The sequence below is a fragment of the Salmo trutta genome, chromosome 36 (assembly GCF_901001165.1).
Source record: "Salmo trutta chromosome 36, fSalTru1.1, whole genome shotgun sequence".
Lineage (NCBI taxonomy): Eukaryota > Metazoa > Chordata > Actinopteri > Salmoniformes > Salmonidae > Salmo > Salmo trutta.
Genome location: NC_042992.1, coordinates 6,859,259 through 6,930,521, shown reverse-complemented (window position 1 = coordinate 6,930,521; position 71,263 = coordinate 6,859,259). Strand labels below are relative to the sequence as shown.

Below are 71,263 nucleotides of genomic sequence, written 5' to 3'. Positions count from 1 at the left end.
ATACTCAGATGTTAAGTACTCAGTTCTGTACGGTTTGCTGCATTATAAACTGAACACTGTTCTCTGCAGAGTTTTACTACTGCAGTCAGAGAGAGAGATAGGGAGTGGATAGAGAGAGGGAGAGAGAGACAGAGAGAGAGGAGAGAGAAAGAGACAGAGAGAGTGGAGAGAGAGAGAGGCGAGACAGAGGGAGAGAGAGAGAGCGTGAGAGAGAGAGGCGAGACAGAGGGGAGAGAGAGTGGAGAGAGAGACAGAGAGTGGAGAGAGAGAGAGCAGAGAGAGAGAGAGAGAGAGAGAGAGATAGTGGAGAAACAGAGGGAAAGAGAGAGAGTGAGAGAGAGGCGAGACAGAGGGGAGAGAGTGGAGAAAGAGATAGATAGTGGAGAAACAGAGGGAAAGAGAGAGCGTGAGAGAGAGAGAGGCGAGACAGAGGGGAGAGAGTGGAGAAAGAGATAGATAGTGGAGAAACAGAGGGAAAGAGAGAGCGTGAGAGAGAGAGAGGCGAGACAGAGGGGAGAGAGAGTGGAGAGAGAGACAGAGAGTGGAGAGAGAGAGAGCAGAGAGAGAGAGAGACAGAGAGATAGATAGTGGAGAAACAGAGGGAAAGAGACAGAGTGAGAGAGAGGCGAGACAGAGTGAAAGAGAGAGAGGGAGAGAAAAGCACTACTGCTCTCTTCCAATTGGCTGCGGAGAGCATGGCGTCATGTACCGTAGCTCAACCTCAGCCAATGACATTCTAGAACATTTGTTTTTTTTTGTGAATGAATCAGTGAACACACACAGCGAGACAGGAGTACGATCCCTCAGACTTCAGATATACTACCGCCGACCGTCCACACACAGTATACCATCTAATACAGACACACACACAGTATACCATCTAATACAAAGACACACACACAGTATACCATCTAATACAAAGACACACACACAGTATACCATCTAATACAAAGACACACACAGTATACCATCTAATACAAAGACACACACTGTATACCATCTAATACAAAGACACACACTGTATACCATCTAATACAAAGACACACACAGTATACCATCTAATACAAAGACACACACCGTAAACTGAACGGAGGATAATCTATTTGAGATGACGATCCAATCATGAATCTTGGACCTGAAGATGAGAAGTTAAGATATTGATAGATCCTGTGTTGTCTATAGAAATGACACTTGATGAATTGATCGATCGATTGATCTTACACTCATGCTGAGGTAGGAGACTGATTGATCAAATCAAATATGTATTTGTCACATGCGCCGAATACAACAAGTGTAGACTTTAACGTGAAATGCTTACTTACAAGCCCTTAACCAACAGTGCAGTTCAAGAAGAGTTAAGAAAATATTTACCAAGTAGACTTGAGGGGGGGGGGGGCTCAATGTATATTTTGGTCCTTGAATTGGCGCTCCGGTACCGCTTGCCGTGTGGTAGCAGAGAAAACTGTCTATAAGTTGGGTGACTGGAGTCTCTGACAATTGTATGGCCTTTCCTCTGACACCGCCTGGTATATAAATCCTGGATGACAGATCTTATACTAATGATGAGGTATGAAGATACTGATTGATTAATCTTATACCCATTTCTGACAAACTAAACAGAACAAACGAAACAAAGAAGAACAACAAGATAAATAACAACAGTGACTTTCTATGAACTCAGTGTCTGTGTGTGAACCAAGGAAAGTAGGGTACTGGGTTAGGGTTTGTCTGAGGGACAACACTGCCATCTATGGCCACACTGGGGTACTGCAGTATAGACCTACTGGATTACATCATCAACATGGAGAATGCTGGGTGCTTCAGGCAGCTATCACACAGACAAAGAGAGCAGGAGGGAGAGAGAAATGGGTGGAGGGAGGGAGGGAAGAAGGGAGGGAGAGAGGGGTGGAGGGAGGGAGGGAGGGAGGGAGGGGTGGAGGGAGGGAGAGGGAAGGAGAGAGGTGTGGAGAGAGGGAGGGAGGGAGGGGTGGAGGGAGGGGTGGAGGGAGGGGTGGAGGGAGGGAGGGAGGGAGGGAGGGAGGGAGAGCAGGACGGAGAGAGGGTTGGAGGGAGAGAGGTGTGGAGGGAGGGAGGGAGGGAGGGGTGGAGAGAGGTGTGGAGGGAGGGAGGGAGGGAGGGGGGGAGGGAGGGAGAGGGAAGGAGAGAGGTGTGGAGAGAGGGAGGGAGGGAGGGAGGGAGGGAGGGAGGGAGGGAGGGAGGGAGGGAGGGGTGGAGGGAGGGAGAGGGAAGGAGAGAGGTGTGGAGAGAGGGAGGGAGGGAGGGAGGGGTGGAGGGAGGGGTGGAGGGAGGGAGGGAGGGAGGGAGGGAGGGAGGGAGGGAGGGAGGGAGAGCAGGACGGAGAGAGGGTTGGAGGGAGAGAGGTGTGGAGGGAGGGAGGGAGGGGTGGAGAGAGGTGTGGAGGGAGGGAGGGAGGGAGGGGTGGAGGGAGGGAGAGGGAAGGAGAGAGGTGTGGAGAGAGGGAGGGAGGGAGGGAGGGAGGGAGGGAGGGAGGGAGGGAGGGAGGGAGGGGTGGAGGGAGGGAGAGGGAAGGAGAGCAGGACGGAGAGAGGGTTGGAGGGAGAGAGGTGTGGAACGAGAGGGAGGTGTAGAAGAGGTCAGGTGTTAACACACACACACACACACACACACGGTACTTGATGGTGAGAGCAAATTATTCAGAAACAAATAAAAAAAGGTAGAAATATCCCAAATCCATTCATAGACAGACTTTATGTGTCGACCCATGGAATAGTTGGTTAATATCCACAAGTGAGCATGAGCCATGCACACATATATGTTCACATGTTTACTATATACATTACTGGCATGAGCAATGAGCCCAGACCTTTGTCTGATGGTCTTGAATGATTGTATAAAACTACGGAAAGGCCCCAGTACTCCTGTTGGTCCAGACGATATTGCTGCTGTATTGGACTGTAAAAACATGACATCATCATATTGCTGCTGTATTGGACTGTAAAAACATGACATCATCATATTGCTGCTGTATTGGACTGTAAAAACATGACATCATATTGCTGCTGTATTGGACTGTAAAAACATGACATCATCATATTGCTGCTGTATTGGTCTGTAAAAACATGACATCATCATATTGCTGCTGTATTGGACTGTAAAAACATGACATCATCATATTGCTGCTGTATTGGTCTGTAAAAACATGACATCGTCATATTGCTGCTGTATTGGACTGTAAAAACATGACATCGTCATATTGCTGCTGTATTGGACTGTAAAAACATGACATCATCATATTGCTGCTGTATTGGACTGTAAAAACATGACATCATCATATTGCTGCTGTATTGGACTGTAAAAACATGACATCATCCTATTGCTGCTGTATTGGACTGTAAAAACATGACATCATCATATTGCTGCTGTATTGGACTGTAAAAACATGACATCATCATATTGCTGCTGTATTGGTCTGTAAAAACATGACATCATCATATTGCTGCTGTATTGGACTGTAAAAACATGACATCATCATATTGCTGCTGTATTGGACTGTAAAAACATGACATCATCATATTGCTGCTGTATTGGACTGTAAAAACATGACATCATCATATTGCTGCTGTATTGGACTGTAAAAACATGACATCATCATATTGCTTCTGTATTGGACTGTAAAAACATGACATCATCATATTGCTTCTGTATTAGACTGTAAAAACATGACATCATGCAGTTCAGGTTGGCTGCCAATTCAACTCCAGGGGAGAAGAAGAGGTTGCCAATTCAACTCCAGGGGAGAAGAAGAGGTTGCCAATTCAACTCCAGGGGAGAAGAAGAGGTTGCCAATTCAACTCCAGAGGAGAAGAAGACATACACTGTTGGTTGCTTAGGAATGGCTTCTGATGGTCTTCATATCGTTCCACCCCCCTTCGGTGAGAGCAGACTGCCCTCTAGTGTCCAGGTTTATATTACATCATACGGTGATGCCATCAGACTGCAGTCTGTCTACTGGCGGCAACTTGACCACCTGATCTGATCAGGAAACACTCTGGGCCCTGCATGGACAGGGGTAACTCTGGGCCCTGCATGGACAGGGGTAACTCTGGGCCCTGCATGGACAGGGGTAACTCTGGGCCCTGCATGGACAGGGGTAACTCCGGGCCCTGCATGGACAGGGGTAACTCCGGGCCCTGCATGGACAGGGGTAACTCCGGGCCCTGCATGGACGGTCGTAACTCCGGGCCCTGCATGGACAGGGGTAACTCCGGGCCCTGCATGGACAGGGGTAACTCCGGGCCCTGCATGGACAGGGGTAACTCCGGGCCCTGCATGGACAGGGGTAACTCTGGGCCCTGCATGGACAGGGGTAACTCCGGGCCCTGCATGGACAGGGGTAACTCCGGGCCCTGCATGGACGGTCGTAACTCCGGGCCCTGCATGGACAGGGGTAACTCCGGGCCCTGCATGGACAGGGGTAACTCCGGGTCCTCCATGGACAGGGGAGTAACTCTGGGCCCTACTCATAAGGGGAAGGGGTTAGTTGACATGTAGGAACATTCACTTGACAACGTGGTGTAGTAGAATAGACCTCCTCTCCATAACAACAGGGCCCAACCCTTCGCTTTAACACCCAACCTACTGGAGCGAAACGGTCCTCTCCTGTAAAGCAGTGTTCTGACTGCATACTGTAGGAGTTTGACCGTGTCCTCTCCTGTAAAGCAGTGTTCTTCTGACTGCATACTGTAGGAGTTTGACCGTGTCCTCTCCTGTAAAGCAGTGTTCTGACTGCATACTGTAGGAGTTTGACCGTGTCCTCTCCTGTAAAGCAGTGTTCTTCTGACTGCATACTGTAGGAGTTTGACCGTGTTCTCTCCTGTAAAGCAGTGTTCTTCTGACTGCATACTGTAGGAGTTTGACCGTGTTCTCTCCTGTAAAGCAGTGTTCTTCTGACTGCATACTGTAGGAGTTTGACCGTGTCCTCTCCTGTAAAGCAGTGTTCTGACTGCATACTGTAGGAGTTTGACCGTGTCCTCTCCTGTAAAGCAGTGTTCTTCTGACTGCATACTGTAGGAGTTTGACCGTGTCCTCTCCTGTAAAGCAGTGTTCTTCTGACTGCATACTGTAGGAGTTTGACCGTGTCCTCTCCTGTAAAGCAGTGTTCTGACTGCATACTGTAGGAGTTTGACCGTGTCCTCTCCTGTAAAGCAGTGTTCTTCTGACTGCATACTGTAGGAGTTTGACCGTGTTCTCTCCTGTAAAGCAGTGTTCTTCTGACTGCATACTGTAGGAGTTTGACCGTGTTCTCTCCTGTAAAGCAGTGTTCTTCTGACTGCATACTGTAGGAGTTTGACCGTGTCCTCTCCTGTAAAGCAGTGTTCTGACTGCATACTGTAGGAGTTTGACCGTGTCCTCTCCTGTAAAGCAGTGTTCTTCTGACTGCATACTGTAGGAGTTTGACCGTGTTCTCTCCTGTAAAGCAGTGTTCTGACTGCATACTGTAGGAGTTTGACCGTGTTCTCTCCTGTAAAGCAGTGTTCTGACTGCATACTGTAGGAGTTTGACCGTGTCCTCTCCTGTAAAGCAGTGTTCTGACTGCATACTGTAGGAGTTTGACCGTGTCCTCTCCTGTAAAGCAGTGTTCTTCTGACTGCATACTGTAGGAGTTTGACTGTGTTCTCTCCTGTAAAGCAGTGTTCTGACTGCATACTGTAGGAGTTTGACCGTGTTCTCTCCTGTAAAGCAGTGTTCTGACTGCATACTGTAGGAGTTTGACCGTGTTCTCTCCTGTAAAGCAGTGTTCTGACTGCATACTGTAGGAGTTTGACCGTGTTCTCTCCTGTAAAGCAGTGTTCTTCTGACTGCATACTGTAGGAGTTTGACCGTGTCCTCTCCTGTAAAGCAGTGTTCTTCTGACTGCATACTGTAGGAGTTTGACCGTGTCCTCTCCAGACAACCATTTTGATCAGCACCAGATGCCTTGGTCAGACCTGCAGAACTCTATTTCCCTGTCCCCCTCTCTCCTGCCCTAACTTCTCATGAAGTGCCCACTTGTTCACTACTTCCCACAAACCTAAACGCATTGGACCGGTTGAGGCATGCGCTAGTGGGAGTTTATACCTGTCCTAGGGCCAGCCCTATTTTTTTTAAAGTTAATTTCTTGCAATTCTTGACATTTTGCCATGACTTATGCCATGTTAATATGATATCTGAGAGAGAGTAACTAACAAAATCATTGGGGATGGCCTGGAGGTCAAGGCTCCTGGGCACGTGCCCTGTGTGCCTGGTCGGTAATTTGATCATAACTACAACAAGTTTAGCTGGCTAGACGAACAGAAAAAAGGTAAATACATTAGCTGACATGGGCTTATTGAGTGACTGTCATAACAAGAACACATCTGCTAAAGCACAACCACAAAAGCACAGGAATTGCCCCTTGTGTATTCTCTTAACTCTTAACAGTAAAAATGAGACCCCGATTGAGTTCCTAAAACTAACCGCGGGGCCCTAAGCGGTCGCTTGTGTTGCTTACACCTACGTGCAGCCCTGTCAGTCATCATTTCCTTTCAAATCAGGGAAGTGAACAAGTGGGAGGAAGGAGAGATTTGGGAAAAAGCCCCTCACCACCACCCATTTTAGGATTAGGTTAGGATTGGAGGAGGGGAAGCTGATCCTCGATCTGCACCTAGTGGAAACTTCACACAGAAGTATAAGAGGGAAGAGGTGGAAGAGCATCTCTTCCTGGTGGGATCCAAGGATAAATAGCTGCTGCCTTGGCAACAACTACTGGGGATCCTAAAATACTAAATACTGTCCTCCTAATCCAACACTATCTAACCCCCTGTCCTCCTCCTAATCCAACACTATCTAACCCCCTGTACTCCTCCTAATCCAACACTATCTAACCCCCTGTCCTCCTCCTAATCCAACACTATCTAACCCCTTGTCCTCCTCCTAATCCAACACTATCTAACCCCCTGTCCTCCTCCTAATCCAACACTATCTAACCCCCTGTCCTCCTCCTAATCCAACACTATCTAACCCCCTGTCCTCCTCCTAATCCAACACTAACTAACCCCTTGTCCTCCTCCTAATCCAACACTAACTAACCCCTTGTCCTCCTCCTAATCCAACACTATCTAACTCCCTGTCCTCCTCCTAATCCAACACTATCTAACCCCCTGTCCTCCTAATCTAACACTATCTAACCCCCTGTCCTCCTCCTAATCCAACACTATCTAACCCCTTGTCCTCCTCCTAATCCAACACTATCTAACCCCCTGTCCTCCTCCTAATCCAACACTATCTAACCCCCTGTCCTCCTCCTAATCCAACACTAACTAACCCCTTGTCCTCCTCCTAATCCAACACTAACTAACCCCTTGTCCTCCTCCTAATCCAACACTATCTAACTCCCTGTCCTCCTCCTAATCCAACACTATCTAACCCCTTGTCCTCCTAATCCAACACTATCTAACCCCCTGTCCTCCTCCTAATCCAACACTATCTAACCCCCTGTCCTCCTCCTAATCCAACACTATCTAACCCCCTGTCCTCCTCCTAATCCAACACTATCTAACCCCCTGTCCTCCTCCTAATCCACACTATCTAACCCCCTGTCCTCCTAATCCAACACTATCTAACCCCCTGTCCTCCTAATCCAACACTATCTAACCCCTGTCCTCCTCCTAATCCAACACTATCTAACCCCCTGTCCTCCTCCTAATCCAACACTATCTAACCCCCTGTCCTCCTCCTAATCCAACACTATCTAACCCCTTGTCCTCCTCCTAATCCAACACTATCTACCCCCCTGTCCTCCTCCTAATCCAACACTATCTAACCCCCTGTCCTCCTCCTAATCCAACACTATCTAACCCCCTGTCCTCCTCCTAATCCAACACTATTTACCCCCCTGTCCTCCTCCTAATCCAACACTATCTACCCCCTGTCCTCCTCCTAATCCAACACTATCTAACCCCCTGTCCTCCTCCTAATCCAACACTATCTAACCCCCTGTCCTCCTCCTAATCCAACACTATCTAACCCCTTGTCCTCCTCCTAATCCAACACTATTTACCCCCCTGTCCTCCTCCTAATCCAACACTATTTAACCCCTGTCCTCCTCCTAATCCAACACTATCTAACCCCTGTCCTCCTCCTAATCCAACACTATCTAACCCCCTGTCCTCCTAATCCAACACTATCTAACCCCTGTCCTCCTAATCCAACACTATCTAACCCCCTGTCCTCCTCCTAATCCAACACTATCTAACCCCCTGTCCTCCTAATCCAACACTATCTAACCCCCTGTCCTCCTCCTAATCCAACACTATCTAACCCCCTGTCCTCCTCCTAATCCAACACTATTTAACCCCTGTCCTCCTAATCCAACACTAACTACCCCCCTGTCCTCCAATACTAATCCTTCACTAACTAACCCCCTGTCCTCCAATACTAATCCTTCACTAACTAACCCCCGTCCTCCAATACTAATCCTTCACTAACTAACCCTGTCCTCCAATAATAACTAACCACTATTGTCCTCCTATACTATCTAACCACTACTGTACTCCTAACTAATCCTACACTAACTAACCACTATTGTACTCTGAACTAATCCTACACTATCTAACCACTATTGTACTCTGAACCAATCCTACACTATCTAACCACTATTGTACTCTGAACTAATCCTACACTATCTAACCACTATTGTACTCTGAACTAATCCTACACTATCTAACCACTATTGTACTCTGAACTAATCCTACACTATCTAACCACTATTGTACTCTGAACCAATCCTACACTATCTAACCACTATTGTACTCTGAACCAATCCTACACTATCTAACCACTATTGTACTCTGAACTAATCCTACACTATCTAACCACTATTGTACTCCTAACTAATCCTACACTATCTAACCACTATTGTACTCTGAACCAATCCTACACTATCTAACCACTATTGTACTCTGAACCAATCCTACACTATCTAACCACTATTGTACTCTGAACTAATCCTACACTATCTAACCACTATTGTACTCCTAACTAATCCTACACTATCTAACCACTATTGTACTCTGAACCAATCCTACACTATCTAACCACTATTGTACTCTGAACCAATCCTACACTATCTAACCACTATTGTACTCTGAACCAATCCTACACTATCTAACCACTATTGTACTCTGAACTACTCCTACACTATCTAACCACTATTGTACTCCTAACTACTCCTACACTAACTAACTCCATGTCCTCTTAATCCTACACCAACTAACCACTTGTCCCCCTGACAACCTTGTTCTACTACACTTCCCCCCGGCTAAGCCCCTTCCTCATCTCCATGACCTTTAACCTCATCCTCCCCCCGGCTAAGCCCCTTCCTCATCTCCATGACCTTTAACCTCATCCTCCCCCAGCTAAGCCCCTTCCTCATCTCCATGACCTTTAACCTCATCCTCCCCCAGCTAAGCCCCTTCCTCATCTCCATGACCTTTAACCTCATCCTCCCCCAGCTAAGCCCCTTCCTCATCTCCGTGACCTTTAACCTCATCCTCCCCCGGCTAAGCCCCTTCCTCATCTCCGTGACCTTTAACCTCTTCCTACCACAGCTAAGCCCCTTCCTCATCTCCGTGACCTTTAACCTCTTCCTCCCCCGGCTAAGCCCCTTCCTCATCTCCGTGACCTTTAACCTCTTCCTCCCCCAGCTAAGCCCCTTCCTCATCTCCATGACCTTTAACCTCTTCCTACCACAGCTAAGCCCCTTCCTCATCTCCGTGACCTTTAACCTCTTCCTCCCCCGGCTAAGCCCCTTCCTCATCTCCGTGACCTTTAACCTCATCCTCCCCCGGCTAAGCCCCTTCCTCATCTCCATGACCTTTAACCTCATCCTCCCCCAGCTAAGCCCCTTCCTCATCTCCATGACCTTTAACCTCATCCTCCCCCGGCTAAGCCCCTTCCTCATCTCCGTGACCTTTAACCTCATCCTCCCCCCGGCTAAGCCCCTTCCTCATCTCCGTGACCTTTAACCTCATCCTCCCCCAGCTAAGCCCCTTCCTCATCTCCGTGACCTTTAACCTCTTCCTACCACAGCTAAGCCCCTTCCTCATCTCCGTGACCTTTAACCTCATCCTCCCCCGGCTAAGCCCCTTCCTCATCTCCGTGACCTTTAACCTCATCCTCCCCCCAGCTAAGCCCCTTCCTCATCTCCGTGACCTTTAACCTCTTCCTCCCACAGCTAAGCCCCTTCCTCATCTCCGTGACCTTTAACCTCATCCTCCCCCCAGCTAAGCCCCTTCCTCATCTCCGTGACCTTTAACCTCATCCTCCCCCCAGCTAAGCCCCTTCCTCATCTCCGTGACCTTTAACCTCATCCTCCCCCCAGCTAAGCCCCTTCCTCATCTCCGTGACCTTTAACCTCTTCCTCCCCCCAGCTAAGCCCCTTCCTCATCTCCGTGACCTTTAACCTCATCCTCCCCCCGGCTAAGCCCCTTCCTCATCTCCGTGACCTTTAACCCCGTGCTCATCTGTCTGATGACTCAACCCAACATCCTGCCAATATGTCTGAGTGCATCCCAAACAGCACCATATTCCCTATATAGTGCACTCCTTTTGACCAGAGCCTGATGAGCACTGGTCTAAAGTAGCGCACTATAAAGGGAATAGGGAGCCATAGGGCTCTGGTCTAAAGTAGTGCACTATATAGGGAATAGGGTGCTGTTTCTTTCATTGGAAACATTGGGTCAGACATCAATCAGCCTATCCCCAGCATGTTTAGAGACCAAGGTTGTCATGTATAACCGTTGTGTACATTTTACACTAAATATCTACATGCACCATTTCTGAAAAGACTGCGCACATACATACACACACACACGTTTCACGTTATACATCAGACCCGTCAACAGTGAAGAGGCGACTCCGGGATGCTGGCCTTCTAGGCAGAGTTGCAAAGAAAAAGCCATATCTCAGACTGGCCAATAAAAATAAAAGATGAAGATAGGCAAGAAGAACACAGACACTGGACAGAGGAACTCTGCCTAGAAGGCCAGCATCCCTGAGTCGCCTCTTCACTGTTGATGTTGAGACTGGTGTTTTGCAGGTACTATTACATGAAGATGCCAGTTGAGGACTTGTTTCTCAAACTAGACACTGTAATGTACTTGTCCTCTTGCTCAGCTGTGCACCGAGGCCTCCCACTCTTTCTATTCTGGTTAGAGCCAGTTTGCGCTGTTCTGTGAAGGGAGTAGTACACAGCGTTGTACGAGATCTTCAGTTTCTTGCCAATTTCTCACATAGAATAGCCTTCATTTCTCAGAACAAGAATAGACTGACAAGTTTCAGAAGAAAGGTCTATTTTCTAGCCATTTTGAGCCTGTAATCGAACCCACAAATGCTGATGTTCCAGATACTCAACTAGCCTAAAGAAGGCCAGTTTTATTGCTTATTTAATCAGAACAACAGTTTTCAGCTGTGCTAACATAATTACAAAAGGGTTTTCCAATGATCAATTAGTCTTTTAAAATGATAATCTTAGATTAGCTAACACAACGTGGCATTGGAACGCAGGAGTGATGGTTGATGATAATGTTCCGCTGTACGCCTATGTAGATATTCCCCCCAAAGAATTGCCGTTTCCTACTACAATAGTCATTTACAACATTAACAACGTCTACACTGTACTTCTGATCAATTTTATGTTTTTTTAACGGACAAAAAAATTGCTTTTCTTTCAAAAACAAGGACATTTCTAAGTGACCCCAAACTTTTGAACCGTAGTGTACAGTTGAAGTCGAATACGTTTTTCACAATTCCTGACATTTAATTCTAGTAAAAATTCCCTGTCTTAGGTCAGTTAGGATCACCACTTTATTTTAAGAATGTGAAATGTCAGAATAATAGTTGAGAGAATGGGCACCGTCATATCATCCTAACTAAACTCGCCCTCCAAATACACCTCTGCTGTTTTCAATCAGGATCTCAGCGATCACTGCCTCATTGCCTGCATCCGTAATGGGTCTGTGGTCAAACAACCACCCCTCATCACTGTCAAACGCTCCCTAAAACACTTCTGCGAGCAGGCCTTTCTAATCGACCTGGCCCGGGGTATCCTGGAATGACATTGACCTCATCCCGTTAGTAGATGATGCCTGGCTATTCTTTAAAAGTGCCTTCCTCACCATCTTAAATAAGCATGCCCCACTCAAAAAATGTAGAACTAGGAAGATATAGTCCTTGGTTCACTCCAGACCTGTCTGCCCTTGACCAGCACAAAAACATCCTGTGGCGTTCTGCATTGGCATGGAATAGCCCCCGTGATATGCAACTTTTCAGGGAAGTTAGGAACAAATATACACAGGCAGTTAGAAAAGCTAAGGCTAGCTTTTTCAAACAGAAATTTGCATCTTGTAGTACTAACTCAAAAAAGTTCTGGGACACTGTAAAGTCCATGGAGAATAAGAGCACCTCCTCCCAGCTGCCCACTGCTCTGAGGCTAGGAAACACTGTTACCACCGATAAATCCACTATAATTGAGAATTACAATGAGCATTTTTTTACGGCTGGCCATGCTTTCCACCTGGCTACCCCAACCCCGGTCAACTGCCCCGGCACCCTCCACAGCAACCCGCCAAAGCCCCCACCATTTCTCCTTCACCCAAATCCAGATAGCTGATGTTCTGAAAGAGCTGCAAAATCTGGACCCATACAAATCAGCCGGGCTAGACAATCTGGACCCTCTCTTTCTAAAATGATCTGCCGAAATTGTTGCAACCCCTATTACTAGCCTGTTCAACCTCTCATTCGTATCGTCTGAGATTCCCAAAGATTGGAAAGCTGCCGCGGTCATCCCCCTCCTCAAAGGGGGAGACACTCTAGACCCAAACTGCTACAGACCTATATCTATCCTACCCTGTCTTTCTAAGGTCTTCGAAAGCCAAGTTAACAAACAGATTACCGACCATTTCGAATCCCACCGTACCTTCTCTGCTATGCAATCTGGTTTCAGAGCTGGTCATGGGTGCACCTCAGCCACGCTCAAGGTCCTAAACGATATCTTAACCGCCATCGATAAGAAACATTACTGTGCAGCCGTATTCATCGACCTGGCTAAAGCTTTTCATTCTGTCGATCACCACATTCATACTGGCAGACTCGACAGCCTTGGTTTCTCAAATGATTGCATCGCCTGGTTCACCAACTACTTCTCTGATAGAGTTCAGTGCGTCAAATCGGAGGGCCTGTTGTCCGGAGATCTGGCAGTCTCTAAGAAGATGCCACAGGGTTCAATTAAATTCTAGAGCCGACTCTCTTCTCTGTATACATCAAGGATGTTGCTCTTGCTGCTGGTGAATTTCTGATCCACCTCTACGCAGACGACACCATTCTGTATACTTCTGTCTCCTCTTTGGACACTGTGTTAAATAACCTCCAGATGAGCTTCAATGCCATACAACTCTCCTTCCGTTGCCTCCAACTGCACTTAAACGCAAGTAAAACTAAATGCATGCTATTCAATCGATCACTGCCCGCACCTGCCCGCCCGTCCAGCATCACTACTCTGGACGGCTCTGACTTAGAATATGTGGACAACTACAAATACCTGGGTGTCTGGTTAGACTGTAAACTCTCCTTCCAGACTCATATTAAGCATCTCAATCCAAAATTAAATCTAGAATCAACTTCCTATATCACAACAAAGCATCCTTCACTCATGCTGCCAAACATACCCTCGTAAAACTGACCATCCTACCGATCCTCGACTTCGGTGATGTCATCTATAAAATAGCCTCCAACACTCTACTCAACAAACTGGATGCAGTCTATCACAGTGCCATCCGTTTTGTCACCAAGCCCCATACACTACCCACCATTGCGACCTGTGAGCTCTCGTTGGATGGCCCTCGCTTCATACTCGTCGACAAACCCACTGGCTACAGGTTATCTACAAGTCTCTGCTAGGTAAAGTTCCCCCTTATCTCAGCTCACTGGTCACCATAGCAGCACCCACTCGTAGCATGCGCTCCAGCAGGTATATGTCACTGGTCATCCCCAAAGCCAATTCTTCCTTTGGTCGTCTTTCCTTCCAGTTCTCTGCTGCCAATGACTGGAACGAACTGCAAAAATCTTTGAAGCTGGAGACTCATATCTCCCTCACTAGCTTTAAGCACCAGCTGTCAGAGCAGCTCACAGATCACTGCACCTGTACATAGCCCATCTGTAAACAGCCCATCTATCTACCTACCTCATCCCCATACTGTATTTATTTATTTTGCTCCTTTGCACCCCAGTATCTCTACTTGCACATTAATCTTCTGCACATCTACCATTCCAGTGTTTAATTGCTATATTGTAATTACTTCACCACCATGGCCTATTTATTGCCTTAACTTACTTCATTTGCACTCACTGTATATAGACTTTTTGTTTTCTTTTGTTCTACTGTATTATTGACTGTATGTTTTGTTTATTCCATGTGTAACTCTGTTGTTGTATGTGTCGAATTGATATGTTTTATCTTGGCCAGGTCGCAGTTGGTTAAATAAAGGTGAAATATTTTTTTTTAAATGATTTATTTCAGCTTTTATTTCTTTCATCACATTCCCAGTGGGTGAGAAGTTTACACACACTCAATTTGTATTCGGTAGCATTGCCTTTAAATTGTTTAACTTGGGTAAAACGTTTCGGGTAGCCTTCCACAAGCTTCCCACAATAAGTTGGGTGAATTTTGGCCCATTCCTCCTGACAGAGCTGGTGTAACTGAATCAGGTTTGTAGGCCTCCTTGTTCACACACCTTTTCAGTTCTGCCCACACATTTTCTCTAGAATTGAGGTCAGGGCTTTGTGATGGACACTCCAATACCTTGACTTTGTTGTCCTTAAGCCATTTTGCCACAACTTTGGAATTATGCTTGGGGTCATTGTCCATTTGAAAGACCCATTTGCGACTAAGCTTTAACTTCCTGACTGACGTCTTGAGATGTTGCTTCAACATATCCACATAATGTTCCTTCCTCATGTTGCCATCTATTTTGTGAAGTGCACCTGTCCCTCCTGCAGTAAAGCACCTCCACAACATGATGCTGCCACCCCCGTGCTTCACGGTTGGGATGGTGTTCTTCAGCTTGCAAGCCTCCCCCTTATTCCTCCAAACATAACGATGGTCACGTCTCCACGTGTCTCCTTCCAGAGCGGTATGACGGCTGCGTGGTCCCATGGTGTTTATACTTGCGTACTATTATTTGTACAGATGAACGTGTTACCTTCAGGTGTTTGGAAATTGCTCCCAAGGATGAACCAGACTTGTGGAGGTCTACAATTCTTTTTCTGAGGTCTTGGCTGATTTATTTTTATAAAACTATTTTAGAACTCAAAAGATACAAAATAAAAATAAGATATTGGCTCTTATCACTAACGGAAAGTGATTACATGTCATTATATTTACCGGTTTCTTTTGTTATGATTGAATAAGCGTGTCATTGTATTCCTCCAACATGCCTGCTTACAACGCAATACAATACTTCAGCCACAAGAATCTGTGCTTAGGTCTAGACACGGTAAGCACATCCCCACATCAAGTTCACTTTTTATGAGTTTATGCAGTTCAGATCAAGTTTTGCCTGATAACTGGCACACGCGTGTTTTGGGGTATATTTTGTACATAGCAACGTTTATAAAACGAGGCCCCAAGACTACTCTCCCTTCTGCCCCAATATAGGCCAAAAACAAACTCTGAGCCAGGAAACAACCCTCTATCCCCAATAAGTGTGATAACGTCAAGACTCTTCTCATCTGTTCTTTATATACTTATATTAAGTGGGGGGTTTTTTCTCTCAAAGTTGCCGGGATGTCACATGTCCTACTTATATCAGTACACTAATAACCTAAAGCATTACAAAACTTAAAGTCTATCAAATAGAGTACCACAGTATGCGTCATAATACCCATGAAACCTAGCGGTCAAACAAGGAAATGGTTATAATCATTTGTCCACCATTCATTTTCCCCCCATAGGGGATTATAGAAACACTTAAAATAAGGTCTGTGTTTGGTGTAGGCTTACCCTGGCGTGACGTTTAGATAACCATGTAATTCTCTCGGACAAGGTTTTTCATTTTATTTAACTAGGCAAGTCCGTTAAGAACAATGACTTATTTACAATGACTTTAAATCAATATAGTCGCCTGTATTTACCCCCCCCCCAAAAAAAATGTAAACACTAATTAGTTGCTAATGTGGCTTTCATAAAGAACTACAAATACCATGATGATCTGGACGAGACTGACGAATCGAGGTAAGAATCTCTGGATTATCTAATGTTAGCTACATTTAGTAAATTAATAAATTGGCTACATTTCTTTAACTTGACAATTGTGTTAAAATGTCTTGTGCAAGTTTTAAATTGACACAATACCTGTTTAGCAAAGGTGTCTGCTAGAGACGATGTGCAGGGATTTGTAGTCTTGCATGTTTACTTTGACGTTAATTAGCATTTTTGAATAGGAGAGTAAAAAAAAGAGACTAATATATTGGATTAAAGTCACCTTGTCCGATAGATTTACACTGCTATCAAAAAGTCACTCCAGGGTAAGTCTACACAAAACACAGACATTATTTTAAGTGTTTCTAAAATCCCCTAAAAAAGTTTTTTTTTTTTTTAAAACAATGCTTGTTATAAAAATGCTTAAACAACATACATTTCTTAAACAGAAAAAGTGCTAAAAAAAAAAAAAAAAAAACGCTATTTATAAATGTAATTTTTAAGAGCTGGGACATGATACAAAACAATGTAATGATCTCCACACTGTACGCAACCCGAACAATAATTCAGCAAGTAAAAAAAGTCCAAACGTTTTTTTTTTCTGCAAAAAAAATGAGTCACATATACAGAAAAAAATATATATAAAAACAACATGCAACAACTCAATTGATTTTAATGAGTTACAGTTCATAATGAGGGAAATCAGTCAATCTAAATTTATTAATTAGGCCCTAATCTATGGATTTCACACGACTGGGAATACAGATATGCATCTGTTGGTCACGGATACCAAAATAAATTTTAAAAATGTTTGCCCATACCATAACCCCACCATGGGTCACTCGGTTCACAACGTTGACAACAGCAAACCGCTCACCAACATGACGCTATACTCGTGGTCTGGGGTTGTGAGGCCGGTTGGACGTACTGGCAAATTCTCAAAAAAGGACGCTGGAGGTGGCTTATGGTAGAGAAATGAACATTCAATTCTCTGGAAACAGCTCTGGTGGACATTCCTGCAGTCAGCATGCCAATTGCACACTCCCTCAAAACTAGAGACATCTGTGGCATTGTGGTGTGACAAAACTGCATATTTTAAAGTTGCATTTTATTGTCCCCACCACAAGGTGCACCTGTGTAATGATCATGCTGTTTAATCAGTTTCTTGATATGCCACACCTGTCAGCTGGATGGATTATCTTGGCAAAAGGAGAAATGCTCACTAACAGGAATGTAAACAAATTTGTCCACAAAAATGAGAGAAATAAACTTTTTGTCCGTATGGAAAATGTAAGTGATCTTTTATTTCAGCTCATGAAACCAACACTGTTGCATTTACATTTTTGGTTTAGTGTAGTATTATTAAAATATTTCCCATGTATTGTTTATGGGGAGCTAACATAGCTGCCATAAATTGTTTTAATGTCAAGTAAACACGTCCTAACAAACACATGGCTCTGGTTTAAGCTAGGCATCGCTGGACAGTGGGTAGAAACAGCAATTCATGTTAATAAAATTCATTAAAAAAATCCAAAACATCTTAATAAAAAGCATTAAGTAAAAATCATTTCGATATTTATTTATAAATCACATTTAAAAAAAAAAGTTAATAGAAGAGTCCACGATCTAAAAAGGAAAAACTGCAGAGAAAAAGACATAACATAACATTATAAAACATAGATGGCCAGGGGACAGTACACCAAGGTGCAGTTTCCCTTAGATTCAGAGCTAGGATCAGATTCCCATTCCCCAAGCCTACGCATTAGTCGAACGCAAAAACTGACCCAAGATCAGCATCCTGGGTCAACGTCACCCTGCTCCTGAGGGACAGCAAGAGTTGTTACTGAAATCCACTACGGTATTGAGGATGAAATCGACGGCTGCATTTCCTACTTACTTGGAACAGGCTACCAGATGTTTGTGCCATCATATTCATTATGACAAGGAGTTGACGTGATGATGCAAAACAGAGGTGGCACCAGGCTAGCCTGACGGCAAGCAGGCAGGCTAGGAAACCAGGCGGTACACAACTCAAAAGCACATAGACATGAAACTCATTACGGGACAGCTGTGCAAAAAGACAACCTCAAACCGAGGCCACTTCATATGAACATGTGCTATACAGGTATGGACATACACCTGGGAGAAATATCAAGACTAGCCTGGTTCCCGATCTGTTTGTGTCATCACGTCAACTCATTGTCATTAAAAACAATGCAGAAACCGACTGGTAAGCCAAGCTATCAACAGAATGCCTTAAAAAAACAGCTTCTAGTACAGTACCTTAGAAATGACTTACATATGAAAAAAAAATACTATATTTATTGTATTGCCTGTCTTAGTGCGGTGTGTCGTTCAGGACATGTCTGTCTGTTCTCCAATATACTTTCATATCAGTCAATTGACTCAAAAAGGACTTCTTGGTAAGTTCTGTCATCAACCCATAGAGCTCTGGTCAAACGCCATACACTAGTAAAGGAAATAGGACCCCATCTAGTAAAGCACTTCTCTAAAACCAAGCCGGTTCAGCCCGCAAAGGAAAGCTGAATATATAGTACAGTTGGGTAGTTTAAAAGGTCACATGTCTATACCAATCGAAGGGGTAAATAAAAATAATAATGGATATACATTTTTATCAGTGGGTTAATGATTTGGTGTAAGTTTAAAAAAATAAAATACAATTCTACCATATTAAAATATCTGGCACAAAAAAAAAATTCATTAATCCATTTGTACATTTTAATTATTAAGTAATAAAATTGTATTTCAAGTAGAAAGTAATTTGGGAGCCCTGAGAAATGACTAGGAGTTGGTTAATACGTTAGTTATTCAACAAGTAACATGGCTGCAGCGGCTAAAACAAAACGGGGGCATGTCTACATGACTCTTGCATATGGGTGTGTGTGTGTGTGGAGGCACATTGCTCATCCCTGGATATTGAAGCAGTTTAAGGACGGCAGTAAAGGAACATGTAGTGGATGTCTCACAAGCCAACAGGAGCAATATTCACTTCCTCCTCTAAAACAACAAAACAAAAAACATACACCAATTGTGTAGTGAACCGTTGAATCAGGAGAAGGCCCATCTTTCAAGTAGATACTCCGGTTATCTGAACAATACCATTCAGTCTCTTCCAGTATTGTGTCAGAAGGCTCCATGTGGAAGACCAGGGTACTGCCCAGGCAGACATCACCATCTTGGGACGTAGATACCAGGTCTGAGAAGCTGAGAAGCAGCACCTATCGTTGGGTCTCCAGTACATCACATTATAAAAAACAAGTTATCAGATATCACTCACACAATGGTAGATATGGGTAAGAATCTGTGTCCAGGGGTTAATACCCATAACCCATCTCTGTAAGGGACAATCTGTGTTTTCAGATGAGAACAGTTCATTATGATAACAGTCTGCTATGGAGAGTGAGTGATTGTTTAAGATGTTGGTTTGCCTGTCAGTGCAAGACCAGAAAGACAGGCTTTGAGAAGGGGTTTGTCCATTCTTTCTGCCACAGAATTCACCCCTACAGTCAGAGTCTGAACTGAAACTTACTTCCTTTGATCAGCTCTATAGCAAGAGCAGGTATTTTTCCCTTCTCTCGTCGCTGGCCAGGGGTCAATTACACAGCAGGTCCTCTATGAGCAGTCCAGTCCTCAAGGTCAAGAAAACAAAGCCTTGATCCAAAATGGCTGCTGTGCTGTATTCCATAGAGCCCACTGGGCTCTAAATCAGTTCTTTATAACTGGAAACGACCACATTGGGACTATGAATCTGGCTCCAAAATGGCCAAACTAAAATTCCCCAAAATGGCCGCCGAGATTACATTTCACTCAATTACAGAGCAGGTTGTCTAGTGGAAGCCGGTCCAGATCGTAAGAGAACAGGTCGCTGATGCCTTCGTCTTCACCCAGGCTAAGCAGGTAGTCATCCCCCACGAGAGAGAGGGGGATGAAGGGCTCCTGGTCAACGTCCTGGAGGGGGAGGAGGGAGGTGAGGGAGGAGGGCAGGGGGGAGACAGGAGTGACAGTCACCGCTGAGCATGCTGGGAGCCTGGACAGGGCGTTGGAGAAACCGTTACCGGTGCAGTTATTACCCTCTGGTGAGAGATGAGTAGAGAGCAGGAAGAAGAGAAACAGGGTGAGAGAAAGGTGAGAGTTATTTTCCAATAACTCACCACAGAATTAAGTCTGAAGTTGGGGCTCAGCCATAGAGCTAGATAGAGGACTCTAGTGCCCAAAACCATGTTTAAGCACGGGCAGCAACATTAACCCTCCGGTTGTGTTGGTTTCATGTTAATAAATTCTGTGTTCCCGGTCCAAAATGACCGACCCATTATAACTGATTATAAATCCGTAATAATACATATATTATCACCTAATGTTGTGTTACATCTTTTTATCAACAAATTCATTTTAAGTTCTTGTGAACGTTACAAGTTTTGAACTTGTATTTGTCATTTATGGCCTGTAGGCCTCATTGACCTGAGTTCATACAACTCGTCTTTGAGTTTGAAAAAAAGCATAATGTTTGGGTCAGATGAAACACATTTTGCCATTTATCACAGCCTACTTTACTGTCAGGTTCCTGGCTTATCTCCTCCTCACCAGTGTCATGATCAAAGATATGATCAAGAGCCTCACATACAGTATATTGTTTGGTCATTGTGCTGCCACAGAATGAATTGTGAGCAAGGCCTCAAATTAACTTCACAGACGTCATAATGGGACAGATACAATGACGCGATTTCTATCTATAGGCTCACCTTGTGACACCTTGAGGAAGGATGTGGAGTTTCCATTGACATATGACGAAGATGAGGGGGGATGTCCATTTCCGTTCAGCGTAGAGGAAGGGGCGTGATCATCTGAGCACAGGAAGACTTCTATTGGACCCTGGGTGCTGCTCAAGTGGACCTGGAGACTCTGATAGGTCAATCAAAAAAATTTAAATCAACCAATCATACACTACAAGACCAAAAGTATATGGACACCTGCTCGTCGAACTTGTCATTCTAAAATCATGGGCATTAATATGGAGTTGGTCCCCTCTTTGCTGCTATAACAGCCTCTACTCTTCTGGGAAGGCTTTCCACTAGATGGAACATTGCTGCGGGGACTTGCTTCCATTCAGCCACAAGAGCATTAGTGAGGTCGGGCACTGATGTTGGGCGATTAGACCAGGCTCGCAGTCGCTGTTCCAATTCATCCCAAAGGTGTTCGATGGGGTTCAGGTCAGGGCTCGGCACAGACCACTCAAGTTGTTCCACACCAATCTCGACAAACCATTTCTGTACGGTGCTTTGTGCCGAGCCTGAACCATGAAAAACAGCCGCAGATCATTATTCCTCCACCAAACTTTAGTTGGCACTATGCATTAGGCCAGGTAGCGTTCTGCTGGCATCCACCAAAGCCAGATTCGTTCATCGGACTGCCAGATGGTGAAGCGTGATTTATCACTCCAGAAAATATGTTTCCACTGCTCCAGAGTCCAATGGCGGTGAGATTTACGCCACTCCAGCCGACGTCTGGCATTGCGCATGGTGATCTTAGGCTTGTGTGCGGCTGCTTAGCCATGGAAACCCATTTCATGGAGCTCCAGAAGAACAGTTCTTGTGCTGCCGTTACTTCCAGAAGCAGTTTGTAATTTGATAGTGAGTGTTGTAACCGAGGACAGACAATTTTTACATGCTTCATGCACTCGGAGGTCCCGTTCTGTGACCTTGTGTGGCCTACCACTTCACAGCTGAGCCGTTGTTGCTCCTAGACGTTTCTGCTTTACAATAACAGCACTTACAGTTGACCGGGGGGCAGCTCTAGCAGGGCGGAAATTTGACGAACTGACTTGTTGGAAAGGTGTCATCCTACAACGGTGCCACGTTGAAATTCACTGAGCTCTTCAAATAGGGGGCAAGCCTACTGCCAATGTTTGTTTATGGAGATTGCATGGCTGTGTGGTTGATTTTTATACACCTGTCAGCAACAGGTGTGGATAAAATAGCAGAATCCACTCATTTGAAGGGGTGTCCACAAACTTGTGTGTGTGTGTATACATGTATGTATCAGTCAATCAGCAAACCAATGACTGTCTGCAGGGACTCGACACAAGAGGAAGTGTTACCAGGATCCCTGTTTGGGGTCTGTTTAGTGTGTGTGTGTGTGTGTGTGTGTGTGTGTGTGTGTGTGTGTGTGTACCTCTGCAGGGTCTGGCACCTCCAGTCTGGTTTCAGCAGGGGCTTTGATCACGATGACCGTCTGGTCATTCAGACTAGGAGTCCTTTTCACATCATCATACGATATGTACGCAAACGTACCCAGGAGGTTAAGGAAAAAGGTAGTCATTCACACACAGGACTAGAACACGCATCTACACACACACACACACACACACAGTTAAACAAGTGTGCTGAGAAAAAAAAGCTGTAAACGCAAAAACCGATTCACACACTGGACAACAGACAGACAGACAGAGGACAGACAGAGGACAGACACAGGACAGACACAGGACAGACACAGGACAGACAGACACAGACAGACACAGACAGACAGACAGACACAGACAGACACAGCAGGGTTGTAAAGGAAGGCTATTTCCTTGTGGGTGTATCCTCAGTCATCTGTTGGACGATGAGTGTGCAGCTGTTTATCAGTTGGTCCAGTCTCTTCTCCTCTTGGGTCAACTTCAGCAGTTCTTTACCCACAGAGCCTGGGGTCTGGTCACTGGCCACTCCTTCTGGAGACAGGCTACAGCCCCTACACACACACACAGGAGGAGAGCACACGTTAACACACAAATAGTAAACCAACATGCCCCATTCCCCAGGTTCAGGGTTAAAGGGAGGGATAATCCATTCCCCAGGTTCAGGGTTAAAGGGAGGGATGCCCCATTCCCCAGGTTCAGGGTTAAAGGGAGGGATGCCCCATTCCCCAGGTTCAGGGTTAAAGGGAGGGATGCCCCATTCCACAGGTTCAAGGGAGGGATGCCCCATTCCCCAGGTTCAGGGTTAAAGGGAGGGATGCCCCATTCCACAGGTTCAGGGTTAAAGGGAGGGATGCCCCATTCCCCAGGTTCAAGGGTTAAAGGGAGGGATAATCCATGGTTTTCTTCTGAGCTGTCTTGTATTATTCACGACCGTAATCTAGCCTGGGCTAAAGCAAGGAAGTCATATTCTGATGCTGATTGGCTTGTTTTTAGGCAGCTACAAAAACAAGTGTTCTTTTCTTCTCAGGAAGACCAAGTCTGAATATTTTATGTCTGTTACCACTGATAGCCTTCCAAAACTTTCTAGGGTCATTCAGGTTATTAAGTCTATGTCTGGTAACAGTAATGTTAATGAATTACCATCATGTGTATTGAAGGACTCTGTTGCTGTATATGACAAAACTGAAATGCTGAATTGTTTCAATGAGCACTTTGTATCATCTGGTAGGTTGTTTGATTCAGTGTCCTCTGTCTCTGTACAACCTTGTGTGGATGAACCAGTGAGAGTTGGTCAAACGTTTAGCTATTCTCAGTGCAGCAGGTACATAAAGCCCTGAAATCCTTAGATCAGAGAAAGCCTGCCGGTCCTGATCTTCTTGATCCCTGCTTTTTAAATCTGGCAGCGGATTTCATAGCTGAACCACTTATGTATCTGTTTAATCTAACCCTGGAATGTAATGAAATTCCAATGATCTGGAAATCAGCATTTGTCCTGCCACTTTTAAAAAGGGGGAGATCCAACTCAAATAATTATAGATCAATCTCAAAGCTGTCACCCCTGGTGAAAATACTTGAAAGCCTTGTGAGTGAACAGCTAAAATAGTATATTAAAAACACTATTTTATCAATGTACAAATCGGACTTCAGGAAGAAGCATATCACAATTACAGCAGCCATGAATGTTTTAAATGATATCACTGAAGCCCTTGACAAAAAACAGCACTGTGTCTCACTTTTTAAATCGATCTCTCTAAGGCTTTTGATACAGTTGATCATGCTATACTAAGGCAGATTGTCGAGCGTAGGTCTTTCGGAGAATGCAGTTGCATGGTTTGCTAACCATCTGTCTGATAGAACTCAATTTGATGGGCTCATGTGTGTTAAATTGTCTGTCTGTAATGGTGTGCCCCAGGGCTCTGTACTTGGTCCCCTCTAATTCACTATTTATATAAATAATTTAGACAAAAATGTACAAAATGAGCAACTTCACTTTTATGCTGATGATACTGTTATTTATTGTTGTGCCTCGTCTCTCACAAAAGCTTTCCAGAACTTGCAAACTGCGTTTTATACTGTTCAATATACCTTGTGTCAATTGAAGCTTATCCTCAACACTGACAAAACTAAACTAAACGGTGTTTTCTAAAGCAAGAAATAGATCTCTGAACCTTTCACCTATTACTAACTGTCAGGGCAATGAGATCGAGACTGTAACCTCAAATATCTTGGAATTTTAATTGATGACGGCCTCTTTTAAAATTGCATATTCAACTTACAAAACAATTTAAGCTGAAGTTGGGATTTTATTTTAGGAATAAGGCCGGTTTTTCTTTTGAAGCCAGGAGGCGGCTAGTATCAGCTACATTTATGCCTTTAGACTATGGGGATATTTTATATATATGAATGCTTCCGCTCAGTGTTTGAGATCAATTGACACCCTTTACCATGGCGCTTAAAGATTTATTTTAAACTGCAAAACCCTTACGCATCACAGCACTATATACCAGGGTTGTCTGGCCTTCTCTAGTCACTGGTAGACTTTTATTTACCAAGCCATTTTGGGTTTACTACCGTTTTATTTTGGCATTTTTATTGTTCAGAAATGTGGTGGGTACTCTTCGTTCGCGGGACTTTATCCTGCTAACTGTTCCAAATGTCCGAACTGAATTTGGTAAAAGGGCTTTTATGTACTCTGCGCCATCGTCTTGGAACGCCTTACAAAATACTTTTAAACTGGAAGAACTTGTCCCGATTGGTATTTTTAACATCACCGATGAAGGATTTTGAGACTGATTCCCTGACCTCAATGTTATTAATTTGCTGTTTTTTTTATTTTGCTATACTTGTGAATTCTATGGTTTTTACTAGATTACCTGTAGTGATTCATGCTCTGTCTGTCTGTAATTTTTGTAATGACTTCGTGCTGCCTATCTTGGGCAGGACGCTCTTGAAAAAGAGATTTCAAATCTCAAATGAGCCCTTCCTGGATAAATAAAAGGTAAAATAAATCCCCCCAAAGAACCACACACACACACACAGAAAGAACTGCACGTTAACACACACGGGAGGAGAGAAGAGCACATGGTAACACACACACACACGTAACACTCAAATGGGAAAGAACACACATTCCACACACACATGTTTTTTCACACACGGTATACCTGTGGTACTATCGTGCGACCCCAATCTTAGTGGCTGGGATATTGTCCGTTACCGCACGGGTTCCACCAACTATGGTGCTTTTTTAGCCAGGAAGTGCAATACAACTTGGTCATACACAGACCCCCCCCACAGCCGTGTATCAAGGCCCCCCCCCCCCCCACAGCCGTGTATCAGGCCCCCCCCCCCCACAGCCGTGTATCAGGGCCCCCCCCCTCACAGCCGTGTATCAGGGCGCCCCCCCTCACAGCCGTGTATCAGGGCGCCCCCCCCACAGCCGTGTATCAGGGCGCCCCCCCCACAGCCGTGTATCAGCCCCCCCCCACTCACAGCCATTGGATGTTGTTCTTGGACGACTTCTTGATGAGATGCACCCCCTCCAGTACGTTGGTGATGTCATAGAGGCGTCTCTTCTGCACCTTGAGGGACTCCGCGGCCCGGTTCAGGTCCACCACCCCGTCACTGGACTGGGCCAGCAGCTGGACAAACTTCTGGGTCAGCAGGCAGAGAGATGTGTCATACCTGGTCTTCTCTAACGGGGAGGGAGGAGCTGGAGGGCGAGAGAGAGAGGAGATGGGTTAGTTACCACAGACAGGAGGCACAGACTGACCGACAGACCCAAACAGAGCATTGAGCAGGTCCAGGAAGGTAACGGAAACAATTGACATGTGAACACACACGCAGCCAGCCCAGGGAAGGGAAGGAACACGCAGCCAGCCCAGGGAAGGGAAGGAACACGCAACCAGCCCAGGGAAGGGAAGGAACACGCAGCCAGCCCAGGGAAGGGAAGGAACACGCAGCCAGCCCAGGGAAGGAACAACAATGTTCCAAGGCATGGGTGGGACCGAATTCCTCAACAAAATTTGGTGTTCCTGCCTGCGGCATTGTCATTAAGACGGTCTCTTCTTCCTCCTCGTCTCCTTTCCTTCAACCGAGAGTTAGTGGAGTGGTTCAATACTGTCAGGTTATAAATTAACCTTAGAAAATGTCATGGACGATTAGTAAAGTTTATTCACCCATTGGGTCATACAGCTGCACAGACAAAGGACATATTGACACTAGAACTGGTACTTATGACCCTTTTCTCCTACGCTCTGGATAAGCAATGCTGAGCCGTGAGTCGCTCTGGATAAGCGATGCTGAGCCGTGAGTCTCCCTGGATAAGCGATGCTGAGCCGTGAGTCGCTCTGGATAAGCGATGCTGAGCCGTGAGTCTCCCTGGATAAGCGATGCTGAGCCGTGAGTCGCTCTGGATAAGCGATGCTGAGCCGTGAGTCGCTCTGGATAAGCGATGCTGAGCCGTGAGTCGCTCTGGATAAGCGATGCTGAGCCGTGAGTCGCTCTGGATAAGCGATGCTGAGCCGTGAGTCTCCCTGGATAAGCGATGCTGAGCCGTGAGTCGCTCTGGATAAGCGATGCTGAGCCGTGTGTCGCTTTGGATAAGCGATGCTGAGCCGTGAGTCTCCCTGGATAAGCGATGCTGAGCCGTGAGTCGCTCTGGATAAGCGATGCTGAGCCGTGAGTCTCCCTGGATAAGCGATGCTGAGCCGTGAGTCGCTCTGGATAAGCGATGCTGAGCCGTGAGTCGCTCTGGATAAGCGATGCTGAGCCGTGAGTCTCCCTGGATAAGCGATGCTGAGCCGTGTGTCTCCCTGGATAAGCGATGCTGAGCCGTGTGTCGCTCTGGATAAGCGATGCTGAGCCGTGAGTCTCCCTGGATAAGCGATGCTGAGCCGTGAGTCTCCCTGGATAAGCGATGCTGAGCCGTGAGTCGCTCTGGATAAGCGATGCTGAGCCGTGAGTCGCTCTGGATAAGCGATGCGGAGCCGTGAGTCTCCCTGGATAAGCGATGCTGAGCCGTGAGTCTCCCTGGATAAGCGATGCTGAGCCGTGAGTCTCCCTGGATAAGCGATGCTGAGCCGTGAGTCTCCCTGGATAAGCGATGCTGAGCCGTGAGTCTCCCTGGATAAGCGATGCTGAGCCGTGAGTCTCCCTGGATAAGCGATGCTGAGCCGTGAGTCTCCCTGGATAAGCGATGCTGAGCCGTGAGTCCCTCTGGATAAGCGATGCTGAGCCGTGAGTCTCCCTGGATAAGCGATGCTGAGCCGTGAGTCGCTCTGGATAAGCGATGCTGAGCCGTGAGTCGCTCTGGATAAGCGATGCTGAGCCGTGTGTCGCTCTGGATAAGCGATGCTGAGCCGTGTGTCGCTCTGGATAAGCGATGCTGAGCCGTGTGTCGCTCTGGATAAGCGATGCTGAGCCGTGTGTCGCTCTGGATAAGCGATGCTGAGCCGTGTGTCGCTCTGGATAAGCGATGCTGAGCCGTGTGTCGCTCTGGATAAGCGATGCTGAGCCGTGAGTCGCTCTGGATAAGCGATGCTGAGCCGTGAGTCGCTCTGGATAAGCGATGCTGAGCTGTGAGTCGCTCTGGATAAGCGATGCTGAGCTGTGAGTCGCTCTGGATAAGATCTTCTGTTTGATGACTAAAACGTAACGTCACTTCGTCTGGTATTTTATTAGGATCCTCATTAGCTGTTGCAAAAGCAGCAGCTACTCTTCCTGGGGTTCCACACAAAACATTATACAGAACATTAATGAACAAGAACCACATATGTTTGTTTTTGTTTGTTTTTACGCACACGTAGCCAACATTAATGTATACACAACAACTACCTAATTCAAATAGAGAGGCGTTGTGCTGTAACCTGTTACTTTCGCCGATTATTTTGGGAAAACCAGATTTTCTGTTTATTTGAGCAATGATGAGACGGAAGGGAGTTCCATGTAATCATGGGTCTATATAATACTGTACGCTTTCTTCAATATGGGGACTGTGAAAAGACGCCTGGTGGCATGTCTGGTGGGGTAGGTAAGTGTGTGTCTACTACACCCATACGCCCCCCCCAGTCACTTACTCTGGGTTCTTCTGAGGGAGTGTGTGGTGGCTCTCTTAGCTCTGGGCTCACTGATTGGCTCAGTGGTGTACTGGTCCCGCTCCTCCAGCTCCAACCGACGCTTCGCCTGAGACAGAAGAGTTATACAAAAGTTGACCATCTGGATCACTTCAGACGGAAAACAGCCCCTCAAGGGTCCCTGTCTCCTAAGGTTGACCTAGGCAATGAGCTCTAAATAGTTCACATATTTATAGCTGTTTCTTATTTATATCCTGTGGTCTTGACTCTCAAAGTTGCAGGATAGTGATAAAAAGTTAATATTTTGGTTTGACAGCTAGCTAGCTGTTTAGATTAAAATAATGCAGGTTTTTATTCAATCTGTTTGGAAGTATTACACCAAGGACTGCAGTGCTGTGTCCAGAGGAAGTTCAGGGAACGCTCCTAAATCCCTGCCAAGACGCGGTGGCTTTTCAGCAGCCGTGGCATCAACCAGGTGGGTGCTACATTCCTGGCAATGGAGGAGCAGTACCAGAGGAGTGTGGCTCCAATGGACTGACTGACCATTCAGAGAAGCAGGTGTGGTGGGCTGTGGAAGAGGGCCTGTTTTTCCCACCCCAGACTGTTTCTCCTTGGCAGTCCCGTCGATGCCCTCTCCACTGAACCCCCACTGCCTTTCCAGCTCAAACTGCCTCAACTTCATCCAAGCTAAACACACTTTCAAAATCTCCACTATTTAAATGTTAAGTTAGTTGGCTTTATTTTATGTGCTTTGAGATTCTTTGAAAAGTGCTATACAAGATGTATTTATCATCATCATCATCATTATTATTTCTGTAAGCCAAGTACACCTAATAGCACTACAGTGTTTGTTAAAGTTTAGAGAAGTGATGCACCGATATTACATTTTTGTCCGATTGTGCGCCGCCCTATGAGACTTCCAATCTCAACCGGTTGTGATACAGCCTGGAATCAAACCAGGGTCTGTAGTGACGCCTCTAGCACTGAGATGCAGTGCCTTAGAGCGCTGTGCCACTCAGGAGCCCAGTTATGACAGAAGAGAAGCTGCATGTATCTATAGTTGACAAACATATGGCCAACCAAATGTTGGAAATTATAATATGGCCTACCAAATGTTGGAAATTATAATATGGCCTACCAAATGTTGGAAATTATAAGCAGAAACGTGTCTAAATTACAGATGAAAGTAGCATGCTGTAAATTCATTATGGTGGATCAAACTGAGCGGATAGCCTACTTTTTGAAGTCATTTGTTTGACACTCAGATGAAAACATCACACGATACCCATGATTTACAGAACTAAGCTTGCGCAGATCACAAAAAAAATAACATGTTTACATGCCCCAGTACCCAGTCTTAGATGAGCATATCCCAGGCATTTTATCCAGGTTTCTCAGAACGAGGATACAATCTATTTTGGGGTTATTGTAAAACAAGATATGATGTGTATATGAGTCAACTCAAAAAACAGACTACTTGAAGTATCCTGAATAACACAGGGATACTGGATGATCATGTAAACATGGTCAAGAGAGATCAGGACACCTAGTTTAAACCTAGTGGTCATATTTACCTCGGGAGAAAGGCTGGCAGGTCTATAGAGCAGACTACTGGCCAAATTACCTCTCCTTCCACATTGATGATGCGTTTCCTTTTACATTACTGCACATTCCATGTTGGTTGATTCTTTGAACTGTGTGTCAAGTATGTTTCAGTTGGGAGTCCCACCTTAAAAGCTTTTGCATAAATCATTTCTGAGTGTGAGTTAATATGCATCTTCACGTGTGTGGCATGCAGCTTGCATGTTACACCACATATCACAACAAATCTGAAAATGTGTTGGGACTTCCTCGTGGTATGACTCCATGTTGGCTATCTACTAAATGTACCATAGTTATATCGAGCTACATCACAGACGTGGAAGATAGTTCGTGTACTTTTACGACAACGAGGGGGTACTATGGTAAATACATTTCAGTTTGACCCCACATGCGGTCTTTTGAGCCGCTGGAGCGAAGGATTACAAAATGGGGGGGGGACACAAGCAACCAGCTAAGAAGCTTTGCGTCCCACAGTAACACGGGGACTAGATTCACCCCACCCCCCTCCAAGTGTGGTTTAAGGCCTAGTTTCTGGAGGTTTTTTTAAGAATATATTCCCTTGCATTAGCTCTAGCCCAAGGTATTTTACTAACTAGGTACCATGAATAAGACACGTTTTGTCGATTATATATTATTTAATTAAAGATTGATTGGGGGGTTATTATTACGATATAATTTCTGCAGATCAAAACTTTGGAGTTGTGGCTGCTGCTGGATATGAACGACGGGGGAAAAACAACGAGGTGGATTGGTTTAACGTGATAAATAAAACCACATTTAACCAGCTGTGTTGGCTATCTAAATAACGTTGTCGTGTGTGTGCTTGATATTTGGCTAACTAGGTATCTAAACCTAACTAACGTTAGCTAGCTAGCTATGGTTCTTCAATAACCTTTATAAAAATCCACTGTCAAAAAGGGGACAAACTCAAGTGGTGCAGCACAGAAACATAACAGCAACGTGTGACTTTGTGCAGTAAAACATATGTTAGTCGTGTATTAAGCTAAAAAGCTAGCACTGTATACTACTACTACTACTTGCTAGCAATTGTAGCCAACTAGCTAATGTTACTAGTTAAACAACTAGGATAAGTCACTAGCTAGTTCTCACTAGTTAGCGAACATAATACACAGTTAGTTAACTGGTCAGTTTGCATTCATGTAAATGCATCTTAATATCGTATGTGAAAAGATCCGTCGTGTTGTGAATTACCGGGGGTCTTCCGAGGGCTGGTCGCGGTCCGGTCCCGTTTGTAGACACCCCTATGGGTGTAGTGTAAAGCTGACTCACGGTCGGGTCTGCGACAACTACATTGTTAGTCTGGTTCGGACAAGGCGGAGGGGTTAAGATCTGATAATATGTCGCATTGTTGTACCGGGTCAGAACCGTTTGTTTTTTATCCATCGAGGAGCCTCCGACACCTGAAATTAGGACTTTTTCCGGGACTCCCCTCTTTCTCATCTTCAGGGTTAAATATCCGTTTGTCCCTCTAGCTACTTTGGATCACTTTCTCTTACAAAGTCCGACTCGGCTCGACCCAAAATAATCAGGGATATCGTTAGACTAATATCTTACACGTCCATTCGTTCAAATTGTATAAATGATACGTTTCTTAAAACGGGAAGATGCAACGGATTTGATTAAGTCGAAAGCTCCGTCCTGGATGTTTAAAAAATGGCTCCAGGAAGCTGATAATGAATAAGGGGATGCAGTTTACCCGCGAAGGGCCCTCCCGCGAAACTCGGATTTCCCGGGAATGTTTTAAACGATATTTGAATATGGTATGCTATTGGTCAGCGTCATATCAGTCTCCTTATACGTAATTGCGTCAGTGTGTTTGACCAATGGGTGAGGATTTTCGACACACAAAGCGATGCCTTGTGCTTATTATTTGTCTGCTGAACATCAAACTCAATCATGTCATATATATATATATATATATATATACACGGTGCATTCGGAAAGTATTCAGACCCCTTGGCTTTTCCCCACATTTTGTTACATAACAGCCTTATTCTAAAATTGATTAAATAAAAATGTTTCTGAATCTACACACAATACCCCATTATGACAAAGTGAAAAACAGTTTTGAAATATGTGCAAATTTATTACAAATAAAAAACAGAAATACGTAAGTATTCAGACCCTTTGCTATGCGACTCGAAAATGTGTTTAGGTGCATCCTGTTTCCATTGATCATCCTTGAAATGTTTCTACAACTGGTTTGGAGTTGAACTGTGGTAAATTCAATTGATTGGACATGATTTGGAAAGGCACACACCTGTCTATATAAGATCCCAGAGTTGACAGTGCATGTCAGAGCAAAAACCAAGCAATGAGGTCGAAGGAATTGTACGTAAAGCTCCAGGACAGGATTGTGTCGAGGCACAGATCTGGGGAAGGGTATCAAAATATTTCTGCAGCATTGAAGGTCCCCAAGAACACAGTGGCCTCCATCATTCTTAAAGGGAAGAAGTTTGGAACCACCAAGACTCTTCCTAATGCTGGCTGCCCAGCCAAACTGAGTAATCGAGGGAGATGGGCCTTGGTCAAGGAGAATGGTCACTCTGACAGAGCTCCAGAGTTCCTCTGTGGAGATGGGAGAACCTTCCAGAAGTACAACCATCTCTGCAGCACTCCACCAATCAGGCCTTTATGGTAGTGGCCAGATGGAAGCCACTCCTCCGTAAAAGGCACATGACAGCCCACTTGGAGTTTGCCAAAAGGCACCTAAAAGACTCTCAGACCATGAGAAACAAGATTCTCTGGTATGATGAAACCAAGATTGAACTCTTTGGCCTGATTGCCAAGCATCACGTCTGGAGGAAACCTGGCACAATCCTGGAATAAGAATATAATAACATTCAAAGGAGTGGCAGGTAGCCTAGCGGTTAGCGCATTGGGGCATTAACTGAAAGGTTGCTAGTTTGAATCCGACAAGGTGAAGAATCTGGCGATGTGCCCTTGAGCAAAGCACTGAACCATAATTGCTCCAGGGTTTGGCGTTGATAATGGCTGACTGTGACCCAAGTCTCCGAAGGTGTCTCAAGAGGATTTGGGACATGCACATTTTTTTAAATCCAATTTACACATGCATATAATACAAGTACATAAATGAAATAGGACAAATATAAGCCCCCAAAAAAGTATTTTATTGATTTATTATTATTAAACCTTGCATTCTTTGTGCAAGGTTTCTTCTCTATTGAGACTTCTTGCATTGATTATTTTCCTAGCAAAAATAACATTCAAATGCAATGCAGTCATTAAAGTGCATGGATACCATACTGAATGTTACATTGGACGCAGCAGTTGATCAGTCACTAACAGTATTTGAAAATTGTTTTAGTAAATCTATTAGTCCAACATAAAACGGAAAACAAAGAATTTTGACATTTCACAATTCAAATCAAATTTGTATTAGTCACATGCGCCGAATACAACAAATAATTTCATGTCTACTGAGGGGGAATAGGTTTTGTCGTGCCCTCTTCACGACTGTCTTGGTGTGCTTGGACCATGTTAGTTTGTTGGTTATGTGGACACCAAAGAACTTGAAGCTCTCAACCTGCTCCACTACAGCCCCGTCGATGAGAATGGGGGCATGCTCGGTCCTCCTTTTCCTGTAGTCCACAATAATCTCCTTTGTCTTGATCACGTTGAGGGAGTGGTTGTTGTCCTGGCACCACACGGTCAGGTCTCTGACCTCCTCCCAAAAGGCTGTCTCGTCGTTGTTGGTAATCAGGCCAACTACTCTTGTGTCATCGGTAAACTTAATGATGGTGTTGGAGTCATGCAGTCATGAGTGAACAGGGAGTACAGGAGGGGACTGAGCACGCAGCCCTGAGGGGCCCCTGTGTTGTGGATCAGCGTGGAGGATGTGTTGTTACCTACCCTTACCACCTGGGGGTGGCCCGTCAGGAAGTCCAGGATCCAGTTGCAGAGGGAGGTGTTTAGGCCCAGGGTCCTAAGCTTATTGATGAGCTTTGAGGGTACTATGGTGTTGAACGCTGAGCTGTAGTCAATGAATAGCATTCTCACGTAGGTGTTCCTTTTGTCCAGGTGGGAAAGGGCAGTGTGGAGTGCAATAGAGATTGCATCATCTGTGGATCTGTTGGTGCGGTATGCAAATTGGAGTGGGTCTAGGGTTTCTGGGATAATGGTGTTGTGAGCCATGACCAGCCTTTCAAAGCATTTCATGGCTACAGACGTGAGTGCTACAGGTTGGTAGTCATTTAGGCAGGTTACCTTAGTGTTCTGGGGAACAGGGACTATGGTGGTCTGCTTAAAACATGTTGGTATTACAGGGACACATGCATGTTTGTGTTATTTGCCTCGAAGCGAGCAAAGAAGTTGTTTAGCTCGTCTAGTAGGCTCGCGTCACTGGGCAGCTCTCGGCTGTGCTGCTTCCCTTTGTAGTCTGTAATGCTTTGCAAGCCCTGCCACATCCGACGAGCGTCAGAGACAGTGTAGTACGATTCGATCTTAGTCCTGTATTTGCGGTCTTATCCATGTTAATTTGTGACGTGTGAATTACTTGACGTGCTCACATGAACAAATACACAAAAGACAAAAACTCATTAACCACAGGATTACATTCCTAAATGATAACAGTAATAATTTTTGCCTTTTGAATGTAAAATATAAAACACCCTTTAGCATTGGGAATAGGAAACAAATGCTTGCTCAGAGAATTGCAATGAGAACAGAACTCCCTAATGTGCATCTTTTGTTTCATGACCATTGACAGATACTTTCATTTATTTTACCTTTATTTAACTAGGCAAGTCAGTTAAGAACAAATTCTTATTTTCAATGACGGCCTAGGAACAGTGGGTTAACTGGCTTGTTGAAGGACAGAATGACAGATTTTTACCTTGTCAGCTCGGGGATTCGATCTTGCAACCTTTCGGTTACTTGTCCAGCACTCTAACCACTTGGCTACCCTGCCGCCCCATATCATGAGGATTTTATCATTGTTTTTACACCCCAAATAGCTGTCACCTTCAATATCCTTACATGAAGGGAAGAAAGAAGACAAAGAAGTACTGGCCAGTATTTCCTATACCTCTATATAGGCATTAGGCGGGTGTAATGAAATGTAGCTAGCTCAAACATCATCAAACTTCATCTTCTGTCCCTGGAAGGCCAGTATCACAGTCTGCTGCTCCTTCATCTTCTATCCCTGGAAGGCCAGTATCACAGTCTGCTGCTCCTTCATCTTCTATCCCTGGAAGGCCAGTATCACAGTCTGCTGCTCCTTCATCTTCTATCCCTGGAAGGCCAGTATCACAGTCTGCTGCTCCTTCATCTTCTATCCCTGGAAGGCCAGTATCACAGTCTGCTGCTCCTTCATCTTCTATCCCTGGAAGGCCAGTATCACAGTCTGCTGCTCCTTCATCTTCTATCCCTGGAAGGCCAGTATCACAGTCTGCTGCTCCTTCATCTTCTATCCCTGGAAAACCAGTATCACAGTCTGCGGTTCCTTCATCTTCTATCCCTGGAAGGCCAGTATCACAGTCTGCTGCTCCTTCATCTTCTATCCCTGGAAGGCCAGTATCACAGTCTGCTTCCTTCATTTTCTTACTGGCCTCCCATAGCCTGCAGTGAAGGGGTGGTGGAGATCCCTCTGGGTTCCTGTTGCCTGCCAAAGTCTCCCCTTCCCCGGCCTCTTCCCCTGCCATGTCCCCCTCTGCCCCAGTTCTGGAAGTCCCTTCCTCTCCCTCCTCCTCAGCCCATACCCCTGCCTCCATCTCTACCTCCTCCTCGGCCCATACCCCTGCCTCCATCTCTACCTCCTCCTCGGCCCATACCCCTGCCTCCATCTCTACCTCCTCCTCGGCCCATACCCCTGCCTCCATCTCTACCTCCTCCTCGGCCCATACCCCTGCCTCCATCTCTACCTCCTCCTCAGCCCATACCCCTGCCTCCATCTCTACCTCCTCCTCGGCCCATACCCCTGTCTCCATCTATACCTCCTCCTCGGCCCATACCCCTGCCTCCATCTCTCCCTCCTCCTCGGCCCATACCCCTGCCTCCATCTATACCTCCTCCTCGGCCCATACCCCTGCCTCCATCTCTACCTCCTCCTCGGCCCATACCCCTGCCTCCATCTCTACCTCCTCCTCGGCCCATACCCCTGCCTCCATCTCTACCTCCTCCTCGGCCCATACCCCTGCCTCCATCTCTACCTCCTCCTCGGCCCATACCCCTGCCTCCATCTCTACCTCCTCCTCAGCCCATACCCCTGCCTCCATCTCTACCTCCTCCTCGGCCCATACCCCTGCCTCCATCTCTCCCTCCTCCTCGGCCCATACCCCTGCCTCCATCTCTCCCTCCACCCGTCTCCATTGGTTTCTATTCTCTCTGTGGGTGATACCTGTGAATGACATAGCTAGATCCACAACATTAGCTAGGTAGTTAGCTAGTATGTAACATACACATACAGTAGAAGTAAAGGTAAATACAATGGAATAATAAAAGCTACCTTAGCGGTACATTAAAGTTATTATGGTGGCTAACGTCCCAGTAACAGCTAACAGGGCTAGCTAGCTAACGTTAGCATATTTACAAGCATGGCCGAGGACACAGTGTGGTGTAAGTGCATTTGTAAGGACTTTTGACGTTAACAAAACAATATATAGAGGTGACGGCTTTATTTTAATAACAGACAACAGTAATCACAGCGGACATCATTTAAATTGAATGAAAATCACTCAAACCTTCAAAGTACAAACATTGAAATAGGAGAAATATTTCCTCCATCCTTGGAGGCAGACATTTTTCTTACGTATGAATGACGTACGTGCGTCGTGGCGTCGTGCGTCGTGGCGTGTGACGCGAAAGGGGGCGGGCCCACGATACAGTGTTTTTATTTCTTTCTTTGTTTCATGTCCAGAAAAAAACAACAATGGTGTATATTTGTAGAAATGTTCATATCTGATCGTACGCCTGACATTTCAGTAATAATTACCGGATTTGTATCAGAACCGAATCCACAGGAGGGAGGATGAAGCGGCGCAATGCGGACTGCAGCAAGCTCCGACGGCCGTTAAAACGGAACCGAATCACCGAGGGTATATATAGCAGGTACCGACGAAACAAAGTGGCTCTAGTTAAGGGGGACATGATCGTACAATAATGGCGTCTGAGATATATCAGACGAGACACTTTTAGCTGTCGTGTAGTGTGTCAAATACCCCCCCCCCCCTTTTGCGTTAACGTTACTATTCATGTGTCGTTTTCTAACGTGTTATTACACGTTAGAAAACCTGGTTGTGAAGAGGCCTTGCTATGTAACATTAGCTAAATAGCAGCTGCTTGCTATTCTGACCGTTTCAGGGATTTGTTCCAACATGTAAACAATACCGACTGCGTTCACATTTGACGACAAAAAACCCCCAAAACAAATGGCATATTGCACGGTTTAATTAGTGTCTACTGATTTAGTTAGCTGGCCATCCAAGCCAAACATGACAACATGTTCTTTGTATACACACTCACTGTCTGGTAGCCCTGTATTACTAGCTAGCTCGTTACCCAAAAGCTTGACTGTTCATATACACCTGTGAACACTTCAGTATATTGATCACACAGCAAAGCAGCTGTTTGGTAGAACCGACACGGGTTTTAATGTTCTTTCTGATCTTCTCATAGACATACGCCACTGTCTGGCACAGTTCTAGGTTATGTATTTCTGGCCTTGTACAGTATGAACAAAGAGTATAGCTCTGGACCAGAGCTTAGTATGAAGCGGACTGAAAAGCAGTACAATTGTACAACCAGGAATCTGTATATCAACTAGTTGGGGCTGAAGTTAAGGATTTATTAAAGAACACATTTCAATTAACATTTTTTTCTGTTATTCATTGCAAATGCCTCTTTTTAAAACAATATCTGGACAACGTGTGGTCATGTGGTTGCAGATTACCTCGTGACTGTAATCAGGATAAAGATGTTCCATCTATAAACACTGAATGACTGTTGTACTGATCATATCACAGGGAGCTTTTGACTAGCTCTGATCCAGGGCGGTACTGACACATGTTCCATTACTAGTTAGTAGAGGAACACACTAACACCTTGGACCAGAGCTAGTTTTCATCCAGCCTCTTTGTTTTTACTGTTTGGCACCCTCTCTCTCTCTCTCGCTCTCTATCTCTCTCTCTCTCTCTCTCAGGTTGTGTCTAAAGAAATCCCACAATGTTTCGCTCATGCTTTCTCTCGTTCTCTCTCGTTCTCTGTCTTTGTCTCTAACTCTGTCTCTAACTCTCTATCGCTCTCTGTCTTTGTCTCTCTCTCTGTCTCTCTCTCTCTCTCTCAGTACGTTCCTGTATCTGAAGTTTCTGGTGGTGTGGGTGCTGGTGCTGCTGGCAGACTTTGTGTTGGAGTTCAGGTTTGAGTACCTGTGGCCCTTCTGGCTCTTCATACGCAGTGTCTATGACTCATTCAGATACCAGGGGCTGGTAAGTGTGTGTGTGTGTGTGTGTGTGTGTGTGTGTGTGTGTGTGTGTGTGTGTGTGTGTGTGTGTGTGTGTGTGTGTGTGTGTGTGTGTGTGTGTGTGTGTGTGTGTGTGTGTGTGTGTGTGTGTGTGTGTGTAAAAGTGAATGTGTGTAAGACAGAGTGTATTCATGAGATTTTGACACGGAAGATGGCTGCACAATTGTATATTATTGCATACTGACTACATTTCTCTCTCCCTCTCTCTCTGTCTCTCTCTCTCTGTCTCTCTCTCGGTCTTTCTCTGTCTCTCTCTGTCTCTCTCTCAGGCGTTCTCAGTGTTCTTTGTGTGTGTGGCGTTTACATCTGACATCATCTGCCTCCTCTTTATCCCTGTCCAATGGCTGTTCTTCGCTGCCAGCACCTACGTGTGGGTCCAGTACGTCTGGCACACAGGTACGTTAACACCAGCTCTCTCTCTGTTCCAGATTTAGATAGATTTCTCTTTCCTATGATGCATTGGGGTTTAATCCTGGGTGATCATGTGATTCATATGTTTATGTATACCCAATTATCAAATGTGTATGTACTGTACATTTTTATATATTCAAAATATGCATGTACAAAATACATTTTGTATTTCTTTGTCTGCGTTCACACAAGCAGCCCAATTTTGATATTCTTTCCACTAATTGGTCTTTTGACAAATCAGATCAGATTGTGCAAATAATTGGGCAAAAAGATCATAATTGGTTTGCCTGTGTAAACGCCGGCGTTTAACTCTCACACTGTCCCCCATCTGGGGCCCTTCCCCCCCCCCCCCCCCCCCGTTGCACAGAGAGAGGAGTGTGTCTACCCACCGTATCGCTATGGATACTGTTTGTTTACATGGAAGCTGCCATCCGCTTCAAGGACCTGAAGAACTTCCATGTGGACCTGTGTCGGCCCTTCGCTGCTCACTGGTAACCTTGTCACCTGTTTTTATAACCCTACCCCGTCTATCTTATTGCATTGTGTCATTGGGGCCTTTTAATGCACAAGACCAAGCATATTGTATTTGCTCAGGCAATGTTCTTTTTTAAATAATTAGTCAAACAGTCCTACTTGTAACAAGACACCTATAGACTTCTTCAACAAAAGTCAAACTGTTCTTCTTCTATGCTGCACAGGAAGTAGAAATGACTGGTAACCATAACAACAGTTTGTTTCTCCCCCCCTGTCAGTATTGGCTACCCCGTGGTGACTCTGGGCTTTGGCTTTAAGAGTTACGTCAGCTATAGGATGAGACTGAGGAAACAGAAGGAGGTGCAGAAGGAGAATGAGTTTTACATGCAGCTCCTACAGCAAGCTCTGCCCCCAGAGCAACAGTTGCTACAGAGACAGGAGAGAGAGGCAGAGGAGGGTAAGTAGGGCCCTCAGTCTTTTTTGTTGTTGTTTTTGTTGCCTGATTCCGTATTTTTCTCTCCCAAATTCAGTTTTCTCCTGTTTTTGTTTTTGACTGTTTTTTCCCCCTCCCACCTTTTTTTTTTTAAATATAAAAAATAAAATACAAATTGGATGTTCCAAGTCCACAACATTGCTTAAACCACATTAGGAGACTACTTTTGAGGTCTGTGAAAAACATCTTTGACATTTTGGGTGTAGTTGCCCTTTAATGCAAGTGTGAACCGGCAAGAGACCGTTGTTTGGTTAGCGATGTTTCTGTTGCGCTCATGTGATTTGCAGAGTTTGCAAAACAAATGGCCACTGGATTGATGCAAATAATCATGATATCATCCTGCCAGGTAGGCTACTTTGTAGTTAACATTTTGGGAAAGTCTTCCTGCTCTACTAGGCGATGGTTATCGTTAGCATCATCGCTAACGGCTACACCAACTCATCCCTGTGCCGTTTCAGAAAGTTGCAGGAAAATATGAATCACTGATGCGTTTAAGTTAATGTCTTATGATTCACTTGGGCAAATTTTTATGTATTTTCTAGTAAATTCATAAGCTCTGATTCAGAGGGGTTAAATGTGGAAGATGCATTTCAGTTGAATGCATTCAGTTGTACATCTGACTAGGTATCCCCCCGTTCCCCTTGCCTTCAATGCACTTAGTTGATTTCATACTAAGTTCAATACATTTAGTTGATTTCCTACTAAGTTCAATACATTTAGTTGATTTCCTACTAAGTTCAATACATATATATATTTTTTTATATTGTTGAATTCCGTTTTTAATGTCTGTGTATACACACACACACACACACACACACACACACACACACACACACACAGGTTTCTACACCAGCCTCTATTCCCCGTCAGAGCGTTCTTCCACACCCTCCCTATCCTAGAGCAGCACATGCTCCAACAGCACCTTCCATCAAAAGTGAGATCCAAACACGTTCACATTGCTGTTATCTTATCTGACCTCTTCCTCGCCTCCTCTTTCTAGCAGCCATGGCTAAAGGTGTGTCATCAGAGATGGACTTAGCCCCTCCGGTCTCCCAAAACGGGGCTACACCCGGCAAGAAGAACCCCGTTAACTCTTCTGTCCCCTTACCGGAACTGGAGTACCGGGAGAAAGGGAGAGACGGCAACAGCAAGGAGCGGGAGGGCAAACAACAACAACAACACACAATAGGAATCAACAACAACAACAGTATCCTCCACACACTGGACTCCACGTTACAGGAGACAGAGTATATGGATAACATGGGGGGGAAGAGACTGAACAACGACCTCGGTAGAGGAGAAATCACACACACTCCCAAAGAGGAGGAGGAGGTGGTGGGAGGAGGAGGAGAGAACACACACACTCCTAAAGAGGAGGTGGGGGGAACAGGGGGAGGAGGGAAAAACTACAAAAACGCCAGAGGAGGAGGCGGTGTGGCCACCAACTCCTCACCTCGGAATCACAGCTCCACCAATGGGAGCGTGCCGTCGTCTGGCTCGTCCAATAAGAACGAGAAGAAGCAGAAGTCGGCGGGGAAAGGAGCAGCCAATCAGAAGGATCCCGTGGAGAACTGCATTCCCAACAATCAACTGGGCAAGCCGGAAGCTCTCGTGCGGTAAGAAACACACACACAACCATAGCCAACGTACACATGCAGACCGACACCAAGACGGACCTAGAAATACAGCAGGAAAAGAGCCAGGTTCCACCTTGGTGGTGTTTGGGTGTTTACCATGTCATTGACTGTGCAGTCGGGCGTCAGATTTCATACGATGTGCTGTCATGATAAACACACATTCAGACCTTATGAGATCTGGCAGGAAACTGCTATGTAGTCTACCTGATGCATAGTTCTCTCTCTCTCTCTCTAACCCCCCTCCTTTCTCTATCCCCCCTCTCTCTCTATCCCACCTCTCTTTCTCTCCTCTCTCTCTCTCCTCTCTCTCTCTATCCCACCTCTCTTCCTCTCCTCTCTCTCTCTCCCTTTCTCTCTTCTCTCTCTCTCTCTCTCTGTCTCTCTTTCTCTCTCTCTCTCTCTCTTCTCTCTTCTCTCTCTCTTCTCTCTCTCTTCTCTCTCTCTCTCTCTCTCCTCTCTCTCTCTCTCTTCTCTCTCTCTTCTCTCTCTCTTCTCTCTCTCTCTAGGTTGGAGCAGGATGTGAAACGGCTGAAGGCAGACCTGCAGGCGAGCCGTCAGCTGGAGTCAGATTTACGTTCTCACCTCTCCTCCCTGACCAGCCAGGACAGGAGTCTGCGCTCAGAGCTGGGCCAGCTGCGACAAGACAACGAGATGCTGCAGAACAAGTAGGAACACACACACACACACACACACACACACACACACTCGAGGCTTGGAACAAAGCCAATGTTTTCATGGTGGTGTAGAGGATCGGCCTGAGCAGCGCTGTGTGGAGGATCGGCCTGAGCAGCGCTGTGTGGAGGGTCGGCCTGAGCAGCGCTGTGTAGAGGATCGGCCTGAGCAGCGCTGTGTAGAGGATCGGCCTGAGCAGCGCTGTGTGGAGGATCGGCCTGAGCAGCGCTGTGTGGAGGATCGGCCTGAGCAGCGCTGTGTGTAGGATCGGCCTGAGCAGCGCTGTGTAGAGGATCGGCCTGAGCAGCGCTGTGTGTAGGATCGGCCTGAGCAGCACTGTGTGGTGGATCGGCCTGAGCAGCGCTGTGTGGTGGATCGGCCTGAGCAGCGCTGTGTAGAGGATCGGCCTGAGCAGCGCTGTGTAGAGGATCGGCCTGAGCAGCGCTGTGTAGAGGATCGGCCTGAGCAGCGCTGTGTGGTGGATCGGCCTGAGCAGCGCTGTGTAGAGGATCGGCCTGAGCAGCGCTGTGTAGAGGATCGGCCTGAGCAGCGCTGTGTAGAGGGTCGGCCTGAGCAGCGCTGTGTGGTGGGTCGGCCTGAGCAGCGCTGTGTGGTGGGTCGGCCTGAGCAGCGCTGTGTGGTGGATCGGCCTGAGCAGCGCTGTGTGGTGGGTCGGCCTGAGCAGCGCTGTGTGGTGGATCGGCCTGAGCAGCGCTGTGTAGAGGATCGGCCTGAGCAGCGCTGTGTGGTGGATCGGCCTGAGCAGCGCTGTGTAGAGGATCGGCCTGAGCAGCGCTGTGTGGTGGATCGGCCTGAGCAGCGCTGTGTAGAGGATCGGCCTGAGCAGCGCTGTGTAGAGGATCGGCCTGAGCAGCGCTGTGTAGAGGATCGGCCTGAGCAGCGCTGTGTAGAGGATCGGCCTGAGCAGCGCTGTGTAGAGGGTCGGTCTGAGCAGCGCTGTGTGTAGGATCGGCCTGAGCAGCACTGTGTGGTGGATCGGCCTGAGCAGCGCTGTGTGTAGGATCGGCCTGAGCAGCGCTGTGTAGAGGATCGGCCTGAGCATAATATCACTCATCTTGATCACATAACAGGTGTTTTGTTTTGAATGCAAGGTGACCTGCAGATCAGGGAACATACAGATTCTTAGAAACTGTGTGTGTGTGTGTGTGTGTGTGTGTGTGTGTGTGTGTGTGTGTGTGTGTGTGTCTGTGTCTGTGTCTGTGTCTGTGTGTGTGTGTGTGTGTGTGTGTGTGTGTGTGTGTGTGTGTGTGTGTGTGTGTGTGTGTGTGTAGGCTCTACAGTGCTGTCCAGGCCAAGCAGAAGGACAAGCAGACTGTCTCCCAGCTAGAGAAGAGGCTGAAGGCAGAGCAGGAGGCGCGGGCGCTGGCGGAGAAACAGCTGGCTGAGGAGAGGAAGAGGAAGAAAGTGGAGGAAGCCACCGCAGCCCGGGCTGTAGCACTGGCCGCAGCCTCCAGGTATCCTGCTATCTGTTTTCCTCTCTCTCTCTATCCCCCCTCTCTCTCCCTCCTCTCTCTATCTCACCTCTCTACCCCCCTCTCTCTCTCAATCCCCCCTCTCTCTCGCTATCCCCTCCTCTCTCTCTATCCTCCCTCTCTCTCTCTCTCTCTCTCTCTCTCTCTCTATGCCCTCCTCCTCTCTCTATCCCCCCTCTCTCTCTATCCCCTCCTCTCTCTTTATCCCCTCCTCTCTCTCTATCCTCTCTCCCTCTCTCTCTCTCTCTATCCCCTCCTCTCTCCCTCCTCTCTCTATCCCCCCTCTCTCTCTATCCCCTCCTCTCTCTTTATCCCCCCCTCTCTATCCCCCCTCTCTCTTTATCCCCTCTTCTCTCTCCCTCCTCTCTATCCCCCTCTCCCTCTATCCCCCCTCTCTCTCTATCCCCTCCTCTCTCTTTGTCCCTCTCTCTCTATCCCCTCCTCTCTCCCTCCTCTCTCTATCCCCCCCTCTCTCTATCCCCCCTCTCTCTCTATCCCCCTCTCTCTTTATCCCCTCTTCTCTCTCCCTCCTCTCTATCCCCCCTCTCTCTATCCCCCCTCTTTCTAACCCCCCTCTCTCTCTCTATCCCCTCTCTCTCTCTATCCCCTCTCTCTCTATCCCCTTCTCTCTCTCTATCCCCTCCTCTCTCTCTATCCCCTCCTCTCTCTCTATCCCCTCCTCTCTCTCTATCCCCTCCTCTCTCTCTATCCCCTCCTCTCTCCCTCCTCTCTCTATCCCCCCCTCTCTCTATCCCCCCCTCTCTCTCTCTATCCCCTCCTCTCTCTTTACCCCCCCCTCTCTATCCCCCCTCTCTCTTTATCCCCTCTTCTCTCTCCCTCCTCTCTATCCCCCTCTCCCTCTATCCCCCCTCTCTATCCCCTCCTCTCTCTCTATCCCCCCTCTCTCTCTATCCCCTCCTCTCTCTTTATCCCTCTCTCTCTATCCCCTCCTCTCTCCCTCCTCTCTCTATCCCCCCCTCTCTCTATCCCCCCTCTCTCTCTATCCCCCTCTCTCTTTATCCCCTCTTCTCTCTCCCTCCTCTCTATCCCCCCTCTCTCTATCCCCCCTCTTTCTAACCCCCCTCTCTCTCTCTATCCCCTCTCTCTCTCTATCCCCTCTCTCTCTATCCCCTTCTCTCTCTCTATCCCCCCCCTCTCTCCATCCTCTCTCTATCCTCTCTCTCTATCCCCTCCTCTCTCTCTATCCCCTCCTCTCTCTCTATCCCCTCCTCTCTCTCTCTCTCTCTCTCTATCCTCTCCTCTCTGTCTTCCCTCTCCTCTCTCTATCCCCTCCTCTCTCTCTCTCTCTATCCTCTCCTCTCTGTCTACCCTCTCCTCTCTCTATCCCCTCCTCTCTCTCTATCCCCCGCTCTTTCTATCCTCCGCTCTCTCTTTCCCCCTCTCTCTTTATCCTCCCCTCTCTCTCTATCCCCTGCTCTCTCTTTATCCCCCCCTCTCTCTCTATCCCCCCTCTCTCTATCCCCCCCTCTCTCTCTATCCCCCTCTCTCTCTCTATCCCTCCCTCACTCTATCTCCTCTCTCTCTATCCCCCCTCTCTATCCCCCCTCTCTCTATCTATCCCCTCCCTTCTCTCTCATACAAATATATTGAACAGTGATTCTTCCCCCTGTAACTCCTGTTTTCTGTAGCGTTCATTTTTCCTTTTCTCTCTGTCAGGGGTGAGTGTACTGACTCCCTGCGTGGTCGGATCAGAGAGTTGGAGACGGAGTGTAAGAAACTCAGCATCGACATGAAACTCAAAGAAGAGCACATAAGAGAGCTGGAGGGGAAATGCCAGGTGAGTTTACATTACTTTAGATACTTCCTGGATCCTTTCTGTGATGTGTTCACTGTGAGAACCAAAGCAGGGTGCTGCTGATTCCTTACTGGGACACGGCTGAAACTAGATTGTGGCTGAAAACATGTTCCTTTGCTTCATTTACTCACTGTTCCAGATCGACTTACAGTAGTGAGTGCATAAATGTTCTTACATGTTCATACTGGACCCCCCCCCGTGGGAATGGAACCCACAATCCTGGCATTGCAAGGACCGTGTTCTACCAACTGAGCCACACTGGACACCTTATGAGGAGTTAGTTTTGTGTTTTCAGATGGTCATGATGAGGTATGGCTGTCTAATCTCTATTCTCGCTCCTCGCTCCTTTCTCTCCTCCCTCTCTCTCCTCCCTCTCTCTCCTCGCTCCTCTCTCTCCTCGCTCCTCGCTCCTTTCTCTCCTCCCTCTCTCTCCTCCCTCTCTCTCCTCGCTCCTCTCTCTCATCCCTCCTCGCTCCTTTCTCTCCTCCCTCTTCTCTCTCCTCCCTCCTCTCTCCTCCCTCCTGTCTCTCCTCCCTCCTCCGGTCTCTCCTCCCTCCTCCGGTCTCTCCTCCCTCTTGTTTCTCCCTCCTCCTGTCTCTCCCCCCCTCCTCTCTCTAGGAGCTGCGTAAGTACAAGGAGAATGAGAAGGACATGGAGGTGTTAATGTCGGCGCTGTCGGCCATGCAGGATAAAACCCAGCACCTGGAGAACAGCCTGTCTGCTGAGACCAGGATCAAACTAGACCTCTTCTCTGCCCTGGGGGACGCCAAAAGACAGCTGGAGATCGCACAAGGTACAGTTCCCTTACCTGACCCACTACCGCAGTACTACAGCGACCGGCTTCTAGCTGAGTCATTGTGTTCATAGACTCTAGGATCAAACTCTGACGGCTGGGGATTCCACAAGGTACAGTAACATTTACCTCAGGTTTTCATCTACCATTACATAAACGGGATGCTCCACAAGGTACAGTAACATTTACCTCAGGTTTTCATTTTCCTTTACATAAACAGGATGCTTCTCAAGGTTCAGTAACATTTACCTCAGGTTTTCATCTACCATTACATAAACGGGATGCTCCACAAGGTATACAAGGTGTTCTGCTATTCGACCCAGAGATGTAAATTAGCAACACAAAGAAAATGTCAACAAAGTGAGAAGACACATTTCCTACTGTGATCTAACACTCCTCTCTCTCTCTCTCTCTCCCTCCTCCTTCCCCCAGGTCAGATCCACCAGAGAGACCAGGAGATAGCAGAGTTGAAGCAGAAGATAGCTGAGGTGATGGCGGTGATGCCCAGCATCTCCTACAGCAACGACAGCAGCAGCCTCAGCCCCGTTACCCCACACTACTCCTCCAAGTTCATGGACAATAGTCCCTCTTCCCTGGATCCCAACGCTTCTGTCTACCAGCCACTCAAAAAGTGACAATAACACACACATTAATACACACACACACACAAAAACACACACACACACACACTTACAAGAATACAGATTTACATAGACTGCATACGTAGTCACATCCACCCATACATCCGTAGTCACATCCACCCATACATACGTAGTCACAGCCACCCATACATACGTAGTCACAGCCACCCATACATACATCCGTAGTCACAGCCACCCATACATACGTAGTCACATCCACCCATACATCCGTAGTCGCATCCACCCATACATACGTAGTCACAGCCACCCATACATACGTAGTCACAGCCACCCATACATCCGTAGTCACAGCCACCCATACATACGTAGTCACAGCCACCCATACATACATCCGTAGTCACAGCCACCCATACATACGTAGTCACATCCACCCATACATCCGTAGTCGCATCCACCCATACATCCGTAGTCACAGCCACCCATACATACGTAGTCACAGCCACCCATACATCCGTAGTCACAGCCACCCATACATACGTAGTCACAGCCACCCATACATACGTAGTCACAGCCACCCATACATCCGTAGTCACATCCACCCATACATCTGTAGTCACATCCACCCATACATACAGACACAAACTCTTCTGGTCATGTTTTGTGGAAGCGATTGGAAATGATCTCGGCGCTTTCTAGGACGAGCTTCTCCAAAGTGTTTTGGTTGTGTTTTGGTTGTGTTTTTGGAACCAGTTGCGGTCGGAGTCCCAGCCCCGTCGTTCTGTTGTTCTCAGTATGTTCCCATGGTGATGCCTTAGTTTATTTTTATTTTTTTTTATTTTTTTTTGGAACAGCTGGAGAGGTAAAACTTCACGAGGGAAGATGTTTATGTTTTGTGTTTTGAACTGGTAAGAGAGACGTAAAGGGACATCGGGTTGGCTGTATCCTGAACGGTGCCCTATTCCCTACAGCCCATGAGGACTGTTCTGAGGGGAGAGAGAGGCAGATGAGGACTGACTGGTTAGTTGGTATAAATGTCTAGAAAGACCCATCGTCTTGCTCTCTCTCTCTCTGTGCTTCATGTTCTCTCTCTCTCTCTCTGTCAGTGCTTCATGTTCTCTCTCTGTCAGCGCTTCATGTTCTCTCTCTCTCTCTCTGTCAGTGCTTCATGTTCTCTCTCTTTCTGTCAGTGCTTCATGTTCTCTCTCTCTCTCTCGCTCAGTGCTTCATGTTCTCTCTCTCTTTCTCTCAGTGCTTCATGTTCTCTCTCTTTCTGTCAGTGCTTCATGTTCTCTCTCTCTCTCTCTCTCTCTCTCTTTCTGTCAGTGTTTCATGTTCTCTCTCTCTGTGCTTCATGTTCTCTCTCTGTGCTTCATGTTCTCTCTCTCTCTGTCAGTGCTTCATGTTCTCTCTCTGTCAGTGCTTCATGTTCTCTCTGTCAGTGCTTCATGTTCTCTCTCTCTCTCTTTCTGTCAGTGTTTCATGTTCTCTCTCTCTGTGCTTCATGTTCTCTCTCTGTGCTTCATGTTCTCTCTGTCTCTCTGTCAGTGTTTCATGTTCTCTCTCTCTGTGCTTCATGTTCTCTCTCTGTGCTTCATGTTCTCTCTGTCTCTCTGTCAGTGCTTCATGTTCTCTCTGTCAGTGCTTCATGTTCTCTCTCTGTCAGTCAGTGCTTCATGTTCTCTCTCTCTGTCAGTGCTTCATGTTCTCTCTCTCTGTCAGTGCTTCATGTTCTCTCTCTGTCAGTCAGTGCTTCATGTTCTCTCTCTCTGTCAGTGCTTCATGTTCTCTCTCTGTCAGTCAGTGCTTCATGTTCTCTCTCTCTGTCAGTGCTTCATGTTCTCTCTCTCTCGCTCTGTCAGTGCTTCATGTTCTCTCTCTCTCTCTCTCTGTCAGTGCTTCATGCTCTCTCTCTCTCTCTCTCTCTGTCAGTGCTTCATGTTCTCTCTCTCTCTGTCAGTGCTTCATGTTTTCTCTCTCTCTCTGTCAGTGCTTCATGTTCTCTCTCTCTCTGTCAGTGCTTCATGTTTTCTCTCTCTCTCTGTCAGTGCTTCATGTTCTCTCTCTCTCTGTCAGTGCTTCATGTTTTCTCTCTCTCTCTGTCAGTGCTTCATGTTCTCTCTCTCTCTGTCAGTGCTTCATGTTTTCTCTCTCTCTCTGTCAGTGCTTCATGTTCTCTCTCTCTCTGTCAGTGCTTCATGTTCTCTCTCTCTCTTTGTCAGTGCTTCATGTTCTCTCTCTCTCTCTCTCTCTCTCTCTGTCAGTGCTTCATGTTCTCTCTGTCAGTCAGTGCTTCATGTTCGCCATCTCCTTTTTCTTTCTGTCCATTTTGTTCAGCAGGTTTTGTCCCAGCTTAATGTTAGTCTTTGTATGATGGGACTATTATACTACTACATTTTTGCTTTTAAATGAGAGGAAGCTGAAACATTTGAAGTGGTATCTTCTGTGAGTTTGATTATGAATGGAAAAGTACTTTGTTGATGTTTTGGTATTATCGCCATTTACTTAAATATGTGATTTTTTTAAAAGATTTTTTTTAAAGAACACATTTCAGTTTAGTTATGACCATAACAATGGTAAAGTAGATTTCTCTGTACCAATGGTCTTGGAAAGATCACCAATTTGTACATCAACTCAAATTCACCCTTTACTCCAAACAACATCCGGGATTTATCAATTAACTCCAACACTCCGGTCAAGAAATACATATCTTTCAGAATTGGATTGTCAATGGAGATGACCTGGTACGGTCTAAAGGTTAAGATATGACCTGGTACGGTCTAAAGGTTAAGATATGACCTGGTACTGCCTAAAGGTTAAGCAATGTCATCTGTTTGCTGCAAATGCACTCAAACCTGTCTATCCTTTTGGACCAAATTAGAATCTGTCGTTAGGCCGTATTACTAAAAACCTACTGGATTCAATGATGTCTAGGTAACTGATGTTTACCAGTTGTAAATTTCACTGTGCCTTGCAAATTCCTTTTTTTTTTTTAAGTAGTGAGTATAATGGGTTACTTCGCCAATCTTGAGATAGGAGCCGGGGCGGTCTCAATAATGTAAGCTTGCTTCCTTTCATTGTACCCTTTCCTTCGTGATCTCTGATCTGGCAGGTGGAAGCAACATATGGTGAAAGCCCTCTCACCTATCATGAAGGAAAGGAGATGAAGGAAGGAAGCCAGTGTAGTGGATTGAGATGTCCCCCATCTCGTACCATCTCCCATATGCAGCCCCAGTCTACTTTATATTAAAGCCACAACTCTTAGACCCCAGTCAGTGTTGTCTTAACAAGGAAAGGAAACAAATTGATTTGGTATTATGAATGAACCTGGTCTGCCAAACAACAGCCAAACAGCTATTAAATACGTCTATCTGGTCAGGCCAAGGGGTCAGTAGATCAAACTCCAGGCTCTTATGTCCACTACTACGGTGGCCCAGAGTGGACATCTATTTGTTTACAACCAAGGTTGAGGTCAATTCCATTTCAATTCAGGAAGTAAAAAATTGGAATGTCAGTAATCGTCAAAGCTTTTTAATGAGGAAACATTTGGAATTTGGTTAACTTTTTTTTCTGAATTGAAATGGAATTGAGCCCCAACCCTGTTTACAGCCATGTACATTATTACATACCGATGAATGTTCTAGTTTCTTTCATTTCAAAGTGCCACGTTTTGGTGTTTCTTAATGCATCCCCTCTCCCATTCATTAGATTGATGTATCTCTAGCTTGCTTTAGGTTTGGATAAAAACATCATAGCTACACTGTTGTGTTCATATATTTGAAATTTTTTGGACATTTGGTTCTGATTTTTTTGTTTTGTTTTTAGGTTAGGTTGATCAGAGAGCAGGTACAGTAACGGCTAAATTGACTCACTCGCTGCTTTTGTTATTGATTTGGTTGCAGCTGTTTTTTTTCTGTTTTTTTTCTCCTCTGCATCATGTTTTTAATTCTCTCCTTCTAGCCTGAGTCCCAGACCTGTTTTCTGTTCGTCCCAACTCCTTATGGAATCGTCATGCAAAACAATTGGCTTGAAAGACTACATTTTGAGTCGGCAAGAGCACAAACAGATCTGGTACCAGGCTAATCTTTTTCCAACTGGGATGATGATGATGATGGAGATAATAGTGTGAAGTTTTGTTTTGGGAAGTTACACCCTGCCTGCTGGGCACATGCTTGTTGAATCGATGTTGTTTCCATGTCTTTTCAATTACATTACGTTGAGCCAACATGAAATAGGCGTTCAGTTGACATCTGTGCAGTTTGACCATATGCTGTGTTTTTTTTGTGTGTTTTTTTTTTTTGCTGTAGGGTGAAGTTGCCCCTAGATGCTGATTTTTTTTTTTTGGGGGGGGGGGGGGTCAGTTTTACATTTCTCCACTATTGTTAAAATTAGAATTAGGGGAGCGGAATCTGATTCTGGGTCGGTACCTAGATGAAACTTAACCTCTAAAAACGTTGTGTTTTCTCATGTTTTCTACCTGGAAAGTATTGGTGTGGATCCACAGTAACGGACTTGTGACCTGTTGTAAAGAGGTTCTATATGTTTTAGTGGCAAAGAAAGTTTTTTTGTGTTTTGTTGTTGTTCCACCATGTTGTTTTTCTCTCGATCTCAAAGTGATGATGATGATGATGTCGGCTGAGTTCAAACTTCTCTCACTTTGGGGCCATCACCTGGAATTAAATTTTAAAAAAGAGTCTTGCAGGCGATGATGACGATGCAAGCTGTTTGAGAACAATCTGTGTGTTGTATTTATTTCTCTCTCTCTCTCGGTTATTCATATCTCTGATGTTGACATCTGCCTATTCATCAGGCTCCTGTGTGGACTACTAAAGCACCAGGGCATTAACACATTGTACCTCCAATGACTGGAAACCTTGATGAGAAACTTTAAAGGAGTTCTTATTTGTCTGTGAACATAGTTGCTTTCCTCTGGTGTACTTCAATACTGAATACGGATTAGAATTGAATACAGCAGGAGAGGCGTTAACGTGTAGGACCACAAGGTGGTGACAGTACGTTATTTTTGTTGATAAAACTCATGACTGTTGCTCTTTTTTAAAAAAAGTTTTAAAACATTGTGACAAGTAATCTAGCATCTTCGTTATCACTTGTTGATATCACAGTTGCATATAACAGGTAATAAAACAAAGGCAGTTTTTAGTTTTTTTCATCACTATCTGGCCTGTTGGGATTCCCTCTCCTGACGTATGTTTGCTGGGGATTACCCGTTCCGTTCACTAGCAGATATAGGGCCGCCCACCGGGTCCTAATTCAAGTCATCCAAACACTGGAAGTCAACTACGTTCTTTCGGAGCTCTGCGGTCTACAAACTCTTCTTGTCCTGAAGTCGGTGATGGATGCTTTACGGTCGGCTGGAAGAGCGATCATCCGAAGTCCAGGTATCGCGAAACGTTCTTGGAATTCGGGCAAACATAAAAGTAAGTTGTTTTTTTTGTTATAAAGTGAAAACTTGGTCTGATATTTGCTTCACACCTCTTCGCATATGCTTTGTAGTGAACAAAGCATTCGACAACCAAACAATTGTTTTAGTAGTGTAAGTACAGCGAATTATTAACACTTGCCAGTTTGTTTTTGTTTGTGTGTCCAATTTTCATGAAATGCCGAATTTCTGATCGTTTGTTGGCTACTTAGTAACACTTGTTACATCCAGTGCAACGTTTGTACATCATTTCATCAATCATATATCATGGCATGTTTTTCATTAGTTCACTCACTAGGCTAGCCTACTGTTGTCATTATTGGTGGCACATTTACGCTACCAATCAAGTAAAAAACATGGAGCAACTACGTGTTTCCTATGCAATTAACCCGGTCGCAATATAATACCGCTTTTTTTTTTGTTTTGTTTGTTCTAGGGATTTTGATAGGAATGTCCTCAGCCTACACTGCCATTCCTATCTAGTGATCCACTATCCCCAAGTCTTCCCAATTTATGAGATCAGAGCCTGAAATGCACCACACCCTTGATAACCATATTCATCTCTCATGCAATGACTTAATTGCATGTTTGGATAACAGTACTCTATTTCCTGTACACGGTCTACTTTGTCCCTATATTGGGAACTCTTTTTTTTGTTTTTTTTGTTTTACTGATACTGTTCAGTGTAGCATTACAGTAGCCTAATAACGGTTATTTTGCCTGTACATAAATATCAGTTGTGTAAAAATACTTTAAAGTACTACTTAAGTAGTTTTTTGGTGTATTTCTACTTTGACAACTCTTATTTCACTACATTCCTAAATAAAAATAATATACTTTTTACTCCATACATTTTCTCTGACACCAAAAAGTACTCGTTTACATGTTGAGTGCTTAGCAGGACAGGAACATGGTCCAATTCATACACTTATCAACGTCCCTACTGCCTCTGATCTGGCAGACTCACTAAACAGAGAACATCCCTGGTCATCTCTACTGCCTCTGATCTGGAGGACTCACTAAACAGAGAACATCCCTGGTCGTCCCTACTGGCTCTGATCTGGAGGACTCACTAAACACAGAACATCCCTGGTCATCCCTACTGCCTAAGTCCGTTGGAATATTCTCTCACCCAGTCTGGAACCCTGTCAATGGAACTGGAACACAACACAGTAGCTGTTTTTGTACGCTAATGTAACAACTACCGGCACTGTGGGGGCATAGTAAAGGTCAGTTGGCCACCCTATTCGCTACATAGTGCACTACTTTTGACCCAAGCCTTATGGGACCTTTGTCAATAATAGTGCACTATGTAGAGAATAGGGTAGGATGCAGATTGTGTGCTAAATCTCACTTGATCCTGGGCTAGATGGGTGATTCGGTGGCGGCCGGAGAAAATAGAACTACTCATCACTATAGCCACGATAACAGCTACAGTCAGTAAATCCACACATTATCCATGTTATTAACCACATACTCAAATGGCTGCTCTGACAACCTAATAAATGTATTTCTAAATAAATGGAAGGCAGTCGTGGGGAGGTAAGATCAGGTGTTACCGTTCTAGCCAATGAGGGGGCAGATATGCGGGTGACCAGGTGCAACTCTGATATAAAGTGTTTTTCTCAGTTATTATATCTGTACAAACTTAGATTCTATCAAATAAGACGAACGTAGCAAATAAACCATTAAATGTTTTGTTAACCACATTCAATGCTCTCATTGTCCTCCGTACAAAAACTCTTCGCTTGGAGAGCTTAAAAAATATATCCAAAAACACCACCTGCTGGAGAAGACAGATTTTGGGCCCAGTAATCCCTCGTACCTCTTCTCCTCTGGTCCGCAGCATGGCTGGGTTTGGGGACTGCTGGTTCTTCTTCCATTGTTAACGTACGCACACTTATGGATGTTGGGTTTTAGACCGCTGCGCCACTCGGGAGGCCCCTAAGTAAGAGGCTAAGGCACTGCATCTCAGTGCTCGAGGCGTCACACCCCTGGAATCAAACCAGGGTCTGTAGTATCACAACCGGCTGTGATCGGAAGTCTCATAGGGCGGCGCACAATTGGCCCAGCATAGTCCGGATTAAGGGAGGGTTTGGCCGGGGTAGGCCGTCATTGTAAAATAAGAACTTGTTCTTAACTGGCTTGCCTCGTTAAATAACTCATGAAATCATGTTAACACAAAATGTAATGTTGATTTAACTGTGATGTAGAGGAAGGTAATGTTGCTTTAAAGCTACTGGCAGTGAGTGACTGGCTTTCTGGTCTCTAATCTACAGAAGGCTTTCAGAGTGTTTAGGTTGCCTGGGTCTGAATCTGTTTTCCAGGTTGGGGGGGGGGGGGGAGTCTTCCGTCATCACTACTAACCCATATCGTTCAGCCTGCAGGACTGGCCATGGTCAGGCATGTAGACTGGGGACAATATCTTCCTTTTAGATAGAAGTTGCCCTCAGGCACCGACGTATAATCAATTTACCGCCCCCCCCCCCCCAAAAAAAAAAAACAACTCATTTTTCTCTGCAACGCCAAGGGCAATGTATACAACACACCTCACCCTCCCTTTCATCTTATCCAATGTCAAACAGATGGGTTTTAGAACTGGGTTGAGGTAAAAGCCACCTTGGCAGTTTTTTTGTTTTCTTCTTCTCCCACGTCCTTGGACCATTGGGTAATATAAGTCCATTTGAGGCCACATCACGTCCATATCACCAACAGTATTGCTTGTCCTCTTTATTACACAGTATTATAAGGCTCTGCTTATTTACACAGTAACTACTATAGAATTAGGAACTAGAATACTCATTAGGCATTTATTGTATGTATCAATCATGTTTTGTTCAGTCACTTCTATGGTATCTATACCTAGTTCTGTGAAATCCATTTAGTTCTACCCCCCTCCACTCCTATAGTATCAACACCTAGTTCTGTGAAATCCATTTAGTTCTACCCCCCCTCTAGTATGTGTTGACTTCTTCTGTGAATATAATGTTTTTCCTCATTCTTATAGGTGTAGTTGACAGAGTTCTGAGAATTCACTATTATTGTTTGTTCAGTCATTTTTATATCCGCCTTGAAATCCCTGGATTCTAATTGGCTGTTGATCGAGGGCTCTGATGTGTGTTTCTTGTTGCTGTGGCAATGTTTTTGTTACCTTTGATCTGCATTGGGACTGAGCGGTCGACCTCCCTGCGTTTATCGTGTGTCTGTGTATGTCACTAGTCTAATCTATAGGTCCAACTTTACATTCAGAAACCTCACATGAACTTGAACCCTCTCTGGTCTTCTAAGAAGAAGTATTTTCATTGGACATAGCCCTCAGGTCTTCTAAGAAGCAGTGTTTTCATTGGATGTGAGCCCTGTCAGTGTCCAGAAGTCAGCTCTTAGTAGTCCAATGTCCCTAGATAACATAGACTATGTAGACCTAAAGTGGCACACTGGATCTATATGACAGAAAGGCATATTTCATTTAGCAGACGCTCTTATCCAGAGCGACTTACAGTAGTGAATGCATTTCATTAATTTCATACATTTATTATTTTTTTATGTGCTGGCCCCCCCGTGGGAATCGAACTCACAACCCTGGCGTTGCAAACACCATGCTCTACAGGGAAGGCTGGGCAGGCCATTTTGGAAATTAGAGTATACCCACCTCTCCATGGCATCAACAGCCAATCAAGCATGGGCTGGAAGCTATAACGATCTTCGATTGGTCAGTTGCACCCTTATAAATCGCGCTATGATATCACCTAGAATTTGCATAATGTTCAGCTTTTGTCAAATTATTGTTCTGTTCACACTTTGTTCAAACAGTTCGGCGCTTTCCTTCTATTGAATATGAATGGGTTCCCTCATTTTGTTGGGAGCCATCGCTTGCTAGCAGTGGACACAGGGTCTTACTCTGCCTCAATGATCCTAGCCATCTCCATTTGTCCCTCCACTGTTGCCCTAATTTCTCTCTCTCCCTTTTCCATTCATACTTGGAAGACTTGGCAATGATGCAAACTGCAAAGAAGCACTCAAGAACAAGTCCATCAGGAATCACTTCAGTTGACTACTTCCTTCATAACCATCTCTGCTAAATTCTTTGATTTTTTTTGAGAGATTGATAAGGGAAACTCATTAATGATCTTCAAGAGTGTGTTTCTTTGATGTCTTGTACGTTCAGCTGATTTTTTTCCCCTCACTAACCCCTGAACCTGAAGCCATCCATCTTGTTTTCTGGTCCTCAGGCAGTCAGTCAGGGTTCCATGCGCCTGCCTGGTCTTGCTGAAGCCTCTCAAAGCAGAGCTGCATGTTACCACACACACACACGTAATCCTCCTCATGATATACAGTGAAGTCTGAGTGAATGTTTATGGTCATTAGTCAGAATCATGGTTAACAAACCAGAAAACACTGGCATTGTTTTCTAGTTTTAAATGTAACCGTTCTGGGGATGGTGTGTATGTGGTAGCTCTTGGCTCGTGTCTGTGAGAGAATGTCTATGTGGCGTGTCTGCATCTGTGTGTGTGTGAGAGAGACGAGGTCTGTGCACGTTTGCGGGGGAAGGTGTGTGTGCGCGTCTGCATCTGTGTGAGAGAGAAGATCTGTGTGTGAGAGAGAAGATCTGTGTGTGAGAGAGAAGATCTGTGTGTGAGAGAGAAGATCTGTGTGTGAGAGAGAAGATCTGTGCGTCTGCATCTCTGTGTGAGGGAAGGTCTGTGTGAGGGAAGGTCTGTGTGAGGGAAGGTCTGTGTGAGGGAAGGTCTGTGTGAGGGAAGGTCTGTGTGTGTGTCTGCATCTCCAGAGTTCTAGAAGGCTACAGAACAGAGTTAATATTACTCACTGCCCCCCGTTTGGCTTCCTGTCTTTCCCCTTCAATGAAACAGGGAAGTAGGATGAAGTTACCTACTGTGTGTTAAGGTTTAATTTTCCTGGTTACATGCCACGCCCACTAACGTTTCTTCTCCGTGACGAGTGCAGCTAGCGCTAGCACAGCAGGCTAGGAGTTGGCAGCTAGCGCTAGCACAGCAGGCTAGGAGTTGGCAGCTAGCGCTAGCACAGCAGGCTAGGAGTTGGCAGCTAGCGCTAGCACAGCAGGCTAGGAGTTGGCAGCTAGCGCTAGCACAGCAGGCTAGGCGTTCGCAGCTAGCGCTAGCACAGCAGGCTAGGCGTTGGCAGCTAGCGCTAGCACAGCAGGCTAGGCGTTGGCAGCTAGCGCTAGCACAGCAGGCTAGGCGTTGGCAGCTAGCGCTAGCACAGCAGGCTAGGCGTTGGCAGCTAGCGCTAGCACAGCAGGCTAGGCGTTGGCAGCTAGCGCTAGCACAGCAGGCTAGGCGTTGGCAGCTAGCGCTAGCACAGCAGGCTAGGCGTTGGCAGCTAGCGGTAGCACTTTTCTCCCCCTCAATATTTCTTCTCTTTTACAGGTCAGCTATAGGTTAGTTCTGAGTAAAAACATTTACTTTTGCCTACAGTTATTGTTTTTCACCCTGATATATATATATATATATATATATATATATATATATATATATATATATATATATATATATTTATTTATTTTTGAAACGGCTTTTTTTAAATTCAAAACAAAGTCCTGTTAAAGGAAAATATCTTTAGCTACACAAATTCACACGACAGACCAACACTGACTCAACACTATTTCAGAGACAGATATAGGCTGCTATATCCATCTCATAATATTGACCCTGTTCGCAAACATGATTTGAATATAGCATCTGGACTTTGACCCACCTAGCTGCTTGGAAACTGGACAGATGCATGTGAGAACAACCTGGAGGTCACACCTTCTACTGGTCTATGGTTCAAACTTTATTATAGTTTTGTTATTTTAAGATATTTTTATTTGAAATTCAGTTTAGTTTTAGTCAGTTTTCTGACTTGATTTACTGGTTCTTTACTTTGATAAACATTTTTATAGTTTAATTTTTATGTATTATTTTGTGTTTGGGAGAGAAAGTAGCTGTCCAGGAGACATTTGTGTTGTAGGCTTATAGTTTGTTTTTTGGATGTCACTTCTTGCCACTGGGGGGCAGTAATGCATAAGGAGATGGTACCATAGACTTGGATTCACATCTCATCTCTGTGTCATGAGGGTTTCTGTGAGAGCATTGGCAGCACCGTTGAGGACATCTATATGTTGATAGTCAATTTTCTTCTTGCAGAGTAAAATTCATTGGCTGATTCCTTCCTGATGACCTGGCTGGCATGACTCCAACCCTGGGTCATACAACCAGATCATCAGGAGGGATCAGCCAATATAGTTGGAAGTCCTACCCAGATTAGTAAATGGAAGAAGAAGAAAAAAAATGGCGGAAGTCCTCAAGGGCACTGCCCATGCGAACTTGTGCGTGTTTCTGTTAAAACCAAACAAGGCTCTGCGTTCCAGAGAGGTGGTTGTTTTGGTTTCTCAAGCCTAATGACAGTTGTCCACAGACAGAATATTCACTCTGCTAACGCTTGGGATGCAAGGGTAGAAACCACAGCTTTGGATAAACAGCCATCCTTGCCTGCCAGAACTGGAGAGGTGACTCTGTAAACATGCCCCCCTTTTTAACCTCTTCCAGGTATTTCCACATCTCAGACAGGGCACTGAATGCCCTGCCAGGTTGACCCTCTGACAGTCTTAGATACGAGGAAGCCATATTTCTGAAGAACTGTGGTCGAGATGCTTGCTGGATTCAACGTGCTGGCATCTTACTGGGGTCCTGCTGCTCCATGGCTGTACTCTCTGATTTGCTGAAGTACACAAGACTCTGCTTCCCTCATCAGTGGCTCCATCTATGTTGAGCAAGCTGCTGTAGAGTGAGGATTGAAGTTTGCTGCCAGAGGATTCAGTATGCATGCAAACTGCTCACGCAGTGACTTCAGGAGGACCTGTGCCAACTGTTTTGCAACAGTAGTTGACTGCAAGTGTGACTCGAGGTTGACACGACACGACACCACATCAGACAGTGACTGGCTGTCAGTTTGAAGTCTGCGAACAGCTCCAGCAACTTCACAAGCTGCTCTAGCTTGGCCCAGTCACGCTCCGTGCTCACCCTCGGATTTCTTCCCTGTTTGTTAGTGATAGGCCTAGCTTGTGCATCATTATCACTAGCTATTTGAAACTTCCATCTACTTTCAGCATTAACCCCCATTTGATTTGGCCAAAGTTTAGAAGATGATAAAAGCCATCAAATTGTTTAGTTTCAGTTTACTAAATTATTTATTTTAGTTTTCGTTTTACTATAATAACCTTATTGTTGACCCCCCCCCCCCCCCCCCCCTTATTTCTTATAACCTGTCTTTAGAACTTCCTGAGAACTGGACCGACACGAGGGAGACTGTTGTAGATGGCATGACCTTTAACCTCCGCCACCTAGGCATGACCCTGGTGGACCAGGCCAAAGGAGAGGACCTATCAGCAGCTGCTGTCAAGAGGATCGTTGCCACGGTGAGCTGTGATGTCATACAAGTAGGAGGGATTGGAACTTCAAAGCACAGGAAGTTCTTAAACTCTTGATTATTATATTTTTGGAGTTGGTCTTGATTGCTTCTGCTCTCCAGAACAGCATTTTTTTCCCCCCTCCTGCTTCAAGATAACAAAATGACGTGGCCTGTTCCTTTTAGAAACAAATGATCAATTAGCTGTATTGGTTTCATTATATTGTTTATAGTCTTAGCATCAATGCTTACTGATGATAGATATATCTTGCTTTTATTGTGATTATTTTAAAATCTTTGTCTAATTTATTGTTATTATATTATCTCATGTTGATCCAGGCCATAGCCTTTAGGAATAATTGATTTGTAATGAATCTATATTCTCTGTCATCAACTCTATCCCCTCCAGGCCAAAGCGGGAGGTAAGAAGCCTCAGAAGGTGTCTCTGAAGGTTTCTCCTCAGGGTATAATGCTCTACGATAGTCTGACCAACCAGCTGCTAGACAACATCTCCATATACAGGTGGGCGTGTGGTAGGGAGAGGGGAAATATAACTCCCTACAGGAGACCAGACCTCAACAGAGCTGGGTGATCTCTCTTTCTTTCTCTCCTCTCTCTCTGAGGACGCTTGCCATTTTGAACCATAACTAACTGCTGAATTTATTTTGCCCTCTGACATTTTAACCTTTGCCCTTGTATCCTGCAGGATATCCTACTGCACGGCAGACAAGCTGCACGACAAGGTGTTTGCCTACATTTCCCAGAACACCCTCAACGGAACACTGGAGTGCCACGCCTACCTCTGCTCCAAGAGGAAGGTGGTGAGTGTGAACTGACACAACAACCCCTATAATCTGAAAGGACTGGATGAGTCTAAGAAATATTCTTATGCCTCTGCTTGGACCTCCTGTAGGCTAACTGAGTTTTTTTTTTTTTTTTTTTTTTGGCCTATCTACACTGAACAAAAATATAAATGCAACATGTAAAGTGTTGGTCCCATGTTTCATGAGCTGAAAGAAAAGATCCCAGAAATGTTCCATACTGCACAAAAAGCTTATTTCTCTCAAATGCTGTGCATAAATTTGTTTATATACATGTTAGAGAGCATTTCTCCTTTGCCAAGCTAATCCATCCACCTGACAGGTTTGGCATATCAAGAAGCTGATTAAACAGCATGATTACACAGGTGCACCTTGTGCTGGGGGACAATAAAAGGCCACTCTAAAATTGTGCAGTTTTGTCACACAATGCCACAGATGTCTCTAGTTTTGAGGGAGTGTGCAACTGGCACGCTGACTGCAGGAATGTCCACCAAAGCTGTTGCCAGAGAATTGAATGTTCATTTCTCTACCGTAAGCTGCCCCAATGTCATTTTAGAGAATTTGGCAGTATGTCCCACTGGCCTCACTGTGTGCTGATGTCACTGTTTTTTAAAATTATTTAAATTTTATCTGTGACCAACAGATGCATATCTGTATTCCCACTCATGTGAAATCCATAGAGTAGGTCCTAATGCATTTATGTCAATTGACTGATTTCCTTATATGAACTAGAATGGTGAAATCTTTTAAAATTGTTTCATGTTGATTTAAAAATATATATGTTTGTACATTTTATTGCTATCTTTCAGTTCTGTGAACACTAAAGCAGTGTTTTCCAACCCTGGTCCTCCAGTACCCCCCCAACAGTACAGTTTCATTTGTAACCCTTGACAAACACACCTCATTTAACTCATTGAGGGGCTTGATGAATAGTTGAATCAAGTGTGCTTGTCCAGGGTTACAGTATTAGTGTTGGGGTTACTGGAGGACCAGGGTTACAGTACTGGATGACCAGGGTTACAGTGATAGTGTTGGGGGTACTGGAGGACCAGGGTTACAGTGATAGTGTTGGTGGTACTGGAGGACCAGGGTTACAGTAATAGTGTTGGGGGTACTGGAGGACCAGGGTTATAGTACGGGAGGACCAGGGTTATAGTACTGGAGGACCAGGGTTACAGTACTGGAGGACCAGGGTTACAGTACTGGAGGACCAGGGTTACAGTAATAGTGTTGGGGGTACTGGAGGACCAGGGTTACAGTACTGGAGGACCAGGGTTACAGTACTGGAGGACCAGGGTTACAGTAATAGTGTTGGGTGCTGGAGGACCAGGGTTACAGTAGTAGTGTTGGGGGTACTGGAGGACCAGGGTTGAGGAAACACTGATTTAGGGAAGGGGATAGACACGGAAATGAATCCACTCCTTAGAACAGGATCGAACAACCTTCCTACTATAACTACTGGTTGTGCAGGGTTTTGTTCCATTCCTGCTCTAACCCAGCTGACTCTACTAATCAGTTGCTCAACAGGACTTTGAGCACCTGAATCGGGTATATTAAAGCGGGGCTGGAACAAAAGCCTGCCTTAAAACATGTTTGCTTCCATTATAACCCCTACATCTGACTGGCCTTCTCTCGTTCCTCCGGGGGAAACATTAGAAGGTTGCACTCCTCGCATCTCCTTTTCGACTGCCTGTGTTGCTGGGGATCTGGAGAACACTAATACATATTTTTCCTTAATAAAAGTGTGTTTTTCAAAGGGTCTTTTTCAATAACGTTTGTATGTTGTCCCATAAAATAATCTGTACTCTTAATTCCCCCCTCGCATAGGCTTACAAGTGTCCTTTGATTGCTAATGAAAGTGAATGTTGTTTCATTGGGTCTTATAGCATTATAACAGTTTTGTGAATGGTCTCTTTCTCTCCTAGGCCCAGGCAGTGACTCTGACTGTAGCACAAGCCTTTAGAGTGGCCTTTGAGTTCTGGCAGGTTGCCAAAGAAGGTAGGTTGCTGTTCACCCTGCTACCATCCAGAAGGTGAGGTCTGTACAGGTGCGTCAAAGCTGAGGCTGGAAAAACGGCTTCCATCTCAAGGCAATCAGACTTTTTTTTTTTTTTTTAAATAGTCACCACTAGCCAGCCTCCGCCCAGTTCACCTGCCCTGAACTTGTAGTCATTGTCACTAGCCGGCTACATATACAGACATGGAATCCCTGGCCACTTTAATAATGGAACACTGGTCACTTTAATGTTTACATACTGCTTTACCCACTTCATATGTGTGTATATACTGTATTCTAGTTAAGGCCATCCTATTCAACTATTTCTGTGATGTTACATATACTGTTCTTCAGCTATATGTGTTTGTGTGAGACATGCATACATACATACACTCCGACATTGCTCATCCTAATACTTTTTAGATTGTGTATTGTTAGATATTACTGCACTGTCGGAGCTAGAAGCACAAACGTTTCCCTACACCCGCAATAACATCTGTTTTTAAATATGTGTATGCAGCCAATAACATTAGATTTGTTTTGTTACACACAACCCAGGAGATGAAACACTTACATTTATTAACACGCACCAAACACGCGTCACAGTTTAACATTTTCTATATGAAATCAAATGTTATTTATCACATGCGGCGAATACAACCGGTGTAGACTTTACCGTGGAATGCTTACTTGCGAGCCCATTTTACACAAATGCAGACTTAAAAAGTAAGAGAAATCTTCTATGGGGGGGGGGGAGAAAATGGTAACACAAAATGACAGCAACGTGGGTATGTACAAGGTAGTTGAGGTAATATGTAGGTAGGGGTAAAGGTGACTAAGGAATCAGGACAGATAATACACGGAGTAGCAGCGTCTGGGTTGAGTCCAGTGAGTCAGTCGGTGCAAAAAAAATAAAGGCGGTCAAGGCAAATAGACTGGGTTAGCCACTTTGATTAATTGTTTCTGCAGTCTTTTAGCTTGGGGGTAGAAGCTGTGTGTGTGTTTTGATGGTAGTTTTTTGTGTCTTGTAGAGAAGAGGGTGAAGTCTGGCTCGGCTGGAGAAGCAACCGGCAGCTCCCAATTAGAAGGATCCAACAGCCTGGCTAGTCTGAAAGGAGAAGGTAAGGTGATCACACACACAGAGCAACACTGAAGCTGCATTTTCACATGCAGCCCAATTCTGATATTTTTTTTTTCTTCACCAATCCGATCAGCTCTGAAAAAATCAGAATTGGACTGGCTGTGTAAACGCAGCCTCAGACCCACGCGCTCTCCATCTTTATCCAATGCACACATTCAGAAGATACAAAATACCTTGTTTATTTTTAATATAATGTTCATCAGATTTATTTTACGATGAATGCACTAATTGTACGTCTCTCTGGATAAGAGCATCTGCTAAATGACTACAGTGTAAATCAGAATAACATTTACTTTGTTATTTAGCAATGAAACGTCTTTCTGATATCTTCTCTTTTCCTCCTACTGCGGCCTTGGTTGGATCCTTAGGATTTAAGCTTGAATTTATTTAAAATTAAAGAAAAATAATTGTAAGCAGTTGGAGTCCAACTGTAAACACTCAACTTTACTGACTTGATTGGCTGATTTTTGTCTCCATAGATGTTGCCATGGGTAACCTACTGGACCTGGAGGAACGGACTCATGTTGCCGTGGTTCTGGAAACCAATGGCAACGAGGAGTTCCAGGTAGACGACCACACTGCTCCCGAGAACATTGATTACAACAACACTGTCTGGGTATGTCTCAAATCATCCATCAACCGTTTCTGTCTAAATGGGAGAAAATATTTTGGCTACAAACTCACAATCTCTCTCTCTCTTGCAGGAAATTGAGGAAGACTTGGATGAGGCTTTTTCTAGGTAAGACACTCGTCCTAAAATGTATCTGTTGTCAATAAGCTAGGCACTTCTTGCTGCTGATTTTGACAACATAAATCAATCAGCTCATTGATTTTTCTCAGATGAAATTTCCCTGAGATTGATTACAGTTTTTGGAGAATGACTCAACAGCTCCGTCTAGAATGGACCTTCGGACTTACAAGGTTAGACTAGAGAAATAGTCAGAGGTAGAGATGATGCCGAGAGCGGGGTTGGCATCAATTCAGAATGTCTCATACATTTCAATTATTGAATTTGAATTGAAGCGGTAAACAGGATATAAAATTGCAATTAGAATTTGAATTAAAAGAAATATAATTTAAATCCAAATACCTCTTCTGTTAAATATTAGGTGTAGTCTGTACAAATATACATCTTGTACATCAAACATGTCGTTATATAAAATATTGTTGAAACAATAGATTTTTAGGACAAACTCTTCGAGGAAAACAAAACCTGTATGCAAATATTCTAAAATATTAAATTTAATTAATCAGTTACATTTTGTTCAATAAAGAAGCCAAACAGATGAAGTGTATAGAATAGCCAATTATAAGGTCTAAAGAGTATATGAACATTGTTTCCAGAGAAAAGTGGTATTATTTGGTAATACTATTATTATAATACTTAGCCTTTACGCTGTGCCTACTGTAAAATATTGACTACGTCCAGGGGAAGCAGGTCTTATTTCATTTCTTTATTCAGAATTCTCTTAATGTTACTTTTTTAAAAATGTAATATGTTTGTGTCAACTCCTACCAGACCCAATATCTCATGTATACAATTGAATTGAGAGTTCAAGCAAGTTTTTTTTTGTATAGGACCCACTGTTGTACATACCGCATCAGCCATACTACTTCCTTGTATAGGACCCACTGTTGTACATACTGCATCAGTTGACTTCTGATTAGGGTCATTCAATGTCTGCTGGTCCTCTGTAGTGGAGCGGGTCAGGGTTAGAGGGGCTCCTCTGTAGTGGAGCGGGTCAGGGTTAGAGGGGCTCCTCTGTAGTGGAGCGGGTCAGGGTTAGAGGGGCTCCTCTGTAGTGGAGCGGGTCAGGGTTAGAGGGGCTCCTCTGTAGTGGAGCGGGTCAGGGTTAGAGGGGCTCCTCTGTAGTGGAGCGGGTCAGGGTTAGAGGGGGTCCTCTGTAGTGGAGCGGGTCAGGGTTAGAGGGGTTTGAACACCACTAATCTCTCTTAATTCCATCACATTTTCTTCTTCCCTTTCCTCCCTTTCCATCTCTCCCCCCCTCCAGACTGGCGGTGTCCCGTACTAACCCCCAGGTCCTGGACGTTGGGGTGACCCCCCAGGATTGGCTGACAGAACCTGACTTGGCCAATGGGAACACATGCAACCAGAACACCACCAATGGAGATGACTTCTTATTTGTCTTCTGATTGGCTACCGGAGGCTCTTTGGCCTAATCCCAAATCAAACCCTAGGCCCTACGCTGGAGCTACAGTATACCATATTGTGTCCTCTCAGGTCTGCACAAATGCATAGGTCTTGGGCTCAATTTGAGATGGGGCCCATAGAGGTGTTGACTTTGGCTCCATTCCAAACCAGTCCCTTGCCTCTGTCCTTATTCCCCTAGTTGACTCCCTCCCCCCTTTATAGATCTGAATGGACTGCATAGGTTGAGAGCTTTCGGTTGAAATTCTGTCATTGCTGCTTTTTTTTTTTTTCAAGTTTCAACCAAGTTTTTAAAGATCTACATGGGGCCGCCAGGAAGAATCTATGGGTACAGTCTAGGGATTTGAATTGGGGCCTGCCCCCCCCCCCCCCCCCCCCCATCCTATTTACCGTTACAATCCCTGCCGTTACTTTTGTTCTTTCATTTCTATGTACTGCAGTAGTAGATAGTATTACTATTTGGACCATGTATTTATATTTTTTTCTAATTAAAGATGGGATGTGTATGATTTCAGTCAGCTCTAAATCTCAATATAAATCTAAACTATCTGTCACATTAAGTTTTGGATTAGTCTTCTACATAAACACACTTGATACTACAAAGCCTCAATACAGACCAAGCAAGACAATCAAAGTTGGTACTCCCTGCTTTGTATAGGGGATGTAGTCTTTGCATACTAGAGTTTAGTTCAGTTGCCATGAAACAGCAGAAAGCACTTTGGGGGGGAAAAAAAAGGTACTTCCTGAATTATTTTCCCCCCCAGTTTCTTCAAAACGATTTATCCTGTTTGTCTTCTTAATGTGACCCAGGAAAGTGATGTACTATATTGAAATCCTTCCTTCCATGGCCAGTTTCACCCTGTTCTGTAGCATATCTTGACCAATGCACCATGTAATACTGTATACCAGCAGAACTTTGAATAAAACTTTTAATCGTGCATATGAAATTAAAAGGATATTTGGTCAACTTTTTTTTTTTTTCTTGTTGCGTAACACCCACTGACAGAGGAGGGTGTTGCTGCCAGTGTTGTAAAATTCCAGTTACTTTACCAAAATGTTCTAGAAATTGTGATTTGGCGTATTCTGGACTTCCTGCTTATTCCAGGAATCCTTCTAATCTGGATTACAAGGACATTTTGGGATAGCTTCCAGAATTTTGTAACCCTAGTTGCTTCTAATGCTATTTCATTGTTTTTATCTTTATTTAACTAGGCAAGTCAGTTAAGAACAAGTTCTTATTTACAATGACGGCCTAGGAACAGTGGGTTAACTGCCTTGTTCAGGGGCAGAACGACAGATTTTGACCTTGTCAGCTCGGGAATTCGATCTTGCCACCTTTCGGTTACAAGTCCAACGTTCCAAACTCACAGACCAGGCAAGGAGGGCATTAATCAGAGGGGAAACAGACCAAAGATATCCCTGAAGGAGCTGCAAAGCTCGGCGTATCTGTCCATAGGACCACTTTAAGCCGTACACTCCACGGAGCTGGGCTTTACGGAAGACTGGCCAGAAAAAAAGCCATTGCTTTAAGTGTTTGGTGTTCACCAAAAAGCATGTGGGAGACTCCCCAAACATATGGAAAAAGGTACTCTGGTCAGATGAGACTAAAAATGAGTTTTTCTGGAAATCATGTGAAACGCTACGTCTGGTGCAAACCCGAGAATACCATCCCCACAGTGAAGCATGGTGGTGGCAGCATCATGCTGTGGGCATGTTTTTCATTGGCAGGGACATTGGTCAGAATTGAAAGAATGATAGATGCCGCTAAATACAAAGATGTTCTTGAGGGAAACCTGTTTCAGTCTTCCAGAGATTTGAGATTGGGACAGAGGTTCACCTTCCAGCAGGACAATGACCCTAAGCATACTGCTAAAGCAACACTTGAGTGGTTTAAGGGGAAACATTTAAATGTCTTGGAATGGCCTAATCAATGCCCAGACCTCAATCCAATTGAGAATCTGTGGTATGACGTAAAGATTGCTGTACACCAGCGGAACCCATCCAACTTGAATGAGCTGGAGCAGTTTTTCCTTTAAGAATGGGCAGAAATCCCAGTGGTTAGATGTGCCAAGCTTATAGACATACCCCAAGAGACTTGCAGATGTAATTCCTGCAAAAGGTTGGCTCGTCAAAGTATTGACTTGACAAAGTAAATCTTTTTTTTGTCTTATTTCTTGTTTGTTTCACAAAAAAATATTTTGCATCTTCAAAGTGGTAGGCATGTTGTGTAAATCAAATGATACAAACCCCCCCAAAAATCAATTTTAATTCCAGGTTGTAAAGGCAACATGAGAAAAATGCCAAGGGGGGTGAATACTTTCACAAGCCACTGTAGAAGACAGTTTATATTTCACCAGCAGTGAGCCGGACTCTACCACAACATTCCACAGCTGGCTACATCTCAATAGTCCTCAATGGCTTCCTTTCTTCTCTCCTCCCTCCCTCTCCATCACTGAACTGACAACACTAGTATGATATAATGCATGCCCACTGGGAATTATTTTGAAAAAATATATAAATGTAACATGCAACAATTTGAAATACTTTTTTTCCTGATTTACAATTCATATAGGGAAATCGGTAAATTGAAATAAATTCATTATGCCCTAATCTATGCATTTCACATGACTGGGCAGGGGTGCAGCTATTGGTGGGCTTGGAGGGCATAGGCTCACCCACTATGGAGCCAGGCCCAGATAATCAGAATGAGTTTTTCCCCACAAAAACACTTTATTACAGACAGAAATACTCCTCAGCACCAAGCCCCCCAATGTTGTTGATGAAGCCGGATGTGGAGGTCCTGGGCTGGCGTGGTTACACGTGGTCTGTGCTTGTGGCTTGTGAGGCAGTTTGGACGTACTGCCAAATTCTCTAAAACGAACTTGGAGGCAGCTTATGGTAGAGAAATGAACATTCAATTCTCTGGCGACAGCTCTGGTGGACATTCCTGCAGTCAGCATGCCAATTGCACTCTCCCTCAACTTGAGACATCTGTGGCATTGAGGTGTGTGACAAAACGGCACATTTTAGAGTGGTCTTTTATTGTCCCCAGCACAAGGTGCACTTGTGTAATCATTCTGTTTAATCAGCTTCTTGATATGCCACACCTGTCAGGTGGATGGATTATCTTGGCAAAAGGAGAAATGCTCACTAACACATTTGTACAAAACAATTGACAGAAATAAGCTTTTTGTGGAACATTTCTGGGATTTTTTTTATTTCAGCTCATGAAACTCTTTACATATTGCATTTATATTTTTGTTCAGTAAAATAAAAATCCTGCGACAGGTAGCCTAGCGGTTTTAGAGCGTTGGTCCAGTAACCCAAAAGGTCGTTGGTTCGAATCCCTTTTCCTCCAATTAGGTGAAAAAAAATCTTGTCTATGTGCCCTTGAGCAAGACACTCAACCCTTATTGCTCCTGTAAGTCACTCTGGATAAGAGAATCTGCCAAATGACTTAAAATGTAATGAAGCAAAATAGAGGAAGCCATCTGACCTTATACAATACCAAGTCCTCATACCTTTTACCTACGGAACTGTACAGCTGAGAAAATGCCAGTAACGTGTACTCCATACATTATATGGTGTCTGTTGCACACCCTACAGACAACAGTAATATCCACGTCAGTGGAGGCTACTGAGGGGAGGACGGCTCGTAAATGGCTGGAACAGGAGGGCATCGAGCACCTGGAAACCATGTGTTTGATGTTGGCACCATTCCGCTGATTCTGCTCCAGCCATTAACACGTGCCCGTCCTCCCCAATTAAGGTGCCACCGATCTCCTGTGATCAATATGCCACCCACCGAGTGTGTTAAGGTCAAGGTGTGGCTGGTCACTATCTATTCATCTCTACAGTCTCCGGCCAGAGTGTGTGCCAGAGAGCAAGAAAACACATTATTTCAAATCTTAAAGTTAGAGGATAAAAATTCATTTGAGGCAAGTCACTGGTAAATAATGCAGAGTGTGAAGTAATCTTGTCACAACCACTTGTCAAAAATCAGGCTCCAGGGACAGAGTGTGTGTGTGTGTGTGTGTGTGTAAGAGAGAGGGTGTAAGTCTACCAGAGTGTGTGTGTGAAAACGTGTGTTTATCTGTTTGCGTGCTCACCCTTGTGTCTCTCAACTCTCCAGTCCTCTTCACACTGTCTGAATACTCTCAGACTCTCCAGAGTCCTCTTCACACTGTCTGAAATACTCTCAGCCTCTCCAGAGTCCTCTTCACACTGTCTGCATACTCTCAGCCCCTCCAGAGTCCCCTTCACACTGTCTGCATACTCTCAGCCTCTCCAGAGTCCCCTTCACACTGTCTGAATACTCTCAGCCTCTCCAGAGTCCTCTTCACACTGTCTGCATACTCTCAGCCCCTCCAGAGTCCTCTTCACACTGTCTGCATACTCTCAGCCTCTCCAGAGTCCTCTTCACACTGTCTGAATACTCTCAGCCTCTCCAGAGTCCTCTTCACACTATCTGCATACTCTCAGCCTCTCCAGAGTCCTCTTCACACTGTCTGCATACTCTCAGCCTCTCCAGAGTCCCCTTCACACTGTCTGAATACTCTCAGCCTCTCCATGAATACTCTCAGCCTCTCCAGAGTCCTCTTCACACTATCTGAATACTCTCAGCCTCTCCAGAGTCCTCTTCACACTGTCTGCATACTCTCAGCCTCTCCATGAATACTCTCAGCCTCTCCAGAGTCCCCTTCACACTATCTGAATACTCTCAGCCTCTCCAGAGTCCTCTTCACACTGTCTGAATACTCTCAGCCTCTCCATGAATACTCTCAGCCTCTCCAGAGTCCCCTTCACACTATCTGAATACTCTCAGCCTCTCCAGAGTCCCCTTCACACTATCTGAATACTCTCAACTCTCAAGAGTTGCTTCTGGTACTGAAGAGCTTTAGGAGCTATGACCCTGTCTTAGTTCTGATTCTCCAGAGAAACACAACATCAAGCTGAAGTCTGAATGGTCTTCACTTTGAGTTGATTAGAGTAGCAGCATGATTTTGTTCAAGCCCAGCACTAACACACATGATTTAACATATTCTTGTCTGGATAAGTGGATGTGTTAGCACTTGGGTGGAACAAAAACCTGCACACACTGCAGCCCTCCAGGACCAAATCTGCAGCATTTGGATTGATTGATATTCTTCAGGAGAAAAACCTAAACTAACTGCAGTTATGTGCAATACATTAGGACTACTTCATTAATCATGGTTGGAATACACTGTGTATGTGGAAGTCCCTAGAATTGAATAC

The 71,263-nt window shown here is 45.1% G+C and overlaps 3 protein-coding genes across 4 annotated transcripts; 2 read left to right on the top strand and 1 right to left on the bottom strand.

Moving 5' to 3' along the window:
* Positions 1-17,525: 17,525 nt before the first annotated feature.
* Positions 17,526-31,812, bottom strand: LOC115176324 (transcription factor E2F3). Its single transcript, XM_029736270.1, has 7 exons — positions 31,340-31,812; positions 28,529-28,634; positions 25,944-26,163; positions 22,841-23,002; positions 22,445-22,559; positions 21,016-21,175; positions 17,526-20,349 (listed from the first exon to the last, which is right to left on the bottom strand). Exons 1-7 carry the CDS (start codon positions 31,586-31,588, stop codon positions 20,084-20,086), a joined length of 1,278 nt encoding a protein of 425 aa, XP_029592130.1. The 5' UTR covers positions 31,589-31,812; the 3' UTR covers positions 17,526-20,083.
* A 5,139-nt stretch (positions 31,813-36,951) lies between these two features.
* LOC115176323 (macoilin-1-like) lies at positions 36,952-47,115 on the top strand. 2 transcript variants are annotated; one of them, XM_029736268.1, is made up of 11 exons: positions 36,952-37,216; positions 38,451-38,592; positions 38,897-39,023; positions 39,406-39,529; positions 39,791-39,969; positions 41,009-41,621; positions 42,149-42,307; positions 43,607-43,789; positions 45,485-45,605; positions 46,242-46,416; positions 46,849-47,115. In XM_029736268.1, exons 1-11 carry the CDS (start codon positions 37,137-37,139, stop codon positions 47,049-47,051), a joined length of 2,106 nt encoding a protein of 701 aa, XP_029592128.1. In that variant the 5' UTR covers positions 36,952-37,136; the 3' UTR covers positions 47,052-47,115. The 2 variants fall into 2 exon arrangements, with proteins under 2 accessions (XP_029592128.1, XP_029592127.1); XM_029736267.1 differs by having other exon boundaries at positions 41,006-41,621.
* A 10,737-nt stretch (positions 47,116-57,852) lies between these two features.
* Positions 57,853-66,960, top strand: LOC115176322 (low density lipoprotein receptor adapter protein 1-A). Its single transcript, XM_029736266.1, has 9 exons — positions 57,853-57,871; positions 59,748-59,890; positions 60,290-60,402; positions 60,587-60,701; positions 62,627-62,699; positions 63,728-63,817; positions 64,317-64,453; positions 64,542-64,576; positions 65,850-66,960. The coding sequence occupies exons 2-9, from the start codon at positions 59,795-59,797 to the stop codon at positions 65,989-65,991; spliced, it is 801 nt and encodes a 266-aa protein (XP_029592126.1). The 5' UTR covers positions 57,853-57,871; positions 59,748-59,794; the 3' UTR covers positions 65,992-66,960.
* Positions 66,961-71,263: the final 4,303 nt, after the last annotated feature.

What these genes read in the sequence shown, in the direction of transcription:
- LOC115176324 (XM_029736270.1), bottom strand. Translation starts at nt 31,588, where the DNA reads ATGAGAAAGAGGGGAGTCCCGGAAAAAGTCCTAATTTCAGGTGTCGGA. An exon ending in CTCCCTCAGAAGAACCCAGA is followed by an intron (nt 26,164 to 28,528) that starts GTAAGTGACTGG and finishes CTCGCCCTCCAG; the next exon opens with CTCCTCCCTCCCCGTTAGAG. An exon ending in AAGAACAACATCCAATGGCT is followed by an intron (nt 23,003 to 25,943) that starts GTGAGTGGGGGG and finishes GTGTGTGTGTAG; the next exon opens with GGGCTGTAGCCTGTCTCCAG.
- LOC115176323 (XM_029736267.1), top strand. Translation starts at nt 37,137, where the DNA reads ATGAAGCGGCGCAATGCGGACTGCAGCAAGCTCCGACGGCCGTTAAAA. An exon ending in ACCGAGGGTATATATAGCAG is followed by an intron (nt 37,217 to 38,450) that starts GTACCGACGAAA and finishes TCTCTCTCTCAG; the next exon opens with TACGTTCCTGTATCTGAAGT. An exon ending in CGGCCCTTCGCTGCTCACTG is followed by an intron (nt 39,530 to 39,790) that starts GTAACCTTGTCA and finishes CCCCCCTGTCAG; the next exon opens with TATTGGCTACCCCGTGGTGA.
- LOC115176322 (XM_029736266.1), top strand. Translation starts at nt 59,795, where the DNA reads ATGACCTTTAACCTCCGCCACCTAGGCATGACCCTGGTGGACCAGGCC. An exon ending in GACAACATCTCCATATACAG is followed by an intron (nt 60,403 to 60,586) that starts GTGGGCGTGTGG and finishes TGTATCCTGCAG; the next exon opens with GATATCCTACTGCACGGCAG. An exon ending in CTGGCAGGTTGCCAAAGAAG is followed by an intron (nt 62,700 to 63,727) that starts GTAGGTTGCTGT and finishes TGTGTCTTGTAG; the next exon opens with AGAAGAGGGTGAAGTCTGGC.